The sequence below is a fragment of the Arachis hypogaea genome, chromosome 16 (genome assembly GCF_003086295.3).
Source record: "Arachis hypogaea cultivar Tifrunner chromosome 16, arahy.Tifrunner.gnm2.J5K5, whole genome shotgun sequence".
In the NCBI taxonomy this organism is placed as follows: Eukaryota; Viridiplantae; Streptophyta; class Magnoliopsida; order Fabales; family Fabaceae; genus Arachis; species Arachis hypogaea.
The window spans coordinates 69,471,643-69,543,731 of record NC_092051.1 but is presented as its reverse complement, the minus strand read 5'-3'; the positions used below and the strand labels follow the sequence as shown (position 1 = coordinate 69,543,731).

Genomic DNA, 72,089 nt, shown 5'->3' with positions numbered 1-72,089 from the left:
CTTAATTGCTCTTTTTTTTCTTTTCTTTTTCTCACTTCTCTCTTTTTTTGTATTTTATATATTTTTTTTTCTTTTCTTTTATTTTTTCTCAATGCATATGATTAAATTATTGGATGAATGAATCATGTCCTAAATATTTCTTTTACATTTTCAGAAAATTCTAACATACTCAATTCTCAAACCAAATGTTTCCAAATTCAACTTCCCCACACTTAATTCATGAGCACTCTCACTAGTCTAAGCTAACCAAGGATTCAAATTAAGGACATTACTGTTTTCCGCTTAGAGTTAATGATGTGCTAAAGTAAAGAACAAAGGGGTATAATAGGCTTAACATTGGTTTGCAAAGAATAATGAAAGGGTAAGGCCATATGGGTATGTAATGATGAGAGGACTTTTGCGTGGTCTAGAAATTTGTGGATAAATCCTCGTTGCAAGTATAGTTTCTAAACCTTCAAAAGTCCTTTCATACAAACGTTTTGGTTGTCACAAGTAACAAACCCCTTTGAAATTGATAACCGAGTATTCAAACCTCGGGTCGTCTCAAGGAATTGCAGGGAAGTATGTTCTTATTATTGGTTATGAAGATTATAAATTTGGGGTTTTGGAAGTAAGGAGGGAATATGTTATATGACAAGTAAAATAAAATAATAATAATAAAATCTCTAGGCAAGGTATAAGAAATTGGAAGTCCAGACTTAGTTATCCTTATCAATAATAATGAAAGTTGAATCTTAATTTCACTTAATTGACCTTTACTAAAGCAAAGGAAAGTCAAGGGATAAATTGATTTGATCTTCGAATCCTATTTATTTCCTAAGAAAAGATTGGGATCATTGAAGTTCAACTCAATTAGCAAGATAACAATTATCAATTATGCTGTTGAATTGGATAACTCCTAAGTTACTGATTTCTTAACCAAAACCAAAAGGGGAAAAGTAAATCTACTGGAATAAAAATGCCTTCAGATGGGAAGCAATAATCATGTAAATAAAAGAAAGCAATAATAACTGAAATACCTCAAATAATATTAATTCAAAGAAAATCATAACGTGAATGTAGCATAAGCCAAATAGGCAACATAACTAGTATAAGCATTAAAGTATCTGAAAATAAGAGATAAATATAAAGTAAAAGAACATTGAACCTGGGATTGAGAGTCACTCCTAAAACTAAGAGAAGTCCTAAATCCTAATCCTAAGAGAGAGGAGAGAACCTCTCTCTCTAAAAACTACATCTACTCCTAAAATTGTGAATGTGAAAGCCTCCTCATGTATGGATACATTCCCCCACTTTATAGCCTCTAATCTGTGTTTTCTGGGCTGCAAACTGGGTCAGAAACAGCCAGAATTCGCTGGAGAAGAATTCAAACACGCTGATTTCCGTCACTGCAATGCGGCCGCATGGGTCACGCGATCGCGTCGCCTACCGTCAGAGAAACTATAGAACATTATATATCAAATGGAAGCCCCGGACGTTAGCTTTCCAACGCAACTGGAACCGCGTCGTTTGGACCTCTGTAGCTAAAGTTATAGTCATTTGAGTGCGAAGAGGTCAGGCTGGACAGCTTAGCAATTTCTCCAACTTCTTGTATTCCTTCCACTTTTGCATGCTTCCTTTCCATCCTCTGAGCCATTCCTGCCCTGTAATCTCTGAAATCACTTAACATACATATCAAGGCATCTAATGGTAATAAGAGAGGATTAAACATAGGGAACTTAAGGCCAAAGAAGCATGTTTTCAATCAAAGCACATAATTAGGAAGGCAAATTAAAACCATGCAAATAGTATGAATAAGTGGGTAAAGAGTTGATAAAATTCACTCAATTAAGCACAAGATAAATCATAAAATAGTGATTTATCAACCTCCCCACACTTAAACATTAGCATGTCCTCATGCTAAGCTCAAGAGAAGCTATAAAGATGAAGAGGAGTGGTAGAATGTATGAAATGCAACCTATCTATATGAATGCAACTACATGCAAAGAAATGTTTCTACCTACTTGGTTAAAAATAAATAAGTTCTCCAAGACAAAAATAAATCAGATTTCACTAATTCAAATCATACAATAAAAAGCAAGTAAACTTGTAAGAAGATAGCTCATGAAAGCAGGGAGTATAGAATTAAGCCTTGAACCCTTACTAGTAGTGTATATCACTATAATCTCTCAAGTGTATAGGGTCAATCACTCTACTCTTCTCTATTCATTCTTTCTAAAATTTGTTTTTCACCTAACCAATCAACAATATTTAATATACCAATGCAAACATCATGAGGTCTTTTCAAGGTTGTAATGGGGCTAAGGTAAGGGTAAGGGTATATGTATATGGCTAAGTGAGCTTTGTGAATTGAATCTTTAATTAACCTAAACTTTCACCTAACATACATATACTCTATATAACTCTAAAATCATGCCTAGCTACCCATAGTCTTCACTTTTGCATTACATACTCATGTATCAATTTTTCTTTAATTTTATCACATATGCATTGATCTTTTATTAACTTAACATTGGGATAATTTTGTCCCCTTATTTATTTATTTATATTATATATTTTTTTCTTTTTTTCTTTTTCTCTCTTTTTTTTTATTTTTTTATTTTATTTATTTTTTTAGAGAGACATAAAAACTAGAATAACATATCAATGCATATGGAATTTTTAATTTTCTATTTTACATGAGTAGGTACCCAAATTTTCCAATATTCAAAATTAGAAACATGATACATTCCCTTATTAACCCAAGTTCCCACAGTTTCCCCACACTTAATTAACACACTATCTTAAGCTAACTAAAGATTCAATTAGGATAATTAATTTGTTTTCCGCTTAAGGCTAGTGATGTGGTAAAATATAGAATAAATGGGGATTAAAAGGCTCAAAGTGGCTGACAAGGGTAATTTAAAGGGTAGGCTTATTTGGGATAAGTGAGCTAAAATCAAACAATGGCCTCAATCATATGCAAGCATGTAAATACACTAAATAATGGACATATAGATTAGAACAAAATATAGATTACAATCATAGAGAAGGAAACACACAGGAATAAAAATTTATGGTTAAATAATGTAACCATGTAAATAAGCTCAAAATCTCACAAGTTGTGTGTTCTTTGGCTCAAAAACCATGTTCCAAATACAACTTCAAACAAATTTAACACAAAAAATTTTCAATTTAAATTAGTGAAAATTTTCAAAAATAGGGTCTTAAAAAGAAATTTATTACTTTAACCAAGTAGTAACTAAATGCATAAAAATCAAACAAACATGTAAATGCAACAACTAATTTAACAAAGAAAATTAAACATTGGTGCTAAAATATGAAGTGACTAACCCATGGAAGTCGGTATCGACCTCCCCACACTTAAAAATTGCACCGTCCTCGGTGTATGCAGAGATTTGCAGGTGGACGGGTTGTTTCAACTGTTGCTTTTCTCTAAGGAATGTGCAGATGGACTTATCTGTCTCCCCATGTAAACGTCTTCCGGTTCCCTTCCGGGTGGCCATCCTAAAAGAAAAAGGGAAGAAAGGTAACCCAATAATAAAGATAAGAAAATAAATGAAGTAAGGTTGGGTTAATGCCAAATGATAAGGGTCTCATTTACATGGTAGCTACAACATGCGAGTGAGAAAATAATAGAAGCCATGGCATGCCAGTGGTGCAGAATATGCAGCAAAGGAGAGGTGTGTGGGTAATGAAAATATCAATATAAGTTCATGTCAATGCAAGTGAATGTGCAAGTATCATAAAAAATTAGCATTGATTTAAATAATGTTACCCAATCGGAATAAAACAAGTCATAAGCACTAAGATAATACCAGAAAAGATGTAACAGTTGAATAAGAACATTTGAACACCAATGGTAAAATAATAAATTTAGAAAAAATAAAAATATGCAATGAATGAAAAGTATGCAAATAAATTAAATAAAATAGAATGAGAGGGAAAAAGGATGAGAAGAAGAAAAAGAAAGTGAGAAAGGAGAGAGAAGGAAGAAATGAGGATTAGAAAAGAAAAGATAAGAAAATTGGCACTAATCTGGATAGGTTGTGCGACGCTGGCGACGCGGTCGCGTGGTGCGCGACAAGGTTGGGTGACGTGGACGCGTCAGCGACGCTGCCGCATCGCGTGCGTGTTGTTTTTTTTTTTTAATGATGCAGTATGCAGAATGCAATGCTAATATGAATGTGATGCAAAACTCCAGGTTCAATATAATAAAATAAAATAAAACTCGAAAATAAATAAAAACTAAATAAAAATGAAAAAGGAACGATCATACCATGGTGGGTTGTCTCACACCTAGCACTTTTAGTTAGAGTCCTTAAGTTGGACATTTGGTGAGCTCCCTGTTATGGTGGCTTATGCTTGTATTCATCCAGGAATCTCCACCAATTTTTGTGATTCCAATGGCCTCTGGGGTCTGATGAGCAGATATTTTATACGCTTTTTGGGGTTAATTTCATGTAGTTTTGAGTATGTTCTAGTTAGTTTTTAGTCTATTTTCATTAGTTTTTAGGAAAAATTCATATTTCTGGACTTTACTATGAGTTGTGTGTTTTTTTGTAATTTCAGGTATTTTTCTGGCTGAAATTGAAGGAGCTGAGCAAAAATCTGATTTAGGCTGAAAAAGGACTGCTGATGTTGTTGGATTCTGACCTCCCTGCACTCAAAGTAGATTTTCTGGAGCTACATAACGCGAAATGGCATGCTTCTAATTGCGTTGGAAAGTAGACATCCAGGGCTTTCCAGCAATATATAATAGTCCATACTTTGCACAAGGATAGATGACGTAAACTGGCGTTCAACGCCAGTTCTCTGCCCAATTCTGGCGTCCAGCGCCAGAAAAGGATCAAAAGCTAGAGTTGAACGCCCAAACTGGCACAAAAACTAGCGTTCAACTCCACAAATGGCCTCTGCACGTGAATTGCTTAAATCTCAGCCCCAGCACACACCAAGTGGGCTCCAGAAGTGGATCTCTGCATCATCCATCATAGTTTACTCATTTTTTGTAAACCTAGGCTACTAGTTTAGTATTTAAACAACTTTTAGAGACTTATTTTGCATCTTATGACATTTTAGATCTGAACTTTGTACTCTTTGATGGCATGAGTCTCTAAACTCCATTGTTGGGGGTGAGGAGCTCTGCTGCGTCTCGATGAATTAATGCAAGTATTTCTGTTTTCCATTCAAACACGCTTGTTCCTATCTAAGATGTTCATTCGCGCTTAACTGTGATGAAGGTGATGACCCGTGACATTCATCACCTTCCTCAAACCATGAACGTGTGCCTGAAAACCACCTCCATTCTATATCCGATTGAATGAGTGTCTCTTAGATTCCTTAATCAGAATCTCCGTGGTATAAGCTAGAACTGATGGCGGCATTCATGAGAATCCGGAAAGTCTAAACCTTGTCTGTGGTATTCCGAGTAGGATTCTATGATCGAATGACTGTGACGAGCTTCAAACTCGCGAGTGCTGGGTGTTAGTGACAGACGCAAAAGGATGAAGAATCCTATTCCAGTATGATCAAGAACCGACAGATGATTAGCCGTGCTGTGACAGAGCATGTGAGCATATTCTTCACTGAGAGGATGGGATGTAGCCATTAACGACGGTGATCTCCTACATACAGCTTGCCATAGGAGGACGTGCGTGCGTGAATTAGAAGACAGAGGAAAGCAGAGATTCAGAAGACAAAGCATCTCCAAAACTCCAACATACCCTCCATTACTGCATAACAAGTAACCTTTAATTTATGCTCTCTTGTTTATTCACAATTCAACTGATAAACATATTTGACTTCCTGACTAAGATTTACAAGATAACCATAGATTGCTTCAAACCAACAATCTCCGTGGGATTCGATCCTTACTCACGTGAGGTATTACTTGGACGACCCAGTGCACTTGCTGGGTAGTGGTACGAGTTGTGAAAAGTGTGATTCACAATTTGTGCACCAAGTTTTTGGCGCCGTTGCCGGGGATTGTTCGTGTTTGAACAACTGACGGATTATTTTGTTGCTTAGATTAGGAAAATCTTTCTTTTTGGTTTAGAGTCTCTTATTATTGTTATTGGTTAAAAATATCCTTCTTTAAAACAAGTGTTACATTTACTGCCCAATTGGCTAGAGCGTTAGTCTAAGTCAGTGGCAGTTTGGTACACTCTTTTTAAAATCTTTTTCACAAATAATATTTTCTCTATTAAATTTTGTGCCAAACTTTAAGTTTGGTGTTTTCTTGTTGATTTTTCTGTGTTTTTCGAAAATTTATTTTGGTTTTCTAAAAATTTTAAGTTTGGTGTTCCTTCTTCATGTTCTTGTGTTCTTGTGAGTCTTCAAAGTGTTCTTGAGTTTTCCTTGTGTCTTGATCTTAAAATTTTTAAGTTTGGTGTTCCTTGGTGTTTTCTCTCCAAATTTTTCGAAAACAAGGAGCATTAGATCTAAAAATTTTAAATCTTGTGCTATTTTATTGTTTTTCTCTCTCCTCACTAAATTCAAAAATATCTTTTCTCTCTAATTTTAAAACAAATTTTCGAAAATTATATTTTTTTTTTTAAAAAAAAAATTTACATATTTTTTCAAAATTTAAAATCTTTTCCAAATCTTATCTTTTTCAAAACTTCCTTACCACTTTCTCTTCCCTCATTTTTTCGAAAATCTTCACCTATTCTTATTTATTTTATTAATTTATTTTATTTTCGAAATAAATAAATAAATAAATAAATATTTTCTCTATTTTACATCATCTCCCTTTCTCCATCATGGACCTAAGCGGAAATGAACAGTCCAGGAGGACTCTGGGGTCATATTCTAACCCCTCTACTGCTTCATATGGGAGTAGTATCTGCATACCCTCCATTGGAGTCAGTAGCTTTGAGTTGAATCCTCAGCTCATTATCATGGTGCAGCAAAGTTGCCAGTATTCCGGTCTTCCACAGGAAGAACCTACAGAGTTTCTGGCACAGTTTTTACAAATTGCTGACACAGTACATGATAAGGAAATAGATCAGGATGTCTACAGACTATTACTGTTTCCATTTGCTGTAAAAGATCAAGCTAAGAGGTGGTTAAATAACCAACCTAAGGCCAGCATAAAGACATGGAAACAGCTGACAGAAAAATTCCTGAATCAATATTTCCCTCCAAAAAGGATGACACAGCTAAGGCTGGACATCCAAGGCTTCAAGCAAGGAGATAATGAATCTCTTTTTAATGCCTGGGAGAGATACAGAGAGATGCTACGAAAATGCCCCTCTGAAATGTTCTCAGAGTGGGTTCAGTTAGACATCTTCTACTATGGGCTTGCAGAAGGAGCTCAGATGTCTCTAGATTACTCAGCTGGTGGATCTATCCACATGAGAAAGACAATTGAAGAGGCTCAAGAGCTCATTGATACAGTTGCCAGGAATCAGCATCTGTATCTAAGCAGTGACCCTTCCATGAAAGAAGAGGTTAAAATAGCAACTGCTGAACTCAGTCCTGTAGAACAAGCTGCTGAATTCAATCAGCAATTGGACTTCCTAACAAGGCAGTTAGCCGAATTCAAAGATAGACTACAAGAGACAAGGATGGCTAATATACATATGGAAGAACAGTTTAAGCAAACAAAGTAGCAGCTGTCAAGGAAAATAACAGAAGAATGCCAAGCAGTTCAATTAAGAAGTGGGAAGACATTAAATATCTCACCTCAAGGCAGCAAAAAGTCAAGAAATGAGCAACCCACCAAAGATTCACCTGAGGACAGTAAGAGCCCAGGGAAAAATAATTCTGGCGCTAAAACGCCAGAAAATTGGTGGAAGGCTGGCGCTGAACGCCCAGACCATGCCCACAACTGGCGTTCAACGCCAGAAACAAGGCAGGATTGGCGTTCAACGCCAGAAATGGGCAAGAATCTGGCGTTGAACGCCCAAAATGGGCAGGATCCGGCGCTGAACGCCCAAAATAGGCACATTTCTGGCATTCAGACACCAGGAACAGACAGGGAGCTGGCGTCTAACGTCACTCCAGCTTCTGACTCTGGCACTCAATTGCCAGTGAGGGATCAGACACACACAAATGCTGATAACAACCCCTCTAAAAAGGCTTCTTCAACCACTTCTGTAGGCAATAAACCTGCTGCAACTAAGGTTGAAGAATATAAAGCCAAGATACCTTATCCTCAAAAACTCCGGAAAGAGGAGCAGGATAAGCAATTTGCTCGCTTTGCAGATTATCTCAGAACTCTTGAAATAAAGATTCCATTTGCAGAAGCACTTGAGCAAATACCTTCTTATGCCAAGTTCATGAAAGAGATCTTGAGTCATAAGAAGGATTGGAGAGAAACAGAAAGAGTTCTCCTCACTGAAGAATGCAGTGCAGTCATTCTGAAAAGCTTTCCTGAAAAGCTTAAAGACCCCGGGAGCTTTCTGATACCATGCATATTGGAAGATAATTGTACCAAGACAGCTTTATGCGATCTTGGGGCAAGCATCAACCTAATACCTGCATCCACTATCAGAAAGCTTGGTTTAACTGAAGAAGTTAAACCAACCCGGATATGTCTTCAACTTGCTGATAGCTCCACTAAATACCCATCAGGCGTGATTGAAGACATGATTGTCAGGGTTGGGCCATTCGCCTTTCCCACTGACTTTGTTGTGCTGGAAATGGAGGAGCACAAGAGTGCTACTCTCATTCTAGGAAGACCCTTCCTAGCAACTGGACGATCCCTTATTGACGTCCAACAGGGGGAAATAACCCTGAGAGTCAATGATGATGAGTTCAAGTTGAACGCTGTCAAAGCCATGCAGCATCCAGACACATCAACAGACTGCATGAAAGTTGATCTTATTGACTCCTTGGTAGAAGAGATCAACATGGCTGAGAGTCTCGAATCAGAGTTGGAAGACATCTTTAAAGATGTTCAGCCTGATTTGGAGGATTCAGAGGACATGAAAGAGCCTCTGAAATTTCTTCTGAAAGAGGAAAAACCTCCTAAACCCGAGCTCAAGCCATTACCACCATCCTTGAAATATGCATTTCTAGGAGAAGGTGATACTTTTCCAGTGATCATAAGCTCTGTTTTAAATTCACAGGAAGAGGAAGCACTTATTCAAGTGCTAAGGACACACAAGACAGCTCTTGGGTGGTCCATAGGTGACCTTAAGGGCATAAGCCCAGCTAGATGCATGCACAAAATCCTATTAGAGGTTAATGCCAAACCAGTGGTTCAACCACAGAGGCGGCTAAATCCAGCCATGAAGGAAGTGGTGCAGAAAGAGGTCACCAAATTACTAGAGGCTGGGATTATTTATCCTATTTCTGATAGCCCCTGGGTGAGCCCTGTCCAAGTCGTCCCAAAAAAGGGAGGCATGACAGTGATTCATAATGAAAAGAATGAACTGGTTCCTACGAGAACAGTTACAGGGTGGCGCATGTGTATTGACTACAGAAGGCTCAATACAGCCACCAGAAAGGATCATTTTCCTTTACCATTCATAGACCAGATGCTAGAAAGACTAGCAGGTCATGATTATTACTGCTTTTTGGATGGCTACTCAGGCTATAACCAAATTGCAGTAGATCCCCAGGATCAAGAGAAAACAGCATTCACATGTCCATCCGGAGTGTTTGCTTATAGAAGGATGCCATTTGGGCTATGTAATGCGCCTGCAACCTTCCAGAGATGCATGCTCTCTATTTTCTCTGATATGGTGGAAAAATTTCTGGAAGTCTTCATGGATGACTTCTCAGTATATGGAGACTCATTCAGCTCCTGTCTTGATCACCTGAAACTTGTTCTGAAAAGATGCCAAGAGACCAACCTAGTTTTAAACTGGAAAAAGTGTCACTTCATGGTGACTGAAGGAATTGTTCTTGGGCATAAAATCTCAAACAAGGGAATAGAGGTGGATCAAGCAAAAATAGAGGTAATTGAAAAATTACCACCACCTGCCAATGTTAAGGCAATCAGAAGCTTTCTGGGGCATGCAGGATTCTATAGGAGGTTTATAAAGGATTTTTCAAAAATCGCAAAACCTCTAAGCAATCTGCTAGCTGCTGACACGCCATTTGTGTTTGACACAGAGTGCCTGCAGGTGTTTGAAATGCTGAAAGCTAAGCTGGTCACAGCACCAGTCATTTCTGCACCAGACTGGACGTTACCATTTGAGCTAATGTGTGATGCCAGTGATCATGCCATTGGTGCAGTATTGGGACAGAGGCATGACAAGCTTCTGCATGTCATTTATTATGCCAGTCGCGTTCTAAATGATGCCCAGAAAAATTACACAACCACAGAAAAAGAATTACTTGCAGTGGTTTACGCCATTGACAAGTTCAGATCATACTTAGTAGGATCAAAAGTGATTGTGTATACTGACCATGCTGCTCTTAAATATCTACTCACAAAGCAGGATTCAAAATCCAGGCTCATCAAATGGGTATTACTTCTGCAAGAGTTTGATATAGAAATAAGAGACAGAAAAGGGACAGAGAACCAAGTGGCTGATCATCTGTCCCGGATAGAGCCAGTGGAAGGGACATCCCTCCCCTTTCTTGAGATCTCTGAGACGTTTCCTGATGAGCATTTATTTGCCATTCAGGAAGCACCATGGTTTGCCAATATTGCAAACTATAAAGCTGCAAGGTTCATACCCAAGGAGTACAACAGGATACAAAAGAAGAAATTAATTACTAATGCAAAGTATTACTTGTGGGATGAACCCTATCTCTTTAAGAGATGTGCAGACGGAATAATCCGTAGGTGTGTGCCTAGAGAAGAAGCACAGAGAATCCTATGGCATTGCCATGGATCACAATATGGAGGCCATTTCGGAGGTGAGCGAACAGCCACCAAGGTCCTCCAATGTGGCTTCTATTGGCCCACACTCTATAAAGATTCCCGAGAGTTTGTACGTAACTGTGACAGTTGCCAAAGAGCTGACAATCTGCCTCATGGTTACGCCATGCCTCAACAAAGAATCTTGGAGATTGAGTTGTTTGACGTATGGGGAATTGACTTCATGGGACCTTTCCCACCATCATACTCAAACACTTATATTCTGGTGGCAGTTGATTATGTGTCAAAATGGGTTGAGGCCATTGCCACACCCACCAATGATACTAAGACAGTGCTGAAGTTCCTCCAGAAACATATCTTTAGCAGATTTGGTGTCCCTAGAGTACTAATCAGTGATGGGGGCACTCACTTATGCAATAAACAGCTTTACTCTGCCATGGTTCGGTATGGAATTCGCCACAAGGTGGCTACTCCATATCATCCACAAACTAATGGGCAAGCTGAAGTCTCTAACAGAGAATTAAAGAGAATCCTAGAACGGACAGTAAATACCCGTAGAAAGGATTGGGCACGGAGCTTGGATGATGCTCTGTGGGCTTACAGAACAGCATTCAAGACCCCTATAGGGACCTCTCCATACCAACTGGTGTATGGTAAGGCATGTCACCTGCCCGTGGAACTAGAACATAAGGCCTACTGGGCAACCAGATTCCTAAACTTTGATGCCAAATTAGCAGGAGAAAAAAGATTGCTCCAGCTAAATGAGCTAGAGGAGTTCAGATTCACAGCTTTCGAAAATGTCAAGCTTTATAAAGAGAAATAAAAAAAGTGGCATGACAGAAAGCTGTCATCTAGAATCTTTGAACCAGGACAGAAGGTTCTGCTGTTCAACTCTAGACTCAGGCTATTCCCCGGGAAATTGAAATTCCGGTGGAGGGGACCATACGTGATTACAAGCGTATCACCATATGGTTATGTAGAGCTTCAAGATATTGACTCTGACAAGAAGTTCATTGTTAATGGACAGAGAATCAAGCACTATCTTGAAGGCAATGTTGAGCAAGAGTGCTCAAGGTTGAAGCTAGATTAAAAGCTCAGCAAGGTCCAGCTAAGGACATTAAAGAAGCGCTTGTTGGGAGGCAACCCAATTTTTATTTATTTTCATGGTTTTTCATGTTTTATTAGGTTCATGATCATGTGGAGTCACAAAATAAATATTAAAAATTGAAAACGGAATCAAAAACAGCAGAAGAAAAATCACACCCTGGAGGAAGCACCTGTCTGGCGTTCAACGCCAGAACAGAGCATGGTTCTAGCGCTAAACGCCCAAAATGGGCAACATCCTGGCGCTGAACGCCCAGAACAAGCATGGTTCTGGCGTTCAACGCCAGAAATGGCTAGTAAATGGGCGTTGAACGCCCAAAATAGGCACCAACCTGGCGCTGAACGCCCAGAGTTGTGTGCAAGGGCATTTTGCATGCCTAAATTGGTGCAGGGATGTAAATGCCTTGACACCTCAAGACCTGTGGACCTCACAGGATCATTTCAAGATCTGTGGACCCCACAGGATCCCCACCTTCCCTCCTCATAATCCTAGTTTTTTTTCCACATCTTCTTCTTCATCTATTCCTTCTTCTTTTGCTCGAGGACGAGCAACATTCTAAGTTTGGTGTGGTAAAACAATTATGTGAAGGATCTATAGCTCAGTGGTAGAACATGTGGCTACAAATCAAGAGATCCCTGAGATACCTCAGGGGATGCACTTCCCTCCACATAATTATTGGAAGCAACTGAGGATAGAAATACCAAAAATCACTAGGAATCAAGCCACAAAGGCAAGGAAGAGACATAAAAGAGCTCAAGAACACCATTGGTTCCTCAAGAAGGAAATGCCATCATCACTAAGGTGGACTCGTTCCTTGTTTTTACTTTCTCTGTTTTTCGTTTTCTCTATGTTAAGTACTTATCTATGTTTGTGTTTTCATTACATGATCATTAGTAGTAATTAGTGTCTATTTTGATTTTATCCCCAATTAAGTTATAGTCTATTTTTCTCATCATCAGCAAACATGAATAAAATAGTAGATCTTTTGAATAAGAGGCAATAAAATTTCGAGTTTTTAATAAGAAAAATCCTAATTAGTAACATGTGGTGGCAATGCTTTCTGTCTTCTGAATGAATGCTTGAACAGTGCATATGTCTTTTGAATTTGTTGTTTAAGACTGTTAAATATGTTGGCTCTTGAAAGAATGATGAACATGAAACATGTTATTGATAATCTGAAAAATCATAAAAATGATTCTTGAAGCAAGAAAAAGTAGCAAAGAACAAAGCTTGCAAAAAAAATAGAAAGAAAAAGACAAAGCAAGCAGAAAAAGCCAAAAGCTCTTAAAACCAAGAGGCAAGAGCAAAAAGCCAATAACCCTTAAAACCAAAAGGCAAGGGCAAATAAAAAGGATCCCAAGGCTTTGAGCATCAGTGGATAGGAGGGCCTAAAGGAATAAAATCCTGGTCTAAGCGGCTAAACCAAGCTGTCCCTAACCATGTGCTTGTGGCGTGTAGGTGTCAAGTGAGAACTTGAGACTGAGCGGTTAAAGTCAAGGTCCAAAGCAAAAAGAAGAGTCTGCTTAAGAACCCTGGACACCTCTAATTGGGGGCTTTAGCAAAGCTAAGCCACAATCTGAAAAGGTTCACCCAATTATGTGTCTGTGGCATTTATGTATCCGGTGGTAATACTGGAAATCAAAGTGCTTAGGGCCACGGCCAAGACTCATAAAATAGATGTGTTCAAGAATCATCACACTGAAATAGGAGAATCAATAACACTATCTGAATTCTAAGTTCCTATAGATGCCAATCACTCTGAGCTTCAATGGATAAAGTGAGATGCCAAAACTGTTCAGAAGCAAAAAGCTACTAGTCCCGCTCATCTAATTAGAATCTGAGCTTCACTCAAAAACTCTGAGATATTATTGCTTCTCAACTTATTAGTCTTCTATTTTATTTGTCTAGTTGCTTGAGGACAAGCAACAGTTTAAATTTGGTGTTGTGATGAGCGGATATTTTATACACTTTTTGGGGTTAATTTCATGTAGTTTTGAGTATGTTCTAGTTAGTTTTTAGTCTATTTTCATTAGTTTTTAGGAAAAATTCATATTTCTGGACTTTACTATGAGTTGTGTGTTTTTCTGTAATTTCAGGTATTTTTCTGGCTGAAATTGAAGGAGCTGAGCAAAAATCTGATTCAGGCTGAAAAAGGACTGTTGATGCTGTTGGATTCTGACCTCCCTGCACTCAAAGTGGATTTTCTGGAGCTACAGAACTCGAAATGGAATGCTTTCAATTGCGTTGGAAAGTAGACATCCAGGGCTTTCCAGCAATATATAATAGTCCATACTTTACACAAGGATAGATGACGTAAACTGGCGTTCAACGCCAGTTCTCTGCCCAATTCTGGCGTCCAGCGCCAGAAAAGGATCAAAAGCTGGAGTTGAACGCCCAAACTGGCACAAAAACTGGCGTTCAACTCCACAAATGGCCTCTGCACGTGAATTGCTTAAATCTCAGCCCCAGCACACACCAAGTGGGCCCCAGAAGTGGATCTCTGCATCATCCATCATAGTTTACTCATTTTTTGTAAACCTAGGCTACTAGTTTAGTATTTAAACAACTTTTAGAGACTTATTTTGCATCTCATGACATTTTAGATCTGAACTTTGTACTCTTTGACGGTATGAGTCTCTAAACTCCATTGTTGGGGGTGAGGAGCTCTGCTGCGTCTCGATGAATTAATGCAAGTATTTCTGTTTTCCATTCAAACACGCTTGTTCCTATCTAAGATGTTCATTCGCGCTTAACTGTGATGAAGGTGATGACCCGTGACATTCATCACCTTCCTCAAACCATGAACGTGTGCCTGACAACCACCTCCGTTCTATATCCGATTGAATGAGTGTCTCTTAGATTCCTTAATCAGAATCTCCGTGGTATAAGCTAGAACTGATGGCGGCATTCATGAGAATCCGGAAAGTCTAAACCTTGTCTGTGGTATTCCGAGTAGGATTCGATGATCGAATGACTGTGACGAGCTTCAAACTCGCGAGTGCTGGGTGTTAGTGACAGACGCAAAAGGATGAAGAATCCTATTCCAGTATGATCGAGAACCGACAGATGATTAGTCGTGCTGTGACAGAGCATGTGAGCATATTCTTCACTGAGAAGATGGGATGTAGCCATTGACGACGGTGATCCCCTACATACAGCTTGCCATAGGAGGACGTGCGTGCGTGAATTAGAAGACAGAGGAAAGCAGAGATTCAGAAGACAAAGCATCTCCAAAACTCCAACATACCCTCCATTACTGCATAACAAGTAACCTTTAATTTATGCTCTCTTGTTTATTCGCAATTCAACTGATAAACATATTTGACTTCCTGACTAAGATTTACAAGATAACCATAGATTGCTTCAAACCAACAATCTCCGTGGGATTCGACCCTTACTCACGTGAGGTATTACTTGGACGACCCAGTGCACTTGCTGGTTAGTGGTACGAGTTGTGAAAAGTGTGATTCACAATTTGTGCACCAGGGTCCCAAACTAAGCGCAGAAAGCCTTCAAGTAAGTTAAAGCAAGTGACAAGGCCCCAAGAGTGTTGATTGTTGGAATGAGTTCCGGGGTCCCATACCTTGCTTTTGCACCCGTCTTCGAGTTGATTATCATGATTCCATCCGGGTGGCAAGCAATCTGAATTCTCACTAAAGCGGCCAACCAACTTCCTAGACCCATTCAGTTGAGCTTTACACCAACCTTTGCATTTAAACTTTGAGTATGCAACCATGTTGAACCTTGCAGGACAGTTCTTACCACTGACCATCTTCCTCTTACTCTTAATGCCACAAAGAGTTCTAAGTTGACCATCCGTCTCCAGTAGCCCGTATTCAAGTGGAATTACCCACTTGAATGTTGTGAAGGATGATGGCAACTTAGGTGGAGAGGTTTCCAGCAACTTTGAAAAAGTGATATCAAGCTCTACTCCCTTGAGTTCTTCCTTAACAACTTCCACCTCTTTGCAAGCTTCTTCTTCTTCTTTAATCTCCATCTCTTGATCAACCTCTTCAATGTCTTTAGCCATGATATGCCTTGGAGGTTGTACACTCTCCTCAACATCAACATCAAACACCGTGGAAGGAGGCTCTGTGATTGGACTTTCTAATAGAGGTACAGTATCTCTTAAGTCTGCAACCACTTCTTCCTTTTTAATAATTGCTGCTTTGTCCAGTTGTTTAAGTATAAAATCATACTCATCCTCGATGATTTCCCTTCCATGACAACTCCTTTCAACTACTCCTTCATCTTTGTGAAGTATGGATTCGCGAAGATGATTCTTTCTTTCCTATTCCATATCAATAGCATAATTGGGATCATCTTGCTCTTGGATTGATGGATGTGGGTGCTCTTCCATGGATGGTGATGGGATGTAGAGATCATTCTGTGGGTGAAAAGGAAGTGCACTAGAGCTTGAGGGTTGAATATTGGAGGTAGAGGGTTGGTTCATGCGGGATATAAGATTTTGGAGTGTAGAGGTGAAACCAATGATGTTAGAGATGAGTGTATTGTTATCCAATGGAGGTTGGGGTGGATCTATGTATGGCTCATTCGGTTCATAGGGTGGTTGGTATGGTGGATGTGGGTTAGGGTCATATGGAGGTGAATGGTGTAAAGGGGCTTGTGAGTTTGGTGGTTCAAAGGTATGTTGGGGAGGTGGTTCATAAGCACAGGGTGGGGCTTGTTGGTAATTACAAAGGGGTCCACCATATCTATCAGCTTGGTATGCATTGTAGAGTGGTCCTTACCCATGATATCTTGGAGGGTGTTGTTGCCTAAAGGATTGATCAGACCCTCTTGGCTCCATCCATCTTTGATTGCTTAGACCTTGATGCATATTCCTGTTATAGCTTCCACTCCTTTCAACAGATTTAGAACCAAACTCAAAGCGAGAGGGGTGAGAACTCATAATAGTAAATAAAAATTAAAAACGAAAATAAAAACAAATTTTAAATTAAAAAGGTTATTGAAATTTAAATTTTTGAATTTGGAAATTAAATTTTGAAATTTGATTTTTGAAATAAGATAAGATAAGATAAAAATTTTAAAATAAAAACCAATAACCTCTTAATTTACGAAAAAGTAAAAATAAAAACAAATAAATAAGCAAAAATAAAATATTTACAATAACCAATAATAAGGCACACGTTTGCAATTCCCCGGCAACGGCGCCATTTTGATGAGAGGACTTTTGCGTGGTCTAGAAATTTGTGGATAAATCCTCGTTGCAAGTATAGTTTCTAAACCTTCAAAAGTCCTTTCATACAAACGTTTTGGTTGTCACAAGTAACAAACCCCTTTGAAATTGATAACCGAGTATTCAAATCTCGGGTCGTCTTCTCAAGGAATTGCAGGGAAGTATGTTCTTATTATTGGTTATGAAGATTGTAAATTGGGGGTTTTGGAAGTAAGGAGGGAATATGTTATATGACAAGTAAAATAAAATAATAATAATAAAATCTCTTGGCAAGGTATAAGAAATTGAAAGTCCAGACTTAGTTATCCTTATCAATAATAATGAAAGTTGAATCTTAATTCCACTTAGTTGACCTGTACTAAAGCAAAGGAAAGTCAAGGGACAAATTGGTTTGATCTTCGAATCCTATTTATTTCCTAAGAAAAGATTGGGATCATTGAAGTTCAACTCAATTGGCAAGATAACAATTATCAATTATGCTGTTGAATTGGATAACTCCTGAGTTACTGATTTCTTAACCAAAACCAAAAGGGGAAAAGTAAATCTACTGGAATAAAAATGCCTTCAGATGGGAAGCAATAATCATATAAATAAAAGAAAGCAATAATAACTGAAATACCTCAAATAATATTAATTCAAAGAAAATCATAACGTGAATGTAGCATAAGCCAAATAGGCAACATAACTAGTATAAGCATTAAAGTATCTGAAAATAAGAGATAAATATAAAGTAAAAGAACATTGAACCTGGGATTGAGAGTCACTCCTAAAACTAAGAGAAGTTCTAAATCCTAATCCTAAGAGAGAGGAGAGAACCTCTCTCTCTAAAAACTACATCTACTCTTAAAATTGTGAATGTGAAAGTCTCCCCATGTATGGATGCATTCCCTCACATTATAGCCTCTAATCTGTGTTTTCTGGGCCGCAAACTGGGTCAGAAACAGCCCAGAATTTGCTAGAGAAGAATTCAAACACGCTGATTTCTGTCACTGCGACGCGGCCGCATGGGTCACACGGTCGCATCGCCTAGCGTCAGAGCAACTATGAAATATTATATATCAAATCGAAGTCCCGGACGTTAGCTTTCCAACGCAACTGGAACCGCGTCATTTGGACCTCTGTAGCTAAAGTTATAGCCGTTTGAGTGCGAAGAGGTCAGGCTGGACAGCTTAGCAATTTCTCCAACTTCTTGTATTCCTTCCACTTTTGCATGCTTCCTTTCCATCCTCTGAGTCATTTCTGCCCTGTAATCTCTGAAATCACTTAACACACATATCAAGGCATCTAATGGTAATAAGAGAGGATTAAACATAGGGAACTTAAGGCCAAAGAAGCATGTTTTCAATCAAAGCACATAATTAGGAAGGCAAATGTAAAACCATGCAAATAGTATGAATAAGTGGGTAAAGAGTTGATAAAATCCACTCAATTAAGCACAAGATAAACCATAAAATAGTGGTTTATCATGTAAGCTCAGTGAAACAAAGGCCTCAATCATGTAAGTGTATGTATACATCAAATAATAGAAATATAGAATTAAGCAAGACAAAGATCACAATTTTAGAGAGAACAACACACACCAAAAATAAAATTTTGGTTGAAAATGCAACCGATCAAATAGGCTCAAAATCTCACAGGTTTTGTGTGTTCAAGCTCTAAACCATGTTCCAGTATAATATTTCTTCAAAGAAGTTTAACAAAAATTTTTAATTCAAATTAGTGAAATGTTATAAAAAGTTTCTTGAAAAAAAAGAAATTATTACTTTAACCAAGTGGTAAAATATGCACAAAATCAAACAAATATGCAATCAAACATGCAAATGCAACAATGAACAAACAAAGAAAATAAAACATTGGTGTTGAGAAGGAAATAACTAACCCATGGAGATCGTTATCGACCTCTCCACACTTAAAGATTACACCGTCCTCGGTGCATGCTAAGATATACAAGTGGATGGGTTGTTCCAACTGGCGCTTTCCTCCGAAGATTTTGCAGATGGACTTGTCTGTCTCCCCATGTAAACGTCTTCCGGTTCCCTTCCGGGTGGCCATCCTGAAAGAAAAAAGGGAAGAAAATTAACCCAGAAATAAAGATAAGAAAATAAATGAAGTATGGGTGGGTTAATGCCAAATGATAAGGGTCTCATTTATATGGAAGCTTCAACATGTACGTGAAAAAATAATAGAAGCACATGGCAAATCAAGAGTGCAAAAATTGTAACAATGAGGAGGAGTGTGGGTAATGAAAGACAGTATATGTTCATATCAATGCAAAAGGAGCACCGGTATCATAAAAGAATAGCATTGACTTATGAATAATAATACCCAATCAGAATAAAACAAGTCATGATGCACCAGAATAATTTAAGAAAAGATGGAACAGTTGAATAAGAAAATTTAACACCAATGGAAAAATAATAAATTTAGAAAAGAAAAATAAAAATATGCACAAAATTAAAATGCAATGAATGAAAGTATGTAAATAAATTAAGTAAAATAGAATGAAAGTGAAGAAGGATGAGAGGTTAAAGGGATGAAGAAAAAGAAAGTAAAAAAGAAGGAAGAAAGAAGAAAAGATAGAAGAAATTAGGATTAGAGAAGAAAAGATAAGATAATTGGCACTAACCTAGATAAGTTGTGCGACGCAGGCGACGCGGACGCGTGGAGCACGCGTTCGCGTGGTGTGCGATAAGGTCAGATGACGCGGACGCGTGGGTCACGCGATCATGTGGGTCACGCGATCGCATGGCCTGATTTGTGCGATTGGCGCAAGTGTAGCCTCGCGTTCGCGCAACTCTCTGTTCGAAACTCTTTTTGCCAAATTTTTGGGTAACGCGGTTGCGTGGTTGACGCGATCACGTGGATGGCCATTTCTGGAAAATGACACGGCCGCTTGGGGAACGCGTTCGCATGGGAGGCCTTGGGCTTCCAGGACGAGTCCAGCCCCATTCCAGCCCAACATACTGCCATACACCCCTTTACGTAGATTTTATAGAGCCACGCGTTCACGTGGGTGACACGGACGCGTGGGAGGCTATTTCGCAAATGACGCGAACGCGTCAGCGATGCGGTCGCGTGATCATATTTGTGCCTAAGGCACGCCTCCAGCCACGCTTTCGCGTGACCCTCTGTTCACTTTTCTTTTCTTCCTAATGCACCTGAGACGCGGACGCGTCAGCAACACTTACGCGTCGCGTGCGTGTTTTTTTTTTAATGTAAAAAATGCAGAATGTAGAATGCAGATGCTTATGCAAAATTTATGAATGACCACTAATAAAAATGAAAATAAAATAAAATAAAACTAAGAATAAAAATGAAAGATCATACCATGGTGGGTTGTCTCCCACCTAGCACTTTTAGTTATTGTCCTTAAGTTGGACATTTGGAGAGTCCTTTGTTATGGTGGCTTGTGCTTGAACTCATCCAGGAGTCTCCACCAATGTTTGTGATTCCAATGGCCTCCGGGGTCCCAAACTAGGCGCAGAAAGCCTTCAAGCAGGTTAAAGCAAGTGACAAGGCCCCAAGAGTTTTGATTTCTAGACTGAATTTTGGGGTCCCAAACCTTGCCTTTGCACCCGTCTTCTTGTTGATCGTCATGATTTCATCCGGGTGGCACGCAATTGAAATTCTCACTAAGACATCCAAACAGCTTCCTAGACCCATTCAATTGAGAATTGTACCAACCTTTGTATTTCAATTTGGAGCATGCAATCATATTGAACCTTGCATGACAACTCCAACTACTAACCATCTTCCTCTTACGCTTAATGCCACAAAGAGCTCTAAGCTGACCATCTATTTCAAGTAAAGCATATTCAAGTGAGCTAATTAAGCTTAGAGATGAAAGATTTACCCACTTGAATGAAGGAATGGATGGTGATGGCTTTGGGGGAGAGGTCTCCAACTGCATTGGCAAGGTGATTTCCAGCTCCATTCCCTTGAGTTCTTCCTTGACAACTTCTACCTCCTTGCAAGCTTCTTCAATTTCAACCTCTTTCTCTTGGTAGCTTTCTTCCAATTTGATCTCTTCTTCATTGTTCACCAAGGACATGGGAGGTTGTGCTTCTTCTTCTTTAATTTCCATGTCAAGTCCAATGGGAGAGGATTCAATTGCAAATAAGAATTCATCAATGATTGAATCCATCTCTTGATCAACCTCTTCAAAGTCTTCAACCATGATATGTATTGGAGGTTGTACACCCTCCTCAACATCAATTTCAATCGTCCTTGAAGGAGGCTCTAAAACTTAACTTTCCCCTGGAGGTTCAGCATCTCCTAAGTCTTCAACCACTTCTTCCTTTTCAATAATTACATTTTCGTCCACTTGTTCCAGTACAAAGTCATGCTCCGTACTGTCCACTGGAGTTTCTAGTATCTCCTTCATGCTACGTTCTTCATTAGATTGTCCACATGAAGCCATGGGGGTTTCTTGAGTGTCCGAACATCGGGAAGGCAGTCGATTTATCGCTTGATTCAATTGGTGAAGTGTGGCATAAAATTTTTCAAATGTTTCCTTGAGTTGCTCCCTTGATTCTTGTTGCGCTTGTAAAATGGAGAATTAAGGTGGTTTTATGTATGGTTCATATAGCTCATAAGGTGGTTGGTATGGTGGATAAGGGTCAGAATCATGTGATGATGTTTGGTAGTAGGGGGCTTGTGAGTATGGTGGTCCAGAGTTGTGTTGAGGAGGCAGTTTATAATCATATAGTGGGCCTTGTTGGTAACTACAAGGGGGTCCACCATAACTATTGTCTCGGCATGTATTGTGGAATGGTCTTTGTCTGTGGTACTGTGGAAGGTGTTGTTGCCGAAAGGGTTGATCAGATCCTCGTGGCTCCTTCCATCTCTGATTGTTTTGACCCTGATGCATGTTCCTGTTATAACTTCCATTCCTTGCAACAGCATTGGAACCAAACTCAAAGCAATGGGGGTGAGAACTCATAGTAACTAATAAAAATTAAAAACAAAAACAAATAAACAAGCAAAAGAAAATAAAATAAAATAAATAAGAGAAAAGGTTTGAAAAAGATTTGATTTTAAGATAAGATAAGTTAGGTAAGAGAAGATAAGTTTTTAATTTAAAAGGTTTTTAAATTTTTGAATTTGAAAATTAAATTTTGAATTTTAAATTTTGAAATTTGAAATTAGAAAATTAAATTTTGAATTTTTAAAATTTTTGAAATTTGAATTTTGAAAAAGTCAACAATATAAGATAAATATTTGAAAAAGATTTAAATTTTGAAAAGGTTTGATTTTTAAAATTTTAAATTTAAATTTTGAATTTTGAATTTTGAATTTTGAAATTTGAAATTTGAATTTGAAATAAGATAAGATAAGATTTTGAAAAAGATATGATTTTTGAAAGAGATTTGAAATTTGGAATTTAAAACTAAGATAAGATAAGATAAAAAATTTTAAAATAAAAATCTGGATATTTTTTTTTTCAAAAAAATCAATTTAAAAGTAAATATTTACAATAACCAATAATAAGGCACACGTTTGCAATTCCCCGGCAACGGCACCATTTTGAAGAACGAAACTCTCGCGCGATCTAGAATTTTCACAAATAAATTTGCGTTGTAAGTATAGCTCTAGACCGACAAGAATTCTTTTCTTACAAAAGTTTGGTTGTCACAAGTAACAAAACCCAAATAAATTTATAACTGAAGTATTTAAACCTCGGGTCGTCTTCTCAAGGAATTGCAGGGAAGTATGACTTATTATTAGCTATGGAAAAGGTAGAATTTTGGGGTTTTTTAAAAGGTTTGAACAAAGAAATAAATTGCTAAGAAAAATAAATTAATAAAAATAAAATCTCTTGGCAAGGTATGAAAATTGAGAGTTCTATCCTAGTTATCCTTATCAGGAGTGATGAGAATTTGATTTTTAATCCCACTTAGTTAAGTCAAGTGGACTAATTAATTTAATCCTCAAGTCCTAGTCAATCCCTGTGGGAGGACTAGCTTCAGAGCGACCCAAATCAATCAGTAATCTGCCAATTTCAATCACTGCTGAGTTTGACAACTCAAGTGTTACCAATTACTTAACCAAGGCCAAAAAAAAGAAAATATCTAAATTAAATTAAAAACATCAATAACATAAATAAAGAAAACAATCTTATATCTAAAATATCTTAAATTATATTAATTAAGAAAATCATAACATGAATGTAGCATAAGCTAAATTGAAAAGATAAATAATAATTAAAGGTATATAATAAAAGTAGAAAATAAATAAGAGGAACATTGAACCTGTGATTTGAAGAAGATGAAATCCTAATCCTAATAGAAATCCTAAATCCTAATCCTAAGAGAGAGGAGAGAGCCTCTCTCTCTCTCTCAAACTACATCTAAAACCTAATCATTGTGAATGTGTGTGTCTGAATGGATGCATTCCCCCACTTTATAGCCTCTAATCTGTGTTTTCTGGGCCAAAAACTGGGTCAAAACAGCCCAGAAATTACCCCCAGCGATTTCTGACACGTACAGGTCGCGGCAAAGTGACGCGGAAGCGTCGTCCACGCGTTCGCGCGGATTGAGGTTTTGCCAGGTCATGCATCCGCGTGATCCACGCGTTTGCGTCACCTGGCTTCGAGGCAGCTATGGCAAATTATATATCGTTGCGAAGCCCCGGATGTTAGCTTTCCAACGCAACTGAGACCGCATCATTTGGATCTCTGTAGCTCAAGTTATAGTCGATTTAGTACCAAGAGGTCAGGCTGTACAGCTTTAGCAGTTCCTTCAGATTCTTGTATTCCTTCCACTTTTGCATGCTTCCTTTCTATCCTCTAAGTCATTCTTTCTCTATAAACTCTGAAATCACTTAACACACATATCAAGGCATCTAATGGTAATGAGAGAGGATTAATATTAGCAAATATAAGGCCAAAGAAGCATGTTTTCAATCATAGCACAAAATCAGGAAGGAGAATGTAAAACCATGCAAATAGTATGAATAAGTGTATGAAAGATTGATAAAATCCACTCAATTGAGTACAAGATAAACCATAAAATAGTGGTTTATCACTTCTCCACATTCGACAATGGGAGTGCCTTGATCGCATAGGCTTAGGCGGTATGAGACTATGTTGCCAATGGCTTCTACCATGATAGCCATTTTTGCTCTTAACTCCTCAAACTTCTTTTCATCCTCCTTGTGTTGCCTTAAGATATGAGATTCAAGATCTCTCAGTTCTAGCATGAGGGCTTCATCGGGGGGTGGTGGTGGAAGAGAGGGTTCATTGTTTGAGGGGAGGGTATTGTAGTTGGAAGGTGGTTCATATTGGTGGAAGTCTTGAGGTGGTGTATATGAAATTTTTGGTTCTTGGGAGTATTGGTGTTAGAATGGTGGTGGTTCTAGATATGGTTCATATGGTGGTTGGTATAGTGGGTATGTGTTAGGATCATATGGAGGTGGATGGTGGTATGAGGCTTGTGAGTATGGTGGAGGGCTATGCTGAGGAGGGGGTCCATATGCATGTGGTGGTTGTGGTTGACAACCATAATAAGGGTCATCACACACATTGGATTGGTATGTATTAGGATTAGGATTATACCCATAAGAGTTCGGAGGAGGTTGTTGCCAAGAAGGTTGTCCATAAGCTTGGGGCTCCTCCCATCTTTGATTTCCAAATCCTTGATGCACATCCTCATTGAAGCTTCCATTTCCTACAACATAGTTTGAACCAAACTCGTAGCCAAAAGGATGAGAATTCATAGTGTCAAGGGAAAATAAAAACAAAAGCTAACAAGAAACAAAGAGAACAAAAATCCTACAACTAGCAAAAACTAACAAACAAACCAAAAATCAAGCTATTCACAATATATACAATAGCCAATAATATAGCACCATTGCAATTCCCCGGCAATGGCGCCATTTTGATAATGAGATTTGCTCGATGGTCTAGATTTTCTTCTTGTAGAAAAAAATTACTTCGTTGTAAGCATAGCTCCAAACCAATAAACAATTCTCACATTAAAAATTTGGTTGTCACAAATAACCAACCCCAAATAAGAATTAACCGAAGTATTTAAACTCTGGGTCGTCTCACAAGGAATTGCAATGAAGTATTCAATTATTGGCTATGAAGGACCAAGGGGGTTTAATTGATAAAAGGGGCAAGAAATTAAATGGGCAAGAAAAGTAAATCAAGTAAGCAATTAAAGAAAGCAATTAATGAAGAGAGACATTCATGGCAAAGATTGAGATCATAGGATTTCCATCCTATTCACTAATAACAATAATTAACAAGAATTTATCTTATTTCGTCATCTCCAACATTGGAAGAAGGTGTAAGTTATCTTCCATGGGATAAAGTCAAACAGGACTAGTTAATCTCAATCCAAATGTCCCAATCAACTTACTAATTAAATTAGCAAGAGATTAGAGTCAATGGAGATAATATTAACTAACAACTCTTAATCACCAATCCAAATTGGGTTTTCATGACTCAAGATTACCTAATTACTCCTTCCAAGCCAAGAATGCTCAAGATCTACTCTAAGACCTAACCAAGCATTTTGTCAAACACTTGGTGGGTGTACAAGGAAAGCATGGTAAATGTGCAAGAATAATAAATCTACCAACTACCAATAGCAAGGAAAGTAAATTCACAACTCAATTCATCAATGAAAAGAAACATCAACATCAAATTGCATTGAAGAAAAGATCCAAATTCATCAAGATTCCATCACCACAAAAGAGAGCAAAAGGGGGAATTAACACTACAAATCATGAGAATGAGAGAGTAAAATTAAGAAATCATAAAAGAAACAAGATAAAAACATATAATTGAACCTAGATCTAAGATGAAAATGTCCTAGAAACCCTAATTCTAGAGAGAAGAGGGAGCTTCTCTCTCTAGAAACTAACCTACATGATGCTAAGTTACAAACAATTGCTCCCCTTTGCTTGGACTTTAATTCTGCATGAAATACACTCAGAAACAGGTTGGAATTGGACCTGGGCATCTCAGAAATCGCCTCTAACATTTTGCCTTTAAGTGAGTCACGTGCGAGTATCAGCGCGTATGCGCCATGTGCGTGTGCGCGTCGATTGGCTATTTCTTCATCCGCGCGGACGCGTCATGTACGCGTGCGCGTCTCTATGCGAAGTCACTTTTGCGCGCGCGCGCCTTGTACGCTTGCGCGCCCATCGATGCATTCCCAATTCTTGTTTTCTCATGCATTCTCCACTTTATATGCTTCTTTCCTCATTTCTTCCATCCAATACTTGCCTTATGAACCTGAAATCACTCAACAAACACATCAAGGCATCGAATGGAATTAAGGTGAATTAAAATCACCAATTTAAGGGCCTAAAAAATATATTTTCACATTTAAGCACAAATCAAGGGAGAATTGCAAAATCATGCTATTTCATTGAATAAATGTGAGAAAAGGTGAATAAATCCCTTAAAATAAGCACAAGATAAATCACGAAATCGGGGTTTATCAAACATGCTGTTGTTTAAGTGTGGGAGAATTGATAAGGCCATATTTGATGGTAAATTTTGACTTAAATTAAGTGGATTTCGTGACATAAACTCGCATATACTCACTTAAATAGCATACTTTTGTGATTTCTCTCTAAATTGTGCCTAAATGTGAAAACATGCTTTTTTATGCTTAAATTAATCAATTTTATTCTACTTTTTTTCTATTCGATGCCGTGATATATTTTGTTAGGTGATTTCAGGTCCAATAGACAAGAATGGCTAGATAGAAGTGGAAGGAAGCATGCGAAATGGGAGATTTCATGAAGAAAACAAAGGAAAAGCACACAGTCCAGTGTGCGTACGCACACCTTCCTGTTCGTACGCACAATATGAATTTTAGCTAGTATACATACGCACACAACTCTGTGTGTACGCACAAGTTCTGACGCATGACTTCATTAAAAAGTCATGTGGCTTGCGATTTTAGGGGCCTCTTGGCCCAATTTTTGGAGTTCCTGAAGCTGAAATATAAGCTATAACAAAGGGGCAAGATGGCATATGAAGAGGACCAATTTTACACCATTACATACATTATTAGGAGTACAAGTAGTTGAGAATAGTGTTCTTTCAATTTTCTCTTAGGTTTTATTAGGGTTCATAGTAGAATTAGCTCAATTACAATTTTTTATCTTGGATATTTGCTTGTTTCATTGTAAGTAACCTTTGCTATTCTCTTTAATTACACTACTCTTATTACATTTTGCTCATAGTTAAAGTTACATTGTTAATATATCCAATTTTGGTTTCTTGAATCTTTTATTGATGATTTTGATGATTTATGATTTATATATGCTTGATTGAATTTCTATTATTGATTTTATGCATAGTTTAGTTATAGTTTTTATTATCTTTTGCAATTTGCTATGTTTTGCTTTTATACCCACCAAGTGATTGTGAAAATTCCAATTATGAATTATGAGTAGATTTTTCACTCCTTGGCTTGGGAAATGAGTAGTTAGGATACTAGAGTCATAATGTCTGACATTTAGTGGTAATTTTTGGGTTGTTAATTGCTCTTGTTTCCACTAATGCTAGTTTTTTACTAAGTTAAGTAGTAAGTTAGATAGGATTTGTAGATTAAGGTCAATTATGCTTACTTGACTTACTCCTCGGTGTTAAGGATTGCCGAAGTAAAATTAACTCATTGTAATTGCCATAGTTGTGGTTATGACAAGGTTAGGATTCCTTAATTCTCATTTTCAAGTCAAGGCTCTTTTATACATTGCACTCCATTTTCACTAGTTTTGATCTTGTTTCTTTCTAATTGGCATTAATTGTCCTTTAATCCTTTGTTAGTTCATTTATTCTTTAGTTCCTTTAAATTTCAATTCCATGCTTGAAAACACCTCCTTATTTCACAACCAAAAGTGTGCACACCTAATTGCTAGTTTGAGGAAAGATGACCTAGGATTTAAAACTCTCGGTTTATATTTGTTTTGATTGTGACAATCTCTTTATTTAAAATTTGATTGTGGGCCATAATTGTCAGTTGGGGCTATACTCACAGTGCAATTCTTATTAAGAAAATTCCTAACCGACGGTTCAGCACACATTAGCTGCGTACGCATTTAAGTAAAATTGGATCATGCCACATACACATCCATGCGTTGGTACGCGGGAGTGCTTGGCAAAGGCCGTTACCCGCGTGGCGTGCGTGTGTCGCATATGCATGCTGTATCAGACTTAGAAAAATTTAAAGCTGCAGAATTTCATATTTTTGCACTGAACTTCAAATGCTCATAATTTCCTCTATAAAACTCTATTTTCCTCAAACTTTATATCATTTTAAAGCTCTTGAAATCATCTTTAATTTAAAACAAAAATTATTCAATTTCAATATCTGAGACTCAAATTATGATCCACCAAAGTTCATTAAAAATAATATTTTTCAAAACCATGCAATATTCTCTAGTTTCCAAAACTTCTAAAACCCATTGAATCCAAACCTACTCAATTTCATCAAAATACTACCACATACTACAATTATCATTTCATTGCACTTCAATCATTTCCATACCTATTTTACTCAATCTTTCCACCTATTTTCACCATAATTCAACAAAACCTACAACTTCCAAATTAAAGTATCAATATTAACAAATTTGCACAATTCAACCATTCATAAACCTCATTTATCATATGTCATCTTCAATCCTCATAAGTTACATCATTCAACACCAATATCAATACTCAATATCATTCATTAACAATAACATCATCAATCATCAATACATCAACAATTACCCATTATCAACATCATAATTCATCCAATCATCACAATCAATATAATCATCAATATTCATACTCCACCATATACAACTTCTTCAACCTTCATCAAAATCATCATCAACCATAACATTTACATGCAATTAATCATACAACCACATCATTCAATCCTATCTTAAAGGCCATTAGCCTAAGTGTCACGAAACAATACATATTACAAAAGAAAAACCGAAAGCATACCTTGGTCAATTCTCAATATGCACAAAGTCACCAAATTGAGTCCTCAAACATGCTCAACAATGCCTAACCACCAAAGATCAACTCCAAGTCCACCAATTCCTCAATTCAACTCCAACCAACAAGAATTTCAAGCTAAACTATATAAATTACCATAATCGAAACCTAGGGTTCGCAAATGTGATAAATCACAAGGGTATAGAGCTTTTCTACCTTACCCATTGTGAATTAGGACAAAATCCAATAATAATCCGCTACTAGATCACACCTAAACAACCAAAATTATAAAATTTTTTCAAAATCAAAATCCAAAATTGCAGAATTACATAGGGCAGAAAACTAGAACACAAGCTTTGAGTTCTTACCAACTTTGTTTGGCTAGAAATGAAGAGCTCGATGAGAGCTTCGTATGCCGCAAATGGCTCGTCAATCAGAACTCCTGATCAAAAGTTATGGAGCTTTGAAGGAGGAAATGAACAGTGACAATGGCTTCATTTTCCTCACTTCTCATCTCACTGTCTCTTCCTTCATTTTGGTGTAAAATGAGCTGAAAATGACTCATTAAAAGGTTTATGTATGTTGGGTTTGGGCCCCAACTTGGGCCCGGTCCAACCTATTAGAATTTTTGGTCCATTTGACCCAACTTTGGATCAAACTTTTAGAATTAGCGCCCGGTTTTCAACTTTAAATATTTTCCTAAGTTTTTCTACTATTTTATTTTCTATCACGAAGTACTGGGCAGATTTAAGTCGATACTGCCGGCTAAATTATCGGTACGCGTCTTTATGCCTTTTTCAACAGAAAAATACTTTTTCTTGCTCGGAAAAATTTATTGAATCCGAATCTCACCTTTATATTTTCTAATTAATCTTTCTAATTTTTCAAACTTATTCCGGATAATTAAATTATTATTTTATTTAAATTATTAATTAAAACTCAGTTCTTACAAAGGAGACTGCGTTGGGAGGAGGAATACGTTGAGAGGGAGAGGGAAGAGTACGAAAAGGGATTTTGTCAGGTCACCAAAATATCAGACCGCGTCAGTATCGTACTTGCTCGAGAGTACGTTTGTCAAATTTTAAAATATTTTATAGATTATTTTGTCAATAACAAAAATTAAATACTATTTTATTTGCACTAAAATCTTTTAAATATCAATTTAATATTTATCTTTTTAAAAAATAAAATTTATTTTATAAATATTATTGTGATGGTAATGAAACTCCCCCACAAAGACGGGAGTAACGAATCCATGACCCAAAAAATATTCCTTCCAAGAAATCAAAAACTCGAACGAACGACAAGTCATTAAATTTTTGCTTACCCGTGCCCTTCCGTGTCTCTGTTTTTCAAAAATTTCGAGGGTTTTCCTTCGCTCAGCTCAGTGATTCAGCAATTCGTTATCGATCGTCATCTCAATGTTCAGATTCTGGTAATTCAATTTTTTTTTTCTTTATTTCTTTCCCCTTCGATTTTCCAAACTTCCTTGGAATAACTCGCTATGGCATCTTTTGTAACACTCGTTTTCAATTCGACAAAAACTAAAATCCCAAGTAGAATTTTTCATATACCTAGCTTAGATTCAACGGTTATCGAATTCCAATGTGTGTGAACGAAAGCCGTAAAGCAAATTTGGATTGATTTTTTTTTTTTTGGTGGTTAGGGGATCACAAGAGCAACAACCTCAGCACGATGGTTCTTCATCGCAGTCGTGGTATCCTCCATCGGTGATGAGCACGCCGAGCTCATCGAGGCCTGCCACACCCTCCGCCGCTTCCTCCACTGGCTACGCTTCTCCGAGGATACACCCTTCGTCGCATGTTCCGCCTGCCGAAGCTGCCGGCGTCATTGCCGCCTTGAAAGACAAGAGGTAAGACCTCTCTCGCTCCATTTTGTTTCTTGGGAATTTAATTTGCATCTGAATATGGTGTTCTTAATGGTGTTGTTCTTTGTCAATTTATCAGTATCGACGAGTTGAGGAAGATGTTGTCCGACAAGGATACTTATCAACAGTTCCTAAATTCGCTTGATATGGTCAAGACTCAAAATAATGTGAGTTGAATACATGCTTTCTCTCTAATGTATGGTAACTTGATGCCTCGCAATTTTGTTGCTGCCTTGATTGCTTTTTATGTTAGTAGGTTTTATGGAAGTGGCTTAGTGCTGCTTCTACATTATGTTGAGATAGTTTTTTGTAAGTTGATATGAAAATATTTGTTTCAATGTATTTGTAAGGGCTATGAAGAGCTACTTTGTTCCCCTGGCAGTTTAGATAACTGTCTTTTCTGACCGGCAATTTCTTCGGGTACCTTCCAAAGAAGTATATTACCCTCTATGGCATATAACACATCAAATTATCACATCTAATCAATTGAACATGTAGTTAAAGTTTGGATAAAAATAAGTTTTGGAGTATACATTAAATATACTCTAGAACTATGCAAGTATTTATTAAGCTCTATACTTCTATAAGAGTAGAAATAATGCGATAAGTTAATTGTTTAGGATTCAATTCAAATATAATACTTCGTATTCGAATAAAATTGCAAAGAGATTTATTGGATGCGTTAAATGAGTGATAAATAGATTTATCATAGACTAATACATGACAGAATCACAGAAGGTAACGTACCTCTAATTTTCGGAGGGAACCAAAGCATCTCCCTGATTGATTTTTCATTCACTTCAGAATCTCTTTGCGACTATATATCATGCTGAGACAGTGTTTGGTTTATTGTCTTAGTATACCTTGATCTTTCTAGTTTTGGAGAGTATAAGCATGAAAAGAGGTGATATGCATTAACGTAATTTTGAGAAATTCTACCGGCATGCTGTTATTGGGCCATTCTGCATTTGGGATGAATTGTAAACTGATATTACAAGCTTTAGAAGGTTCTTACCATATATACCATTTGCCTCTAGGGTTCATAGATAAAAGCATCACCCTATGCTTTGTTGAGGAGTATTGCATGTTTGGTGTGCCAAACCCTATAACTAATGCTAGTTGTCTATGACTTACAGTCTTCTACCATTTCAAAATGTGATTTTGATCCAAAAATGTATTTTAACTTCTTTGTTCTTCCTTCAGAGTTACCCTTAATATATACAGTTAGAAGGACAATCATTAGTTTCCTGTGTTTTTGGATATATTAGGAACATTCTATGAATAAGACATCTATTGAGATTAGTGCCTCCACCATGTGCTAGCTATAATGGGGGGATTGGCACTAAATCCGGTGAGTACATATGTTTGTGCAGTCTGCAGCTACTAGTACTGAGAATTTGAAATTCATTGGTGCCATACTGGAATGGTAGCAATATATACTGATTATTACAGATCAATGGTCAAACAGTTGCCTTTATCATACTAATCTAGAAAACTTCGCACAATTGGACAAGTGGTTCCGTCCAAATGTATTGGATAAGGTTTAGCTGATTTCTATTGATCTATTGTTCTATAATCTATACAAATCTTTTCCTCAGGCAGTTTTCCTTCTGTTGCTGATGCTTGTTTAGTTGTCTTTATATATGCTTATGTGTTAACTTTTTATTGTATATTTATTTGATCAGCTGAAAGATGAACTTTGCAAAGAGAATTTGCAGCTAGCGGGTGAGTTATATTATTATTTATTATTATGATGTGCTGCCATTTGATGGTTGTGCTGCAACTAAGTATTGCAGAGCATCACAAATTTTCTGTTTAATGCAGAGGAAAATCTAAAAAAGGAACCTCGTATAATGGAACTCAGGAATCAAGTAAGATTGAAATCCTATACTATGGTTATTTTTGGGAAATTTTATGGTAATATAAAATTTCCCACATAAAATTTCCCTCCTTACTCCTTTATAACAGAGTAGCATTATTCGGACAACTGAGTTAGCTGCTGCTAAAGAGAAACTAAGCGAGCTTGAGAAACAGAAAGAAGAAATGCTGAAGATGAATTCCCCAGCATCCCTTATCCACAGGATTCAAGGTATGATTTCAATTGATAATTCGACGCAATAGATCACAAACTTATTACTATTGAGACGGCTTCTGGTGTTTCATGAATTTGACGAAATTAAATTATTATTTTGCAGAGTCTATGAATAAGACAGATGAGGAATCTGAAAATCTACACCAGAAAATACTCGACAGAGAGATTGACCTTGCATCATTTTTGCAGAATTACAAGAAGCTACGTATCGCTTACCACCGTAAAAGTCTCATACATCTTGCTGCCAAGACATCAAATATATGAGCACAACATATGGAATATGAAAATTAACTCTTGTCAAAATTGTATTCTACTTTGTTACTTTGTTTTCATTCTTGTCAATATATCTGGAAATTGATCAATGCTGTTTGGCACCAATTATATTAAATTTATAGTCGTTTGGATAGTGCCATCCGTTACAGATGGGGAACATTATAACAGCTCGCTCTTTTTTTTTCTGTTTTTTTTTTATTATTATTTTGGACGATGAAACGTTATATAGCTTGAAATTACTAAATTTTCGGTATATTAATTTCTTTTTTATTTTATTTTCTTGACACACGCTAAACACTTTCTTGCAAGAGTTTATAAATGGGAAAGGGAGTTACCAAAAAAAAAAAATGGGAAAGGGGAAAATAACAGATAACGAAGGGAAAGAAATGGGGAACAAAGAAAGTACATTGCCATTTATTGGTAGTGGCCTCGTTGTCCTTGTGCATCTTTGTATTCAGAATCAGAGTTATCGGTGTCCGGCTTATCACACATAGGAGTCGTATAATACAAAGGTTTGAGCAAGTGTTTGATCAAACCACGATACATGGATGTTGGGCGGCTGAGCTTGATGCCGGAGTTTCCACCACCAAAGTCAGTAAGGATATTGCAAACATTGTCTGGGGATGACACCAACCTCACTGTGCACCCCTTCGTATACAGTTCCTTGCCGTTGACATACTTGTTCACGGTTATTTCGTATTGCCCCAACTCATCTGTAGCGTCACTTGTATAATACACAACCCTGCTTCTCTTGTCCATGCACGTTAGAGACACCTTGACTCCTAATAGTGCAAAGACAAGAATTAGTATAATAATGAGAACGGTGAAAACTTTTTTTTTTCAAAGATAATAATTTTATTGCAATATGCACAAATGTCAAGTATGGGGGTCTCCCAAAATTATAACAAATAGCTATTAATAAAGATTCAGATAGAAAGGGGAAAGCGGTCTTCATCTTCTTCCTTCTTCTTCACTTCGGCGACTGTAAGCCCCATATATTCCAAAATCTTCAGCTATCTTCATAGTTTCGGATAGAATTTCCCCAAGCTCTTGCCTTCTATTTTCAAAAATGTTTTTTTTTTTTTATTTTTTTTTTAACTTTATTCTTTCATAAAATATAACAGAAAATATTGAAAATTAAAATAGAAAACATTTGACAGACCAAATAGGTCTTGTTACCGTTTTTAGAACCAATAAACTTGACAGTATAATATCCAAAATCCAATATTCTGAGAACTAGAACAAATTGGCTAGTTCAGGCCGATTAATTGAAAACTGGTTATTTAGCTGGTCTAGTTCGGGTTTAAAAACCTATTGTAAAAAATTGGTTAAAAAATCTAGTTATTTAAAATCATATTTTAAAGTATATTTATATAAAAATAAACTATTTTATTATATAGTCATACTACATGTACAAGCGTTTTTGTAACTAAATCTAACTAAGTTAGCACAAGCCTAACAAAAAAAAAAAAAGACGCGTGCATACGTCATTGCTTTCTCTTTTTCTACGCTTTTTCAACAAAAAAATTTTTGTTGTAGAGCACAAAAACTTATTAATATAGCATAGAAATTTTTGCACAAAACATAAAAATTTTTACACAATATAAACTTATGGATATAGTATCAAAATTTTTGCACATAGCACAAAAATATTTGCTCATAGCACAAATGTATTTTGTTGATTGGATGGGTCAACATTAAAAAAACCCGATTTTTGGTAAAACAATTTTTCAGACATTATGCAACTGGAATTTGCGAAAATTGAGAATCATGGTTGACTTTGTATTAACGAGGTGGGTCGAAAATATATATTACTACACAGTTATTCGTAAAAATCTTTGATATTTTTTTGATGAGTTTAATTTCACCAAAATATTTTAAAAATATTTTAAAATTAAAATAATTTATGATACCATTATTTTTCATACCCGTATAATTATCCACTATATTTAATACAGTAAAAATCTTTGGCTGATATTTTTTTGATGAGTTTAACTTCACCAAAATATTTTAAAAATATTTTAAAATTAAAATAATTTATGATACCATTATTTTTCATACCCGTATAATTATCCACTATATTTAATACAGTAAAAATAAGTAATCAAATAATTACCACTTTTAATAATTATTCTCCAAGAATCAATCCCAACCACAAGTTTTACATTCATTCTCCTTTCATAAACCATTGTCCACCATATACTCATTCACTATGTGATAAATTAATTTAAGACGAACATGATTATGTCACCAATATTTCATCATATGAACTAATTATCTATCAGTTATCTCTTCTCCAAAAATCAGTTCTCTCTCTCACTCTCTAATATATCACATGATCAAATCTTATGTCTTAGGAACCAAGGAAGAAAAGAGAGATAAGAGCATGTGGTAAATTAACATAAGATAAGCTTGATTATGTCACAAGGATTTTATCACACAAGATAATTTTTCACTCTTCTCTTTTTTCTAACTTCGCCTTAGTTTGATATAGTTTTTAGTTTTTAAAAGTAATTTATGAAAATTAACCATTAAAAACTAATGTTTTAAAAGTTGTAGCATATGTATTTAGTAAATAAAATTAAAATTGGTTTTTAATAAACATAAGTAAACAAATGTATTTAGTAAAATAGTTTTTAAAATTTAAAAATACTATAATATACATTAGGTGCTTTTAAATTTAAAATTTAAAAATACTATAATAGTTTTTAAAATTTAGATATTAATTAATGTATAAGACTATATTAGCCTTTTTAATTTTAATAAGCACAAGTCAATTTTAAAAAATTCTCTTTAAGTGCTTTTAAAAGCATTTTTAATTTTTAAAAATTGCAAGCATAAATATATGATGAATTTTTTAATTTACTAAATATAAAATAAGGTGATTGTGTTTTTAAAAAGTGCAAAAATTACTACAAAAAATTTTATCAAACTAAGCTTTTGACTCTCTCTTACCCTTCCTAATGCCTCAAATGCTAAAATTTATGTCATAATTAGTAAGAAAGAAGAGTGAGATAAGATCAAAAAGAAAAAAAAGGAAATTAAATGAAACATGTGGTAAATACCTAAGGATAAGAATGATTATGTCATCTAAACTACATCACTAACTCCTCACTCTCCTTCTTCTAACCTTCGGCCATCTGATCATCATCTCATTTCATCACATGCTTAATTTCTGTCCAAGTTATTAAGAAAGAAAAGTGAGATAAGATTGAAGAAAGAAAAAGGAAAGAGAAAACTAAAACTCCACCCTTATCTCTCCTTGTTCCCAACGTTTCCAATCCTTTTTCCTTTCACCAAATATTCTAACCTTTCACCACTTATTACTCTAAGTTATCTAGTAAGAAGAAAAGAAACCAAAGAGAAAGAAAAAAAAAAAGGAGAGAATGACCGAAATTGAGAGGATGAAAAAGAGAGCATGAACACTCAAACCTTCATTCAAATTCTTCTTCCATTTTCAAGAACATAACCTCTCTTCTTAAGAATCCAAGTTAGCCCAATAATAACTCTCATTATCTTCTTTGTTTTCCATCTCAAGATCATCAAGGTGAGTAAGGAGAATTTTTCCTTTTTCTTTCTCCTTATGTTCGACAACTTTGTGGTTCCAAGAAGGAATCATGATTTTATTTTTCTTGCTTAGACAATTAAGCCTAGGAGTCTCTAAAGATCAAGGATACATCACTTCTAATAGTAAGAACAAATCTTCCTCCTCTCTTCTTGTAAATTCGCCCATGGTCCTTCTATGATCCAAAAAGTTGTTTTGATGGTATCTTGTTCATAAACCATGTTCTAGTATTCTTAAGAAGTTCATACATCAAGAATCCAAATTCATAAGGGAGGTTGTTGTGATCATAAGGATTAAAGGAGTAAACTTAGAAGCACTAACAAGGAAGGTAAGGGTTAGGATAGTTAGAAAGCTTTTTCTTTGGATAAAATGCTTCTATTGATGTTTTAATGATGTTTTGATGATGGTTAATGATGATTTTGAGTGTGCTTGATGACGCTTGTATGATGAATGAAACATTAAAGTATGTTGATGATGGTTTATATGAATTTTTTATGGATATATTTGATGATGTATGATGGCCGAATTATGTATGCAATCTTGGGGCTAAAAAATATGCATGGTTTTGTAAAAGATGAAAATCAAGAGAAGAAATCATAAAAGGATGCTCATAATATTTAAGAAAGTAAAAGAATGAAAGATTAAAAGAAAGGGTCTTAGAGACTTGAAAATGTTATAGAAGCATATATGTTGAATATGGAATGGAATATGTTACACCTCTATATTTTTGTGGTTAAGTCATACTTTTACATAGGTTGAAAATCAAGATAAGAACTTATAAAGAAGTTCTTAATAAAATTAATTAAGTAAAAGATTGAAAGATTGAAAGAAAAGTAGTTAAAAGAGTCTAGGAGAATCATAAAAACAAAGTTGATGTCCATGTAAAATATATCATGCACCACACTTGGTTTTAAAATGTAACTTGGAGTAAAAAGTGGGCTAAAAGTATAAATAACAAACGACAATGTTTAAAAATATGACCATAGGAGTCCTAGAAATAAAAATTTAATTATAAAAAAATGTTAGTAGAGTTTAGGAATAAAAGTGTAAATATAACAAGATAAAAGATAAGGGTCAAAGATTAGGGATAAAATGGTAATTTAGGCTAAGAGGATAAAAGAGTCCTTAGCAAAAAAATTTAAGATAAAATAGTAAGTTGGGAGTCATAAGGGACAAATTTGTTATTTTTGATAAAAAAAAATAAAGTTAGGATAAATGAATATGGAAAATAAGGGTATAATGTTCATTTAGATAAAAATTAAGAATAAACTAGTAAAATAAGGGATAAAAAGGTCATTGCATAAAAAGTTAAAGTTAGATTAGATAATTATGAAATATAAATGAAAAATAGTCATTTTGAATAAAAGAGAATATTAAAATAGATAATTTAATATAAAGATAAAATAGTCATTTTGATAAAATAGGAGGTTAAAATATTCAAAGTGAGAAGTTAGGTGCAAAATCATCATTTAAGAAAAAGTATAATGCTTAAATGGTAAAATTGAAGAGGAAAGGGTAAAACAATCATATTATAAAATGTTAAGGATAAGATGGTAATTTAGAGAAAAAGAAATATAAAATATTTTAAGGATAAAGATTAAAGGATAAAATAATAATTATAAATAAAGATGAAGGATAAAAAAATAAATACAAAAGAAAAAGGATGTAAAAGGACATATCATAAAAGATTAATGATAAAAATGTACAAATTTGGAAGTAAGGATATAAAAGTAATTAAAAGAGTAAAGTATCATTTTTGTCCTCAACGTTTGGGGTAAGTCTCAAAGTTGTCCCTAACGTTTGAATCGTCCTATTTAAGTCTCTAACACTTCAAAATTGACTCAATGTTGTCCTACCGTTAGAAATCTGTTAACGGAATTGACAGCGGGACAAAATTGAGACGATTTTGAAACGTTAGGGACTTAAATAAGATGAAAACGTTGGGGACAAAAACGATACATAGAAATAAATTTTAATTTTATCCTTCACTAATATCAATCTTTTACGGTACATAGTTATTCAATTATTTTTTAATCACATTTAAGTAAATTACACTTAATCACATTACTTTGATTCTAAATAAATTTATTTTTTTATAATTTTACTCTTAAAGATTTTTACTCATCATGAAATGCTTATAAAATGACTAGAATCACATTACTTTATTGTATATGTATCATTTTTTCCCCACAAGTTTATGTACTAGTCATTCTACAAACATTTTATGATGAGTAAAAATTTTTAAGAGTAAAATTATAAAAAAATAAATTTATTTAGAATAAAAAATTAATGTGATTAAGTGTAATTTACTTAGATGTGATTAAAAACTAATTGAATAACTATGTACCGTAAAAAATTAATATTATTGAAGAATAAAAGTAAAATTTATTTCTATATATCGTTTTTGTCCTAACGTGTTCGTCCTATTTAAGTCCCTAACGTTTCAAAATCGTCTCAATTTTGTCCCGCCGTCAATTCTGTTAACAAATTCCTAACGGCAGGACAATATTGAATCAATTTTGAAACGTTAGGGACTTAAATAGGACGATTCAAATATTAGGAACAACTTTGAGATTTACCCCAAACGTTGGGGACAAAAACGATGTAGGGACGCCCATCTTATGATATGTGTTCAAGAGGACATTTTTGGCATTTTAAAACTGAGGGCAGAATGGTAATATTGTCTTGTTAAAGGATCTGAATATTAAAAGAATTATACTATGCTGGTCTTAGACAACAAAGAGACCAAGAGTTCGTCTCAAAATAGTGGTGTTGAAATTATGTAGTGATGTTTGAATATCAAAGAGACCAAGAAAGCTCTTCAAGTTCATTCGGGGTCACAAATTTAGCATTAATTTTTGAAGTTATGTAGTCCATGTTTTAGTTTGATTTGTTGTTAAGATTTGTCAAAAGACTTTATTTGGTCTAGTAGGAAAATCCTTATCCGTTTTCTGTGTTTTTGCAATGTGTCTTCTTTTTAATTCCTTTTAATTTCGTCGACATTTTCTTAACATTTGATATCAGTTATATGTTGTAGGTAAATTCTGATTTATCTAGACATGCTAGTGTTCTTGTTTAGTCTCTTTGTTTTATCTTCTATTTTTGCAAATTTACTTTAGAGTCACATTACAATAAACTAAAAAATTCAAAAAAGAAAAAACGAACAAAAAAAGAAAAGAAAAAAAAAACGATAGTGTTCTTGAAGTGTAGACAAAAAAGAATTAAAAAAAAAGCGAAAGAGGTGGTGTTCTTGAAGTGCAAGAAAAAAAGATGAGGAGAATGTCATACAATATAATTAACAAGGTTGTTGATTTAAATTTTTAAGTATTCAAAATTTTAGATTTGTTTTAAATTACTCTGGGATATCAATTGGGATCGAAAATTATTCTAGTGTCTCTAAAACTCTAAAAAGTGTCCATCCTTGTTTTGTGTCCTTTGTCCTATAATATGATTTTTTTTCAAATTGAAAGTTTCTATGATTAAGTTTATCTTAGTTTGGCCTCTTTGTTTCTTAATTTATGAAATGCAACTTATTAAAACAATCTAAGAGTGGAAAAATTCAAGAATAGTGAGCACAAAAGAGGAAAAAAGTCATAATTGAGTGTAAACACGGGCATCCTAATCCGAGTGATACGTATGAGGAGAGTATTTGATGTTTGGACATCTTTAATAATTTTTACATCTCTTTTTAATAATTTTCTTATGTTTAAATTAAAGTTTTATGTTTTAATTAAAGTTTTCATAGCTAATCTATATATTTGGAGTTGTTTTAGAATTATTGTATATTTAGGAGTATTCTTTAAAGAAATTCGGTGAAGAGAAGCAAACAGAAAAGGCTTTGAGGAGGAAACAGGTGTAGGAGTTCAAAGTCCACAATATCGCGCCCTACTTCAAGACCTGGCGCCCAACTTCAATAATTTTGCAAAATAATGGGCACCCAGTGCCCAAGCCTTAGAGCCTGGTGGGTTAAGAAGTCAAGCGCCAAACCTTGGCGCTCAATGCGTTCGAAGAAAGATAAGAGTAGCTCCCGACATCCAGGCCCGAAATACATTGGGGCCCAACGCCAGAGGATGGCACTAGATGCCCAAAAGAGCCAAAGGAGTGGGAGCCCAGCGCCAACTGTCCAAGCCCGGCGCTAGAACTCCAAGTCCAGTGCCCAGTCTCCAAGTTTAGCGCCAGTGCCCAGAAATCTCTTCTAGGATACTTTGATTCGGCCCAGACTCTCTAAAGATTTAAGATTTGAATGATTAGTTATTGTTATCTTCTTCTAGAAAGATAAGAGTTGGTTTTAATTTAAATTTGAATTATTGTTTTATTTATTTTATTCTTTAAAAGATAAGATTAGATTTAGTTTGAATTTGAATTTTAGGTTAGGATTTAGAATATAAATAAGCGAGCAATGGTTCATTGAGGATCATCTGGAATCCAGCATCTCATATTCATTAGTTTTAGTTTATTTTTCTATTTATCATGAGTCACTAATTCTCTTTTGTTATAGTTAGGAGCTCTGCTTGATTTTTATGGAATTATAAATTGATTGTTTCTTTTATTTTGATTAATGCATTGATACTTTTTTAAAATTGAGTTTCGTTCTTCATCTCAATGATTAGAAATATTGGAAAATATTCTAACTCTATCTTGGATTCCTTTATTATCTTGGGAATTTTAATATCGGGATTAGCTTGAAACTCTTTTTCATAATTTTTCAAATTGACTAGGAATAGCTTTTGAATGGTTGTGTGACTTTAAATCGGAATTGTGCTTAACCTCTTTTTGTTAATTAATTGACCAAGAAATTGGCAATTAAATAAGATAAAGAAAAATTGAATTGCTAAGGAATTTGAGTTTAATTTTATATGATTTGTTGTGAAAGTATCTTACATGAGTTAAAATGAAAAAACATGAACGTTTCCTATTCAAAAAATTAAACATCTTCAAAATCTTAACATCTCCATTCATTATTTATTTCTCTAATCTTTCATAAGCATTCATTCACATACTTTACTATTATTATTTCAAGATCTCATCCTTCCTTCACAAAGGTTCGTTGATCTAATTAAAGATTCAATTAGAAGTTCTTTGCTCAATCCTTTAATCCACGTAGGAACGATATCCACTCACCGTGGTATTACTTAAAGTGACTTGGTAAACTTACCAATATTAGTCCATCATGTTTTGGCATATCAAGTTTTTGGCACCATTGTCATGGATTAACTGAGATTGACCACATACATTTGGTTGAATCACAAAATTAGATGTTTGTTTTTTAATTTCTTATTATTCTTTTTTTCTTCCTTTTTATTCAACACGGTACATTTTATTTCTATTTTGTTTGTGTATGCAAGGGAGAGAAGATTGCACACTTTTTGATCCTGAATTACAAAGAATGCTTGCACAACTAAGGAAGAAATCAAAATCTAAGAAAGAAGCGGAAGAGAGAATGGCATAGGAGAACAACAATGTTAGCAGGACCCTCGATGACTATACCACACTATACCACACCTTCCAAGAATCAAACATCTCCATGGCCTTCAACATCCTCATCCATTGATTTTCTTCCAACTTCATAAAGCGTTCTCTCGTTCTTTTCTTCACTGTTCTTTCTTTTCTTCAAGATCCACAACTTAAAATCTAAGGTTTGATTGATCTAATTAGAGATTCAATTAGACCTTGCTTGCCTCAATCCATTAATCCTCACGGGAATAATATCCACTCACCGTGGTATTACTTGAATGATATGGTGCACTTGCCAGTATTCGAACACATCAGTTTTTCACTCATCACATATACTAACAAAGACTAGAGTATAGTTAATGAGAGTCTGACTATAAAAACTAAGTGCAAAACAACCATTGAACCTATGGTTAACATGGTAAAACTTACGACGATCTTTTACACTATACTTTGTGCCCTAGGAACCATATACAATTCATCCCCTTCGTTAGATTAGTACCTTGCTGGGAAACGTAGGTTTTCACCCCTTTTCCTTCCTTTTTTCCACAGATGGATCCTACGGTGATGATCGCTAGCACAAGAGTTATGTTCATTGAGATGCCGACTGTATTTCCTTATGGGGACCTTATGCTAGAGAGCGCCATCAGTTGGGGAGAGTCACGTACTTGGATGTATACATTCCGTGATCGTCCTTCTGCTTTTTCACTGTATCGTTTGGAATTCAACCTATACCAGCCCTACGAATTTTCACTTTTTGCCTTACATTTAGGAGGTACTCATCATGCCTTCCCTCCACACTACTATCAAGAAGAGTTCCATCCTGATGGACTTCATGTTGATCCACAGCTCGACACACCATCAAAGCCTCCGTTGGATCCCTTTCCTGTTGATCAGTTGGTTGCACAGTTAGATCCCCTAAGAGAGGCACTCACTCCAGTTAGGGGTGACAGACCTGTGATCTAATCATCTAAGGAGGAGGATCCTAAGGAGGATCTAGTAGAGGAGGCTTCTGATCCCTCCTCGGGTGGTGGAGCTATAAGAGATAGGTCGGAGGCTGCATGCGATGATTCTAAGATGACGATAGTAGAGTGGGTTTCCGATTTTGAAGACAGTTGTAGCCTTATAGGATAGGTCATCTTCAGTACTAGATTTTGTCCCCCTTTCATTTGCAGTATTTTCTGAGGGGTAAGATTTTACTGTCTTTTATGTTAGCTTGGGTACCAAACTAGGGGCTCATGTGTAGGCTAGGTTATGGAATGTCATATGTATTGTATGTATATATCTGTATTTGGAAAAATAACCATTTTTACCCATAAATGTTCAAAGCACTGATAAAATTATACATAAAATAATAAAATTAATGTTGTACCGATCAAAGATGCATTATATTTGCAAAAAATATTCAAACATTAAATTTTTATTTACTTTATTAAAATTTTTCACAAAATTCCCAAATTATCCTTATTTTTCTATCATCTTCAACATCTGAACCATCACCAATTTTTTTTTAAATCCTAAAACTCCATAACCTCCACCTTAACAATATTTATTCATAACAACAACTACACTAGCACTAGCAACACCACCACCACCAACACTACCTCTTCCTCTTAACACCCTCTCTTTCTCTTTCTATTCCAGCGTCTTCATAAGCTTGTCAAGCCACTCTTCATGCTCCTTCAAAAACTTCCTCATTTGCAAGTTAATAAAGTCTTTTATCTTCACCACTTCCAACTTTTGTTTCATCCTCTCTTTCTCCTCATCTTCATGGACTCACCGTTGTGCGGTTCTTCCCACTTCTTGAAGGTTTTGAGGGCTTCTATTTCCAATTCGAACATTGCCACAATGGTATTCCCCTTGGCAACAAGTTCATCAGGGAATGCTGCATCCTAGTGGCAATCTCATCTGTGACATCGGCAAAGTTGACGTGGCGGGCTTTGTTAGCTACTAGGTTTAGTTTTGCAAAGGAAAACCTAACAAGATCTTCAATTTTTTGTATCAATTTATAGGGATTGGGTATAAGTATGAACCACTACAAATTTTGGATGGTGAAATTTCTGGTTACCCTATGTTAGATCCACAGGATTTTAATCCCAAGCATTCGTTCGTCTAGTATCATCCAGATTAATTATCCTCTCAATTGTTGATAATCATGTTGGTAATGTTGGTAGTGGTGTTAGTGTGGTTGTTATGAGTTAAAGGTGATTAAAGTGGAGGTTATGGAGGTTTTTAGGGTTTGAAAAAATAAAAGTAGTGATTGTTCAGATGTTGAAAATGATAAAGATAAGGATAATTTGAGAATTTTGTTTAAATTTTTAACAGAGTTAATAAAATTTTAATGTTTGGGTATTTTTGTCAAGCATAATGCATTTTTGGTGGGTGCAACATTAGTTTTGTTCTTTATAGATAGTTTTATCATTGTTTTAAATATTTGTGGATAAAAATGGTTATTTTTTCTATGTATTTATAAGTTTACTATGTACTAACTTCTGAATTATAAGTATTATTGGTTGGGTATCTGTGACGACTTTCTATGTTAATTGGAAGATCTATGAACAGAACCTTGAGGCATTATATGATAACTGCTTTATTTTTTATTTCGTTATGTGATTGTATTATTTCACTTAGATTTGTCTTTAATTCAAGCGCAAATTCATAAAACTTGGCTAAGTTATGCGAATTCGATAGCGTAACAAACTCATATCTATATACGTAATACAAAGTTTAGGGTCCCATAGGTCAACTAAGTGGTAACCTTTGACGATTGGCAATTGTTCGAATGTGTCGAAAGTTAGATCGTTACAAATATTCTGGGCATGTAGTCTTTCAATGATTTCTGTGGTGTGCATTGAAATTTCTGGGCCGTGCGTATTTTGTTAGTTAGATGTCAATATTTTAGACATGTGGTCCTTCAAAAATATATGCATTGTGCACCAAAAATTTTGTGATGTGTATCAAAATTTTTGTACTATGCACCAAAATTCCTATGTTGTGCATATTTTGTTGGGTGTCAATGTTTTAGGCATGTGATCCTTCAAATTTTTTATGCTATGTACTAAAATTTCTATATTGTGTATCAAAATTTCTGTACTAAATAATTTTATAGAACATGTATAAGAAGAATAAAAAAAGAAGAAGATAATAAAAAATGCTTATTGGAACTGCACTACAAGAAAAAAGGCCTATGGCCACGCTTTTTTTTCACGCTTTAAAAGCGTGGCCAAAAGCAGTCAATGGCCATGCTTTTATGAGGGTGGCGATTGATTAGAGATTTGGCCACATTTTTTCTTGCTACACTTAAAAAGCGTGGTGAAAGGGTCTATGGCCACACTTTTATAAGGGTGGCAATTGATTCGAGATTGTTTTTAAAGCGTGGCGACAGGATTTTGTTATAGTGACGTTTTAAAACTGTGGCCGTTTCTTACAACTCTTTTGGCACACTTCAAAAGCGTGGCCAAAAGGTTGAAAAAAAAAAAGCGTTTTGAAAAGGATATAATTAGTTAATTAAATTGCACACCCTCTTCGAAACTCTATCTTTCTCCTTCGAACCCTAAACTCTTCGAACCCTTTGTATTTACCCTAAAAGAAAGGCGCTTCGAAAGAACCCAAAACTCTTCGAAAGAACTGCAGCACTCCACGACCCAGCAATCTGAAGAACATCGCTGGCGCTCGCAATGCCTACGTCGGTGCTCCCTGTTCCGACACTCCCACCATCGCTGCTCGCACCCTAAACCCTAACCCTCCTTCGGTGGTGACTCTCTCTGGTGGTGACTCCCTCAGCGCTCACTGTCCAAAATAAACCCTCTGTTGATGCTCCCTCCACCACCACTCTCTTCCGTCGCTGAAAACCCCTAACCCCCACTCCTTTCCATAGGAGCATTGGAGAAGGTTTGTTGCTCAAGGCCACTCCCTTCCATCATCAAGCTCGAGGGGGTTGATGTCACAACCGACAAAGAGGATGAAGATGCCATCCTTGATCTGTAATCTTTAACTCATGTTTTTTCAATAAATCTTCAATCACCATTTAAAAATTTATTTTGAATATTACAATAAATCTGTGCCTTTAATTGTTAGTGCTCTTTTCCTATTGATTTTTGGAAATTGAAGTTTTACTGATTCGACAAGGAAGGGAACCGGTGGAAGGAGAGAACCGCAGGTACCGTCAAGTTCCCAAAGAACAAGGTTACTAGCAAGGGTTGACTTCTCATTTGAACAAAATTCATTTGTACTTCTTTATTTATACTGTTTATTCACTGATTCATTTGTGCTTTTCTAGTTCTCTGATTCTTTAGTTTGTAAGTAGTTAGAGAAATTTAAATGATAATTGTTTGAGCCTCATAAAATAATGTCGAACGTGGTTCTTTTGCTGTCATTATAGTAGTTAAATCTAAGAAGGTTAATTGGTTCATTTGTGAAACTATGTTTTGTTCTTTTTTATGTGTTTATGCATAACAAAATCATTGCTAAGTGTAGCTCTTTAGCTGTAAGCACTCCGAATCATTGAAAAAGGTAATTCATGGATTCCATATTTTTTTCATTTGAAAATCATACTAGATTAATATAATCTAATATAAGAAGCTATTAATGCTCTAGCTTGCTTTATATTTATAAGAAATTATGAACTGATTGGTTGAATAGCTTATCCTGGGATCCCAAACACTTTTGTCTCCAATGTTTCAAAGTGACCATATATAAATATTGACGAGCTCAACATATTACTATTCGCTGCCGCTGCTACCTCTTAATCTACTTCTACTTTGCTGCTGCTACGTAACTCTATGTTCCAATCTCAATCTCAGGTCTCTTCTTCCTGTATTTGCAGAACTTCTCTCAAGAGCTTCAACAGCTTGAGGAGTATTGCATGAACCAGAAATCCATTGATTCAATGGTACATATATATATATATATATATATATATATATATATATATATATATATATATATATATATATATATATAACTCTCTTATTAATGCTTTTACTTTGTTTAATTTTCTTCAGCACCGCTTGGCTCATTTGCATTTGACCTAATGATCTCTTTTACTTGTATGAACTAATTGAAATCTCAAAATTGAGTTGCTTGATTCATAGTACTAAGTTTGATTAGAAGAAAATTGAGCTCTTATATGTTTATTGAAAAGAAAAAGGTTTTATTTTGCTAGTTCTAATGGGATAATAATAAGTAGATTGTGATTTAAGAATAAAATTTGACACTGAATCTAGATGTTATTCATTTCTCTGATGCATTATCTTGTTATCTCCTCCTTTCATAAACTCAGTATAATAGTTTCTAATTATAGAAGGGTTATGAATGTATATGCTACGAATATGCTTTTTTGTGCTTATTTTTCCGAAGTCTACTAATAATGCGTAGCAACTAGCATATTTGAGTAAGGATTCACAATTGAACTTGAAAAAATTGTGTAATAGTTGTCAAATTTGGTAAGTTAATTGAAGTATTAGATAGCATTGTGTTTTGGAAATGCAATATTTGTAGAGTTGTTTCACTGTTTTTGAAGTACAACACATTTTTTTCTGGGATAGGAGAGTTACATTTAAAAATTAATGAGGAATATATGCATGATTTCTTTAGTGATTTATTTATGAGTTGTTCCTTTGTAGTTCAATATTTCTCAACTTTTTTTCGTGATTGCAATTGTGATATTTCTGAATTATTTGCTTTTCTTTTGCTGCAGCTATTGCCACAATGGTAACCATTGTTGAAATATTGAAAAATAATGGGCTTGCTATTGAAAGGAGTAAGGCATTTTATGCTTGCTTGTCTTAATCCATATGATTTTCTGTATTGATTTCTGACTGCTACATGTGATATATGGTGTTTTAGATTGAATTATTACTTGGGAGTTAGAAAGACAGCCAACTTTGAGGAGCTGATGGCTGCTGCGGCTACCGAAGGTGGCGAAAATGGAGACGACGAAGAAAACAATGCATGAGGGTGATAAACCATTATTTTATGGTTTATCTTATGCTAATTTGAGTGGTTTTTATCAACTCTTTACTCACTTATTCATATAAAATTGCATGGTTTTACAATTTCCTTCTTAATCTTGTGCTATGATTGAAAACATGTTTCCTGGGCCTTTAAATTACCAAATATTAATTCTCCCTTTATACCATTCGATGCCTTGATATGTGTGTTAAGTGTTTTAAGAGATTATAGGGCAGGAATGGCTTAGAGAACAAAAAGGAAACACGCAAAAATGGAAGGAACGCACAAAATGGAGTTTTTGGAGAAAATGGCAGTGACACGCACACATGGTAGACGCGGACGCGTGCCTAGCGCAAAGCACGAGCGACGCGTACACGTGACAAGGAAAATCTCCAAATGACGCGCACGCGTGACCCACGTGCACGCATGACGGACGCCACGTGCAGAAAATTACAGAAAACGCCCTCAGTGATTTCTGGACCCTTTTTTGGCCCAAATCCAAGCCCAGAAACACAGAATAGAAGCCAGAGAATGGGGGATTTAAGGGAGACAATTGAAAACAAGATTCATAATTCACAATTTTTTTAGGTTTTAGATGTAGTTTGAGAGAGAGAGAGGTTCTCTCCTCTCTCTTAGGTTTTAGAATTAGGATTTCTCTTAGAGTATGGTTATTTCTCCAATTCCAGGTTCAGTGTTCCTTTAATTTTTGTTTCTCTTCTACTTTTATTTACTCTAATGCTTTTACTTGTTAATTACTTATGTTGCGAAATTGGCTTATGAACATTTCCATGTTAGATTTGAATTTATATTTAAATGCAATTTGAGGTATATCAGATTTATGATTGTTTTCTTCTATTTATGATATAAATAATTTGGATTTTTCCCTTTTGGCTTTGGTGAAGTAATTGGTGACACTTGAGTTGTCAAACTCAGCAGTTGATTGAAAATTAGAATTTGCTGATTAATTTGGATCCCTCTAAAGCTAGTCTTTCCATAGGAGTTGACTAGGACTTGAGGAATCAAGTTGATTAGTCCACTTGACTTTCCTTTGTTTAGTTAGGGTTAACTAATTGGGAGCAATATCAATTCTCATCACACCTGATAAGGATAACTAGGATGGGATTTCCAGTTCTCATACCTTGCCAAGAGTTTTTCTAATTATTAATTTATTTTTCTTGCCATTTAAATTACTTGTTCCTTATTTTAAAAACCCAAAAATATACAATTCCATAACCAATAATAAATCATACTTCCCTGCAATTCCTTGAGAGACGACCCGAGGTTTAAATACTTCGGTTATAAATTTTATTGGGTTTTGTTACTTGTGACAACCAAATTTTTGTACGAAAGGATTCTCTATTGGTTTAGAAACTATACTTACAACGTGATTATTCTTATAAAATTCTTTACGAGCAAGAGAATTCGTTCGTTAGAGGGTTATGGAAATTACTCGTGAATTGGGTGACAACATTTTGTACTATTTAAAGAATTTCATTTTTTTTGTTAGTTGGTAGAGGACAAACATAGAATTCATTATATATAATGTGACTTGAAATTTTAAACTCTTAAATTCCTTCCGTTCTTTTATCCATATAAAAAGAGTTCCCTAGTGTTTTCTTTCTCGGTGGGACTAATATATGGAGATGATGCATTGGCCATTTGATTATTTCTATGCTTTTATGCTCAGGTTGAGAAGCTTGTTGAGAAATAAGAGTTTTGAACTCGAGATTTATTATGTATTTGAGTACTAATGTATAAAACAATTATAACAAAATTTATATATGTCACTAATTACTATTTGATTTGTCTTGTAATAAAAATTGCATACTATCTTTATATGTTTGGTAATAAAAAAGGACTAAAAATTTATATTGTGCAGTGATGAAAGATAAAGTCAGAAAAATGATTTTTTTTTAAATTTGATAAGGCTATCGCCACGCTTTAAAAACATGGCCGTATCTCTTGCTATTGCCACGCTTTAAAAGCGTGGCCGTATCTCTTGCTATCGCCACGCTTTTAAAAGCGTGGCAGTATCTCTCGCTATTGCCATGCTTTAAAAGTGTGGTCGTATCTCTCGCTATTGCCACGCTTTAAAAGCGTGGCTATATCTGCTTTAAAAGCGTGGCTATATCTCTCACATACGGCCACACTTACTGCAAAAGCGTGGCAAAAAATAAAGCATGGCGATAGGTCCCAAAAGCATGGCGATAGAACAATTGCTACGTTAGCATATGTGACCCTTTCAAAAGCGCGGCAATAACTCAAAAAGCGTGGCGAAAAGCTATCGCCACACTTTTTTCAGCTTTTTATGTTTTCTTGTAGTGTTGGTTCAAAAAAGATTTAGCTGTCTAACTTTATATTCCGTTCAAGTCTGACTGAATTTCTAAATCTTTAAATTTCTCTAATTCTCTGAACCGTCCGATTTTTAATAATCTTGACCGTATAAGTCTACTCTTCTTGTAACAAGTGAATAAATAAAATTCATCGCAGCTATGTTTGTGTTTATATATTGTTTCGAAAGCAAAACACGTAGATAAGATACAGAAACACGTATAATTGCGAACAGAAAGCAATTTTTGTGTCCATGAGACAGAAACTTCACATAGGAATAACATTATACCTTTGATCGGGTTGCCACCACTAATCCATTCGTTCCAACCCTGGGTACAATCCTGGCACAGCACTTTTCCAGCCACGTGAATGATGTGGGGTTCATCCCAAGCCAACACTGCCATGTTATTGGTGCAACCCGCTATCACCGAGGCTGCAATGATCATCACCACCACTACTGCGAATCCCATATTTCACCTTTAACCGGTTCTTCCTCTCCGAATACGCAGAGAAAGATGGATATGGCTCTACTGCCTTGAAATTAAAGGAACTAACAATTATGTTACGTATATATATACACACAATAATAGGCGTCCTTTTGTGTTATGTGTATATGAATTCGGAACAATCATCGTGGCACACCACTACTATATATCAAGTTTATGACGTGCAGTCCATTATTATTCAATTCTCTATATACTTTAACTAATAAATAGATAATATTAGCCATTGATTAGCTTAATATATAGGAAGAATCTCCAATTACCTTGCTGATGATCATCACGTTAAAAATTCGTTGATATTTTGACTTAAAAATTTGCAAACATAAAAAACATTATAGAACTCATGCATCTTATATATATGCCGGAAAAAATATAAAAATACGATGGTAACTCCAACCAATAAGTACATATTGAGTATCTAACGAATATCTAATATGTAAGATTTGGACTTTTTGAAAATTAAATAATAGATTATTTATAATTTATTATATTTGTTTTAAATTTTATATTTGAAAAATTACTTTTTTTACTAAAAGTAATTAAATCAAAGTTATGAAACTTTGGATTTAAAAATAATGAAAATTTGTTAATTTAATTTGAATATTAGAAATTTGAATTTAATTTCATAAATAAATGAAAATTAAACTATATTATTTTTAATTTTAAATTAGAACACTTATTTAAAAAATCAATGAATAAGTTGATGAATAAATAATGTACTTGAAATAATTTTATTGGATCAAATTTGATTTTTAATTTACTATTCTACCCTTTAATTTTATTTAAAAAATTATCAAACCATTCGTACCCCTCTTTTCCTAAACTAAATCCTAATTTTACTCTAGCGCACACACCCACACCGCCAGCCGCCACCCACACACACGAAGAAAGGAAGAAAAGAGAAATAGGGAGACAGAGATCAGGGAGGGAGAACGGGAGAAGAAGAGAAGAGAGGAGGGGATGATGCCGGCTGGGGCCTTGTCGTCGTCGCCGTCGTCATCGAGCTAGCCAGAGGAGGCGAGAATTAGAGAAGGAAGAGACAGAGAGACGCGACGAGGAAGAGAGGGAGGAGCTGTCGTCGCCAAGACCGCCATTGTGCTTCGTCGTCGCCAATGTCGAGTTCTCCATCGATGATACTGCATGCGAGTAAAAGGGGCTGGTACGCTGTCAATGAACTGCTGCATAGCCGCTTGAGCTCTCTGCCGCCGTTTTGCTTGCCGGAAGCTGTTGCTGGAGATGTGGCTTGTGGACCGGCGAGGGAGGCTTGCCAGTTCTGCCTCTTCTATTTCTGGTTTCCACGGCTTTCACGAGAGCTCTGACGCAGTTCTGCGGTTCTGTCGTTGTCATAGGATAGATCACTGGAGCTGCTACTACTCCATTCCTTCATTCCTCTTATTCCAAAAATCTTGCTATTGTTCTATTATAAACCAGTGAGGATTTTGCGACGTTAATATCTTAGGGTTGAGTTACTGTAGTTGCATGCTGCATTTGTAGCTGTCGCAAGGAGTCCTCGAAACTGCTAGAACTGCAAATGTAAGTCGTGTTCAATGATGTTGTTGCCACGGAAACAGTCGAAATTGCCGCCGCTGCTGTGAAATAAGAATAAAAGGGAGTTTGTTGCGTAGATGAGTCACAATTGAGGTATGGGCTTTTTCTTAAAGCCAATTTTTTTAAGAAATTGTTATAACTCGATATCGATGTAAAAATTATATTTTTGTGATTATGTGAGTTTTATGGACTAAATGAAATTTTTTTGGATAAATGAAACTGGTTAAGTGATTTCGGATTTTTAAGTAATTAAATTAAATGAGAAGTTGGATTGTTTGTGGTTATGAACTGTGATTAGCTTCCTGATTGTTGGAAAATGATTAGTTGCTGGAATTCTCTATTATGTTTGATTGGTTCATGTTGAGAAATTATTTGATTTGGATGGATTCTTGAAGTGGAAAAGTCCAAGTTTTAGGAGGGGTTCTGCCAAAATTTTCATAGGAGTTTGAGTGAAATTGCATAATAAGAATGATGGAAATTGATCCTATTTTCATAAAAACTAGAGACTTTGTTTTGGAGTTTTAATTAGTTAATTTTGATTAAAGAATTATGTTTTGAGAAGTTTTAGAGAATTTAAAGTATTTAAAATTTGATTGGTGAATGGAATTGTTTTTTAGGCTTTTTTGGTAAAGCCTTAAACTTAAAAATGAAGTTGAGATTAGTTTTGGAAACTTGTTTTGAGATATAAACGTTGTAGGGATGGTGGTTCGTTCTGTCCACGGTGAGAACGGTGGTTTTATCCCAATCACGGCTCGAGGATAAAGTCGAGGATAATTATTCTTGTGATACATATGATTATACATAATTATGGTTTTGAGTCTAATCTTGGTTATGTTTGATTGTTGATGACATGTTATCTTAAGCAATTTTTAAGGTCTTTTCTCATTCATTTTGTTAGATTTTAATCAAATTTCTTATGTTTTCTAATAGAATTTCATAAATAATCAAATATTTGGAGTTCGGATAGTGTTTCTATATTTTCAGGAGTTTTTGGCTCTAAAACAAGCAAGAATCAAAGCTTTTTCACATAAAAAACACAAGTACAAACAAAAGCGTAGCCTAAGGAACAAAACCGTGTCCTAAGAAAGAGGAGAAATGGAGCCAAGGCACGCATCAGGGATGCCTGGCGGCCATGTTCATAGGCCTGGCGTCCCCTCCTCCATAGCATGCACGCCAGGCGGCTGTGCATACACGCCCGATGGCATTCCCCCTTGACTTAAACACGCCCGGCGGTCACATCTTCATGCCCGAAGGCTCTGCCTTCTCCCTTGATCCATCGAGCATCCCTCATGCTCCCAAGCCACATGCCCAGCATGTGAACGCCCCTGGGAGGTGCATTTTGGGCTTATGCCCAAATTCCTCTATGCAAGCCCGGCGTAAAGAAAATTCCAATCTCAATTATACACATTATTAGAAGCCTTAATCACATCCACAATGTTCAAGACTCCAGAAGATTAGTTATTAATTCTTTTTGAAAAAATAAAAGATTTAGTTATTAGAATTTAATTTGAATTATTATTTTGATTTGAATTTGAAGTTAGTAATTAGTTATCTTATCTTTTTCTCTGTAAGATGAGATTAGGATAGTTTGAATTTGAATTCTAGAATTAGGATATAAATAAGTGAACTCTGTTCACAGAGAGGGGATTCGGTTCCTCAGCTAGTTTTCTTCTTGTTTTCTTTCATGGGTAACTAATCCTCTGTCAAAGGGTTAGGAGCTCTGTTTATGTTTTGTAACGGTTATTGATGCGTTCACATCTTTAGTGTTTTTCTCTTAGAATTCCAATCAATAAACTAAGAGTTACTACAAGATAAGCAGTGATTTCATGATTAATTGAGCAATACTTTGAGTTAGTGTGCATTCATTGATTATAGGAGAATTTAGAAGAGAATTGGTGAAGATTGAAGAAAAGAAGGCCAGGAATCACTTTGAGCAAGAAGAGCGAAAATAGAGGAGCAAATAGAAAGCTCTTTGGATATAAATAGAAAGCCCCCTGAATTGAACAGAGAGCCTCACATACAACGTGACCTTGCTCACGTTCCACGCCAACCAAAGATGCACTCACAGGGAAGTAGGTGCTTCAATGTGCAATGTGAGAGCATTGGCGTGCAACGCCAAAACGGAAGCTATGCATGCGCATGACCTATACATACGCATGACATCCCATTTCAACGTGGTATATAGAAGACTAGATGTGGGACATGACGGCTTTCACGTATGACACGGCTATCATGCGTACCCATGACCCACGCATATGCACAACAAGAAGATTTTGGGCCATCATGCGTACGCATGAGGCATGCGTACGCACGATTTCACTTTCACGTAGGACGTGAGCTTTTTGACGTACAATGCTAGGGGCTAAACAGAGGCAGTAATTGAAGGATTTCAAGACCATGTACAACGTAGAATTGTTCATGTACAACGTGGGCTATCCAAGGAGTAATTTGAATCAAGATCTATCTTCATGTTGCACGTTGTAACAACAAAAAATAATTAACCGATTAATTAGCATAAAATAATAATAAATTAATTACCCAAAATAGGTTCAAAATTTAGAAGTTTTAATTTGTAAATTTGGAAGTGAGATTTGAATTCAGTAGAATTTTTTGAGTTGAAAAATATAATTTTTTGCAGAAAACTGCGTAAAAATACGTACCGATAAATTAGCCAGCAGTACCAGCTTAAGTTTATCCAGTACTGCGTGAGAGTAATAAAAACAGTAGAAAAACTTAGAAAAATATTTGAAATTGAAAACTGGGCACTATTTCTAAAGGTTTGGCCCAAAATTGGGCCAAATGGGCCAAAAACACTAACAGGTTGGACTGGGCTCAAGTTGGCCCAAAGCCCAACATATATAAACCCATTAATGCGCCAAATCAGCTCGTTTCACCAACAAAGAAAGAAAGGCACGCTGGTTTGAGAAGAGAAGGGACAAGAGGGCTTGGCACTATTCACCTCCATCTTCCTTAAGGTGCTCCGATTGACAAGCCGTTTGCGGCGACACGAAGCTCTTGTCAAACTCTTCGTTTCTATCCAAACAAAGTTGGTAAGAACTTAAAACTCATGCCCAAGTTCTCAGCCCTATATAATTTCGTGTTTTAGGTTTAGTTTTTGAGTGAATTTTTGTGATTTGGTTATTTAGGTGTCAACCAATAGTGAGGAATTGTTGGGGTTCATACCTATTTTCCATGAGTAAGGTAAGGAACTCATTTCCCTTATGGATTTGTGATTATTGATGAACCCTAGGATTTATTTTGGGTGTATTGCTTGTGTATAGCTTGAAATTGAGATTATTGGTGTTGATTCAAAGCATTGGTCTTACGTTTGGTGAATTGTTGGTGATTTGAGGCTTGTTGCAATCGATTTGGTGTTTTGTGCATATTGGAAATCGGTGAAGGTATGATTTCGATTTTCTCTATGTAATATGTAATGTTTTGTGAAACTTAGGCTAGTGAACCTTAGGATAGGATTGAACTGGTTATTGTAATTATTCAAAATAATGATGATATGTTGATGAATTTTATATGTTAAATTGAATGGATGTTGGGCCTGAGGCCGTGGAATTGGGCCAGAGGCCGTGAAGGTAAGCCCGGTAAGTTGTTTAATGGTTATAATTGAGATTGAAATGTGGAATTTGGTATTGGTTTGAATGATTAAGGAAATTGAGACCTTGAGATGTGAAATAGATAATTTTGAGTTGAATATGTATTAATTGAGTAGGATTGAATTTGGTGGGCAGAGAATGGGTATGTGGGTGGTTTGTCGTCACTTTGGTTGAGTGAAAAATGAATTTGGCTTGTGAACCTTGGAAAAATTAGTGAACTCTGTTTTTGGGTAAAATTCAATTTTAGACCAATTTTGGCGATTCGTAACTTAGTCCTCAGAGTTGGAAATTCTTCAAAATTAAATATTTATGAAAACGCATTCATCGATTTTTCCAACGGTTCAAGAATGGTTGAAAACGGAATTTCGTGGAAAAAGTTTTAAGGTTTTAAAAATTAGACTAAAAAACTGATTTCTGCAACATACCAAATTTTCTTTTTTCTGATATGAATGCATACGTGGCACGTGAGACACGTACGCAGGCATTGGCCTCTACCAAGTACTTCCACATATGCAGACACTGCCTGCGTATGCGGAATGGTCCAAAATTGGGTGTATGTGTACGCGAACACTCAAGTTTCAACCTGTGCATACGCACACCACATGTATGCATACGCACACCTCCTAGAATTTGAAAAAAATGTGTTTTTATGGCTTTCAACCATTCTTTTGGCCTTTTAAACTTTTATAAACTTTAATACGAGTTTTGAGTCGGTGGAATTGAGGATGGAAGAGTTAGGGATAAGGCCAAATGAATTAAGTTAGTAAAATTGAGAGAAATGAACAAGATGTGAGGTGAGAATGATGATGATTATGAGATTGATAATGAGAATGATGATGATTATGAGATCGATAATGAGAATGATGATGATCTTGTTGGTTATTGAAAGAAAGTGTGCCAGTCACTATATCCTTGGAACGATAGTGTGACGGGCACTATATCCCTGGAATATTGAGACTTGAGAATTGAGAATGGATTGAGATGAGAAGATGGTGAACTTGTTGGATATGGAATGAAAGTGTGCTAGTCACAATATCCTTTGAACAATAGTGTGTAAGGGCAATATATTCCTGGGTTGAATTATGATTGATAACTTTTTCTGCTGTAAGAGTGTGCCAGGTACTATATCCTCGAAATGAGCATGCAAGTGTGCGAGACACTATATCCTCAAAACAATAGTGTGTCATGCACTATATCCTCGGAGCAAAAGTGTGCCAGGTACTATATCATCGGACGTGGCAGAAAAGCTACATTCGAAAGGATGTGTCAGGTTGGCATTTATAGACCGACAAGTGATATCACGAGTCAATAGGACAGACGTTCATCATATGTATTTTCTATATGTTTGCTTTGTTTTCTTGCATCCTATGCCTAACTGTATAACATGCTTAATTGTTTCTTGATTTACATGCTATACATGAATATTACTTGAGTATTACATGTAGGCAAATACTTGTGTTTTCTTTTGGAGTTGAGGAGGATTGGTAGGCGGTGACAATGGGATCACATAGAGGTTAGGCTAGTAAAGGCTGTGGGATAGCGGTGTTGGTTTAGTTAGAAATTCCCTAAGTTAGATTACCCCTGTTTCATTATGGTTTCAAGTTATGGTTTTAAATTTAGCATTGCTTTAAGTTTGGATTTTAAGTTTGATGTGAAGTTCTAGAATTGCCTTTGGCATCCCGGAACCTTGTATCTTACATATTGGGCACTGTTACCATACTACTAAGAACCTCTGGTTCTCATACCATATTCTATTGTCATTTTTCAGATGCAGGTCATGACCCACTACGGTGAGTTGTGAGATGGTGACGGAGTGGAGGATCTTTTGCTTTCTTTTTCATTTTGGTTTACTTCGTCATAGATATACTCTCACTTTTGTATATTTGTTGCTTTAGAGGCTTGACTTTGAGAGATAAATTGTATAAGCTGTTTTAACTCAAAAACTCTGTATCATTTGTATGTAACTAGAAGGCCTAAACTCCGCGGGCTACGGCTAGAGTTCTTATGACTATCATACTTATATATCTATCTTTATTATTATTGTATTATGTCTTATGTGTATCTTGTGCCTTTACACTTCTAGTTATCGTGTAAATGCTTTGCGCTTTTCTGTTTCTGTTTTGAGATGAAACTCTTCATCGGGCTTCTCGTATTATTATTATTATTCCTTTCTATATGTATATATTATCATTTCCTTTCTGGCATGAGGTAAGGCTTAGGGTAATTTGGGTGTTACTGACGTGACGAAAATTGGCCGATTAAGAATTTAGAGAGAAAATAGCGTTGCAAGTACAATTCTCAACCGACTAAATCCGCTTATCAATTTAGAAAAGAGTTGTCACAAAATCAAGAACAAAATACTGGGAGTAGAGGTCCCAGGTCGTCTCCCAACGAGTTGACAAAAGAGTGCAGCTTATTGGTCAGAGGTTTTCCAAGAAATTTTTGAGTTTGAGAAACAGAAAAATAAATAATTGTAAATTCAAGCAATGGAAATTAACGAGAGAATTTATATAATTCAAATAAAAGCCTTGACTGGGAGAAGATTAATTAGAATTTCTATCCTTGTTGAATTTTCTCAAGTGTAATAATAAAAGGTTGTTGTTCTACTTGGTCATCCCTTAATCAATAAAGGAAAGTCAAGTAACTAACTAACCAACTATATCCTCAGGTCCTAAACCTTTCCTAAAGAAGGATTAGAGTTAGAAATTAGAGAGTCGGCCAACAACTTCCAATCAGGATTAACACTTGAGTATTCCAACTCAAAGTTCTCCTCTTAATCAACTCCCAATCAATTTAGGAAACTACTCCATTAACATGAATATGACTTTCACAGAATTAAAAAGGGAAAAAAAAAGAAGACATGATAAACAATAACTAAAAATTAATTAAAAGTAAAAATGGTTCTTTGCATTAATAAATCCCAAAATCATAAACATACTTATCCAAATAGGATTAATGGGCAATAAAAGAGTAAAGGAATAAGAAAGCAAACTAGAATAATAGCGACTTCAACGGAGGTAAGAACTCTTCTCAATATCCAAAGCAAAAGCAATAAATTCTAAAACTATGAATGTGAAGAACCCTAGAGGAGGTGGTAGAATTCTCTCTAAGATTCAAAAACTAAAAACTAAAACTATGCGTAATGTGATTGTGTGTTGAGTCTCTGCTGTTCCCTGGCTCTAGTCTGTGTTTCTGAGCCAAAAACTGGGTCCAAACTCAGCCCAAAATTGCCCCCAGTGTTTTCTGCAGTTTCTGCAGGTCGCGCATGTCACGTACGTGTCAATCACGCGTACGCGTCGCTGGCCATCTTCGCGTGTCACGCGTACGCGTCAAGTACGTGTACGCGTCGCTGTGCAAAACTCCAATTCGCGCGCACGCATGAGCCATGCGTGCATGTCGCTTCTCGCTGGTTGTCTCCTTTATTTCTTGTGTTCCTTCCTTTTTTGCAGGCTTCCTTTCCTTCCTCTAAGTCATTCCTGTCCTGTAAAGCCTGAAAACACTGAACACACAGATCACGCCATCGAATGGTATGAAAGAACATTAAAAATAAACAATTTAAAGGCTTAGGAAGCAAGTTTTCAATCATAGAACATAATTAGGAAGGAATTGTAAAATCATTCAAATAGTATGAATAAGTGAGTAAAGAGTTGATAAAAACCACTCAAATTAGCACAAGATAAACCATAAAATAGTGGTTTATCAGTTACTTTTAGTGGTATCTGGTGCACGGATTCCCACACTCTGTACAGCTGAACCAGCAAGTGTACTGGGTCATCCAAGTAATACCTGAGGTGAGTCAGGGTCGATCCCACGAGGATTGTCGGCTTGAATCAAGCTGTGGTTATCTTGTAGATCTTAGTCAGGTAGATAGAAAAGTTTTTTGTTTATTTGAACGCATAAAAGTAAAGTAAATAAAACGTTACTCAGTTGATGGTGAATGCAATGATAAGAAGATGGTTAAGGCTTCAGAGATGCTTTATTCTTCTGGATTACTCCAGTCTTACTGTCTACTCCAATTGTGAATGATTTCTTCTATGGCAGCCTGTATGTGATCAATGCCTTTCTTGAGAGGTCGTTGATTCTCCTTCAGTGCTGAACCACAGGGTTAGTGTGGATCCAGTCTGATTGAGGATGAAGCTCCTGCAGTTCATTCCCCTTTATGATCCTACTCAAAATGCCACAGACAAGGTCGAATCTTCCGGATCAGGGAATGATGCGCCTTGTGGTTCTAGCCTTTACCACAAAGACTCTAATCTCTTCGTGCCTCAGCTGAACTGGTGTCTCGAGAAGTCCCCAACAAAGTCGTGGATTAGCTGTCTAAGAGATATATAATCAAGCTAGTAGTTCATTGTTGTCCAATGAAAGACTCACTCTGAACCCATGTAGTATGAGATAACCTTGTGCCGGTTCAATGCATTTATAAGGATGAAGAACGAAGATACATCTTACAATAAGATCAAACACGAATTGAGAATAGAACAGTAGTACTTTTATTAACCCATAAAACTCAGCAGAGCACCTAGCCTCAACCTAGGAGGTTTAGAGACTCATACTGATAGAGAATACAATGAAAAACGTGTAAAGTGTCAAAAGTCTCTAACAAGGAGTGATCTTCTCCTTTAAATACTAAACTAATGACTAGAGATTACATAAAAAGGGTAAAACAGTCTTTTAGTACAAAAATCCACTTCCGGAGCCCACTTGGTGAGTGTTTGGGCTGAGATTTAGTGGTCTCCACGTGTTAGGATGCTACTTGTGCGTTGAACACTGGCTAGGGACACCTTTATGGGCGTTGGACGCTGGCCACTCCTCTGTGGGCGTTGGACGCCTGGACTGGGGTAGATGGCTAGCGTTGAATACCAGTTTTGGGCCTTCAATTCTGAAGCAAAGCATGGACTATTATATATTTCTGAAAAGCCTGGATGTTAGATTTCCATAGCCGTTGAGAACACTCCATTTGAACTTCTATAGCTCCAGAAAAGCACTTTTGAGTGCAAAGAGGTCAGATCCTGACAGCATCTGTAGGACTTTCTCTGTCTCTGAATCAGACTTTTGCTTCAGCTCCTCAATTTCAACCAGAAAATACCTGAAATTGCACAAAAACACACAAACTTAAAGTAAAATCCAAAAATGTGAATTTTGCACAAAAACCTATGAAAATATAATAAAACTCAAATAAAACATAGCAAAAACTATATGAAAATGATGCCAAAAAGCGTATAAAATATCCGCTTATCAGTATCAGAGCGGTTCGTCCTCATGGGCATGAAGGATGAAGCGATTGTGCTTCATTGCATACTCTGCATCTTTTCTTTCATTCTATTTAGGTTTATCTTCTCGATATATGTATAGCATGCTTGTTTGTGAGTGCCTTTTTGGGATAATTGAAGTACTAGGCTTGAGATATTGAGACTGATCACCTTGATATCGATTGTTTGGTGGAGACAGGAACTCAAATGGCCACTCGCGAATGAGATCATACACGTACACGGAGAGAAATGAGGGTAGCCAACCTTTTAATGAACATGCCAAGTTTATGGTAGCGATGGCCAATCTAGCAAATACCATGCAAGGAAATGCCGCTGCGACTATGCAAGCTATGGAAAGATTGGCACAACTGGCTAGAAACGAGAATGGAAATGGAAATGGGAATGGAAATAGAGAGGGAGTCAAGAATAACTTAAGTGGTGCTATGATGACGTTAGCGGCTTTCTTAAAGGTTCTCCCGCCAACTTTTAGAGGAACGACTAATACTACTAAGGTGGATAACTGGTTCCAAGCAATGGAACATGCACTACAGGCACAGCATGTCCTGAACAATTAATTTGTGGAATTTGTGGCTTACCAACTGATGGGAGAGGTGCAACACTGGTTGCAAGGAGATTGCCAACTGTTACAACTTCCAAATGCAGAGATTCCTTGGGAAGTGTTTCGGACGGTATTTTACAAGAAGTATTTTATGGAATCAGTAAGAGAAGCTAGAGAGTTAGAACTTTGATAAACCACAATTTTATGGTTTCTTTTGGATTCAATTGAGTAGATTTTGTTAACTCTTTTCACACTTATTCATATAAATTGCATGCTTTTATGATTTCTTTCTAATTGTGTCTTATAGTTCAAAACATGTCTCTTAGACCAAAAAAAATTGATAAACTTTAACCCTCTCCTATTACCATTCGATGCCGTGGTGCGTTTGTTAACTGATTTTAGGATCTATAGGGTAAAATGGCTTAGAGGATGGAAAGGTAGCCTGCAAAAGTGGAAGGAACATGAAGAATAGAAGTTTTGGGAAGCTGGTCGATGCGCGTATGCGTGACTGACGCGTACGTGTGATGTATCGACCCGATTTTTGACAGGTCTAAATCACTGTCATTCGTCAGGTGTTACTTTCGAGTAGCCCTATAAAACCTTAGACTTGATGAAATTTACTACATATGAGCCTTTCGTACTAACGAAATCGCGTATATTAGCTTATTTTTATCATATGTTTTTCTTAAAAAACCCATTAGCAGCAACCAAACATCATCAGAGATATATAATATAAAATAAATAGCAAACTAGCAGCAAAATTAAAATAGCAACAAGATTACAGAAAAGCTTTCATACATATATACGCCTTAAGTTAGTCATACAAACTTGACACGCTTAGCTATATATATAGACTTATATACAACTGACAACTTTTCAGAATACCTGGTTCATATAGAAAACCCCTAACCTGGTACCCGAACTAACAAAGAAAAGAAAATATCAAGTTCTACCCCTCAAAATGCTACAAAAGTGAGGAAAAGTAAAGTCTAAGGAACAAAGACCGTCTATCCTACATTCTTTCCACCATCAGGGCACAAGTTGGCAGACATCGTCTCAGAACTAGTCTCGAGCATCTCCTGTAGGGTCCGAAAATACATGCTCCTCTGGTACCTCTCTGAATAGAACTCTGGTGGTGGTAGACAAGTCGAGATCCTCCATCTGGGGGAAAAAGGAAAGGGAAGGAGTGAGAACCTATATGGTTCCTAGTAAGGCGACACTGTCAAAACACATTTCTCTCGTGAAACCTAGAGTTCCGGCTCTATCATAATAAGTCACCTGGGCTACTTCCATATCGCAGCTCTGACATAACTCTATCTTGACATCTTCCATTGGGGTTAATGCTGCTCCTTATGCTATTCTCTATGGCTATTGTTCCTAGTTTTTACTATCGTAATATAAGTTTTGGAGAAATTGCAATTATACAACTTTAAAACACAAAAAAGAATCACAGACTAGAAAATTAATAAGAAGCAGATAGCACATAGCAGAAAGAATAAACAGTAAACAATCACAACCAAATGTGCAACCAATTTTATGATACATGTCTATTCCTAATGCAGGCCATGAGCTCATGCGACAGTTGTCTACCCGCAACCCAATGTTACTTGAGGCAAACCTCGAATATGGTCTCTTTACTGTGTCAGTCAGGCACAATTATCATCATGGGCGAACCCATGTCAGTTAGGATATCTTGGCATCATGGTAGAAACAGATTATCAGTTAGGCGAATATTCCCCCATTAGAAATCTTAGGCTATCAGTTAGGCAGGCACTTTCACATTAGCAATTTGGCACAAGGTGCATTCAACATACATTATGCTATCAGTTAGGCAGATATTCCCGCATTAGCAACCTTAGGCTATCAGTTGGGCACTTCCAGATTAACACTTTGGCACAAAGGCCCAATCAAACAAACAGTTCTCATGAATTATTATCCATTCATGGTTTCTCATTTTCTTTCTTTTATTATACCTCCACATCACCAATTACATACACACCTCTGCATCACCACATTATTAAACGTACCTCCGCATTACCATTTCATTACACTTACCTCCGCATCACCATTTAACATTAATTCTTTTAGAGATAGTCTACACTTTTTCTTTTAACTAAGTTCATGTATTCAAGAAATTTTGGCATAACCTTCCTTAAAATGGTACTAGCGCCACCCTTACGAGTTCTTTTAATCTTAACACTTTCAAACCCTCCTTAACAATTTGTCACGTAGACATCCTTAATTAGTCATTAGGCTCTTTTTAATTCCCTTAGTTATTGTAAGATCACTGGTTTAGAAAATAAAACTTGGTTCTAGGGCTATTCGACCATAATTGAAACATGTACAAATCTTTCAAAATTCTACTATCATTGCAGAAAAATAGTAGGGAGCAGTAAACTTGATAAATTCATTAAAAATCCAATTTTCACTCATTACCTTTCAAAATTGGTGACATAAAATAAGACTCATTTAGCTTTAAATAAAAAACAAATCCTGGATTACTATCATGCCGTATGAAAAAGTTATTCAATCGGGAACGTTTCCCCATTTTTTTTGAAAACGGTTTTCAAAATTTAGGGGGTTAGCCACCTTCCCTGCATCATATTTAATGGCTAAATGTGGTATCAATCTGAAATTTAAACTGGAGATTATAGACATACAAAATTTCAAATTTCCTCTAGTTTCAACTTAATCCCTTATCAGCATTAAAAGTTAAGTGGGTTGGAAGTTGGTGCTTCTGTAGTAAGAGGACAGAATTTTCTGCAGAAACCATCAATCTTCCAAAATTCATTTCTCCCAATCCACTTATCAATTAATTCTGAAATTTTTATGAGACATTAAAAAAATATTAAAAATTCATATAAAAATAATTTCATATAAAATTTTGGTCTGGAATGCTCCCAAAAATTCGTTCATCTTGCTGCCAATTATGCAGAAATTGCAGAAATTCTGCACAATGCAATTCCAACAACCTCACATACCAAATCTTATATTTAAGCCTAAAATTCCTCTAAAACCATAATTCTATCTTTTTTTTACTAACCAAAGTTGCTAGAATGATTATCACAGCTCCAAGAGTTCAGACTTATCAATTCACTTTTTTATAAATGCACATACATAATTAAACATTCACTTTTCTGCATCTTATCATAACAGAAATTCAAGATGCACTCCTCATCAATCAAACACATAATAAACCATCAATCATCACAAGTACACACAATAGCAAATATAATATTCTATATATCCTATTCCTTACCTCTTTTGAAGTTCAAAATTCTATTTTTGCTTCTTGCTTGAATTTGAAACCCTAACATCGCAAAAATCAGAATTTCTCACATCTCTAAGGCCGTTTGGCCGAACCATACATGAGTAAGAGAAGAGTTCTTACTCTCCTTAAGTGGCTGTTCATGAAGGAACCGATCAAACAAACTAAAAATGGAGCACAGTGAGAGTTGAATTTTCAAATTTTAAAAAGAGGCGAGGAAAGGAGGACGCCGGTGCTTACCCAGCAGGAGGAACTCAAATAAAATTGCTTAGATGGGAGTCTCCTATTTTCGGTCAGCCTCCATTCTTGCTTTCTCTTCCTCTATTGGCTCCATCTCTGTTCCTCTTTTCTCTTTTTATTTTTGTGCATTTTTTGTTGTATGAAGAAGAATGAAAATCTTAGCTCATATATGGTGGAGAAGAGGTGAGCTGGTGTAGAAAGTTTCGTGGCTCCCTTCCTCAGCAACACGCAAGAAACAGATTGAATGAGAAAGAGGTGACCATGGTTCTTTCCAAGTTTCATTCGGTGATGAGAAGAGGAAGAACGATGTTACAACTAATCAGGGTTAAGTTCTCTCTTGGTTTTAGTTTCATGGTCATGGTTTGGTTGAACCAAGGAAAAGAGTGGTTTAATGTGTGTTTACTCATGTGTTAACTAGTCTAATAGTATATCTATACTCCTCTTCAATTAAATCAAATGAATAATTAAAGATATTGTGTTTATGATGTTTGATAGAAAAATGTGGAGAAAGAAAAAAGAAAACCATGGCTTTATAATGGAGGAAAAAACCGGTTTGATTATAAAAGGGTGGAGTTGGTTTGGTACGGTTTTTAACTTAGGATACATTTTTATCTCACATAATATATCTATTCTTTTCATTTATCTAGTCTAAATCCCTCTTATTATTTTATGATGAGGTGATTCTCAGATATTTATCAAAGTTCTCATCATAGAATTTTTTAGAATAACTCTGTGGAGAATCGGGGTGTTATATCCCACCCACCTTACAAAAAGTTTTATCCTCGAAATTTTGAGTATATCTTAAGGGTTGATAACTCTTAAGAGGAACATGTCCCAACTATGGTATTAAATTAATGCAATGCTCATCTTACACGGAAAGGAGTTCGATCCTAAGGACATCCGTAAGTGAATCGATGGAAACTCTTCACGATCGTGCCTCGTGTCATCATGCTTCCACCGTGCATCACTCACATTGGGCTGTTTTAGATTTATCGTTACCATTCTCGTGCTATTTCTATCCCAACATCTAACAGTCAACTGTACTTCTAAGTACAATAGCTACGTGCCACACAAATATAGTTATCGGCGTTTAAAAGTTTTATGATGGCGGTCTATCTGATAATCGCATGTGTTGCGAGAAATCCTATATCGATAAATTCGTCTAGTCACAATCATTGAGGTCTTATTCATTCCCAATAATCAACATTAAGGTGATCAGCCTTAACATATCAGGTCAAGTATGAATAATTTCTGAACAAGTGCTCGCAGATGATCATGCTAAATACATCAATGAAGATACCCTAATAGCATGAGAAAACAAAAAGCAGAGTATGCAACGAAGCATAGTCAGTCCATTCCCGGGCTCTATCAGGAACGAACTACTCTGATACCATAATTGTAACGACCCAATTTCTGACAGGTCCAGATCACTGTCAGTTGTCAGGTGTTACTCCCCAGTAGTCCTATAAAACCCTAGAGTCGATGATATTTACTACATATGAGCCTTTCATACTAACGGAATCACGTATGTTAGCTTTTTTTTATCATATGTTTTTCTCAAAAAATTGGTTAGCAAAAACCAAAACATCATCAGAGATATATAATATAAAATAAATAGCAACCTAACAGCAAAATTAAAATAGCAACAAGATTACAAAAAAGCTTTCATACATATATACGTCTTAAGTTAGTCATACAAACTTGACACGCTTATATATATATACACATATACACTTATATACAACTGACAACTTTCCAGAATACCTAGTTCATATAGAAAACCTCTAAACAGGTACCCGGACTAAAAAAGAAAAGAAAATATCAAGTTCTACCCTTCAAAATTCTACAAAAGTGAGGAAAAGCAAAGTCTAAGGAACAAAGACCATCTATCCTACATTCTTTCCACCATCGGGGCACAAGTCTACAGACATCGTCTCAGGACTAGTCTCAAGCATATCCTGTAGGATCCAAAACTACATGCTCCTCTGGTACCTCTCTGAATAGAACTCCAGTGGTGGCAGACAAGTCGAGATCCCCCATCTGGGGGAAAAAAAGAAAAGGAAGGGGTGAGAACCTATATGGTTCCCAGTAAGGCGACACTGTGAAAACACATCTCTCTCGTGAAACCTAGAGTTCTGGCTCTATCGTAATAAATTGCTTGCTAAGTCTATTTGCTACTTCCGTATCGCGACTCTGATATAACTCTATCTTGGCATCTTCCATTAGGGTTAATGCCGCTTCTTATGCTATTCTCTATTGCTATTGTTCCTAGTTTTTACTATCTTAATCTATGTTTTGGAGAAATTGCAATTATACAAATTTAAAACACAAATAAGAATCAGAGAATAGAAAATTAACAAGAAGTAGATAACACATAGTAGAAAGAATAAACAGTAAACAGTCACAATCAAATGCACAACTAATTTATGATGCTTGTCTGTTCCTAGTATATGCCATGAGGTCATGCGTCGGTTGTCTACCCGCAACCTAACGTTACTCGAGGCAAACCTCGAATATGGTCTCTTTACCGTGTCAGTCAGGCACAATTATCATCATGGACAAACCCATGTCAGTTAGGATATCTTGGCATCACGGTAGAAACAGGCTATCAGTTAGGCGAACATTCCCGCATTAGCAATCTTAGGCTATCAGTCAAGCGGGCTCTTTCGCATTAGTAATTTGGCATAAGTCCCATTCAACATACATTATGCTATCAGTTAGGCGAACATTCCCGCATTAGCAACCTTAGGCTATCAGTCAGGCGGGCACTTCCGCATTAGCACTTTGGTACAAAGGCCCAATAAAACAAATATTTCTCATGAATCATTATCCATTCATGGTTTGTCATTTTTCTTCTTTTAATTATACTTCCACATCACCAATTACATACACACATCTGCATCACCACATTATTAAACGTACCTCCGCATTACCATTTGATACACATACCTCCGCATCACCATTTAACATTAATTCTTTTAGGGATAGTTTACACCTTTTAACTAAGTTCATGTATTCTTACAAAAAGAAAATTTGGCATAACCTTCCTTAAAATGGTACTAGCGCCACCCATGCAGGTTCCTTTAATCTTAACACTTTCAAACCCTCCTTAACAATTAGTCACGTAGACATCTTTAATTGGTCATTAGGCTCTCTTTAATTCCCTTAATTATTGTAAAATCACAGGTTTAGAAAATAAAACTTAGTTCTGGGCAATCCGACCATAATTGAAACTTGTACAAATCTTTCAAAATTCTACTATCATTACAGAAAAACAGTAGGGTACAGTAAACTTGATAAATAAATTAAAATTCCAATTTTCACTCATTGCCTTTCAAAATTGGTAACATCAAATAAGACTCATTTAGATTTCAAACAAAATAAATCCTGGATCAATAACATGTCGTATGAAAATGTTATTCAATCGGGAACGTTGCCTTGTTTTTTTGAAAACGGTTTTCATAATTTAGGGTGTTAGCCACCTTCCCTGCATCATATTTAATTGGCTAAATGTGGTATCGATCTAAAATTTAAACTGAAGATTGTAGACATACAAAGCTTCAAGTTATCACTAGTTTCAAGTTAATCCTTATCAGAATTAAAAGTTAAGTGGGTTCGAAGTTAGTACTTCTGCAGTAAGAGGACACAATTTTCTGCAGAAACCATCAATCTTCAAAAATTCATTTCTCCCAATCCACTTATCAATTAATTCTGAAATTTTTATGATACATTCAAAACACATTAAAATTTCATAGAAAAATAATTTCATACAAAATTTTGGTCTGGTCTGCTCCTTGAAATTCGTTCATCCTGCTGCCAATGATGCAGAAATTGCAAAAATTCTACACAATGCAATTCCAACAACCTCACATATAATGGTGTCAATATGTTTGGCCCTACTTTATAAGGCTAGAAGAATAAAAAGCCCTATAACTAATAGGGTCAAATTTTTAAAAAGCCCTAGGGCCAACCCATGGGTCACCTAGTCCTCTTTTCTTTTTTTTTCTTTTTTTTTTTACATTCTCTATCTCAACAACACACATAAAACTTATTAAAAGTCATTAATAATGTGCATTGATTATATTAAATCCAACTTTTAACTATAAACATTAAAAAATCAAACATGGCATTCACTATCTCATCACCCTTCTCTTTACTTTTTAGTATCTACCATCAATAATGTCTCTAGAAAATCAAAATAAAGTTGACACAAAAATTCATCATCTAAAATCATGAATGTTGAGGGGGATGCATCGTTTCTGTTGACATTTCTTCTTCATGAATTTCACCAATTTCATCATCTAAAATCAGCCAATTAAAAAATAGTTAGAAACTCAATTTAAAATATTATTTGAAAAAAATAGCATAAATGTTTACCATCATGATTTGGAACAAATCCACGTAACCAACTCCTTGTGCAAATAAGCATTTGGACATGCTCATGAAGAGTGGAACATCTGTATTTTGTTAAAACACGTCCACCAATACTGAATGCAGACTCAGATGCTACCGTAGTGATGGAAATACTTAAAACATCTCTAGCCATAACTGACAGAGTGGAAAACCTATCCTCATTAATCTTCCAAAAATTCAGCACATCATACTTCAAATCATCTTCATTGGTGTGAATCAAACCTTCCTTTAGATAAATCTCTAATTCATCTTTATCCTTGGAAGTTTGGGTTTCACAGTCAAATTCTCTGAACTCCTAAAAGATGTAGTATAAAGATTATTTAAATAACGAATAAACATAATAGGAGAAAAATAATACTATATTAAAATTAAATACCTTCATCACCATTTGCTCTTCTTTGTAAGCCTTCTTCCTTCAGGTGACTTAGGAGATTGGTTACTACTTTGAGAAATTGTTGAACCACTAAAAGTATTTATATACTCTCCGTACAACCTTTTAAATTTCTCCAATACTTCATTTGCCTTTAATTCAAAGGTTGAAGGATCTAGTTTTTTGTAACAAAACCTCAAGAACTTTAAGTTTAATCGAGAATCAAGAATTACCCCAAAAGCCAAGACAGTACTATAATCCTTCCAATATTTATCAAACTTCATCTTCATTCTAAAAGCCATGTTCATAATAACAACATCATCACAAGTTTGATTGTCTTCCAAAAGACATTCAATTTTCCAAACTTGCATAAAATACAAATTTGATGTTGGATATGATGGACCTGAAATGAGGTTTGTAATTTCATAAAATGGCTCTAAAAATTCACACATTTTTTTTGCTAAGCTCTATTCTTCATTTGTCGGACAATCTTTATAAGCTCTGTCTATAACACTAAGGATGTCAAACACTTTTTCAAATTTAATTGCACTTTTCAACATCATATATGTAGAATTCCATCGAGTTGGAACATCTGATTTTAGACCAACACTTTCTTCAATTTTTGCTTGCTGCACACAATCTTTAAATTTCACACTCTCTCTTATTTTAAATAAAGCTCGAGCAGCCACCTTTAACCCTTCTTGCACAATCAAATTTAAAATGTGAGCAGAGCAACGTACATGAAAATATTCTCCATCGCAAAGCAAACTATTCTGCTTACGTAGATGAGTTTTTAAGATGTTTTACGTGTTGTCATTTGCAGAAGCATTATCTAAAGTAATAGAGAATACTTTCTTATCAATACCCCATTGCTTCAAAGAGTTAAATAAGATTGCTTCCAGATCAGTTCTAGTATGGGGAGGAATCATTCGACAAAAATTTAAAATCTTTCTCACTAGTCGCCAATTCTCATCAACAAATGAGTTGTCAGACAAATATATCCTTCAATGGTAGATGATGTCCACACATCAGATGTCAAACAAATTCTATTTAGTATCCTAGACATCTTCTGCTTCAATTTCTCTTTCTCTTTCTCTGTTGAATAAATCATTTTAAAATCTAAAACTAAAGTGTTTCTAGAAGGCATTATAATTGTTGGACTAATATAATTAATAAAATCTATAATACCCTCATACTCAACAAAGCTAAATGCAAGATCATGTTTTGCTATAGCCTGAGCAAGTTTTTTTCGATGAACATTCTGATCAATTGGAAGATCCTCTATATCATCATCAAATCTAATACTGAGGGGTATGAATTTAAAAGAAACTATATGACGACTGAAAGAACTGAAGATTGATGGTTTAGAGGTTATAGTAAACTCTCATTGCAAGTATAGTTACTAAACCAAGCAATCAACCTTTCTTACAAACGTTTTGGTTGTCACAAGTAACAAATCCCTTTAAAATTGATAACCGAAGTATTCAAACCTCGGGTCGTCTTCTCAAGGAACTGCTGGGAAGTATGTTCTTATTATTGGTTATGAAGATTGTAAATCGGGGTTTTGAAGATGAGGAACAAGTAATTTAAATTGCAATTAAAATAAGTAAAAGACTGTAAAATAAATAAATAACTGTAAAATACACTTTTGGCAAGGTATGAGGAATTGGAAGTCCTATCCTAGTTATCCTTATAAATGATGATGAAAATTGAATCTTAATTCCACTTAGTTAACCTT

General features: G+C 35.7%; 2 protein-coding genes and 2 long non-coding RNA genes across 4 annotated transcripts; 3 read left to right on the top strand and 1 right to left on the bottom strand.

Annotated features, from left to right (window-relative positions):
• Window positions 1-30,248: 30,248 nt before the first annotated feature.
• On the top strand, window positions 30,249-33,383 carry LOC112754342 (vacuolar protein-sorting-associated protein 37 homolog 1). The gene is made up of 7 exons (XM_025801955.3): window positions 30,249-30,476; window positions 30,708-30,914; window positions 31,009-31,096; window positions 32,615-32,654; window positions 32,754-32,800; window positions 32,898-33,018; window positions 33,125-33,383. Exons 1-7 carry the CDS (start codon window positions 30,463-30,465, stop codon window positions 33,283-33,285), a joined length of 678 nt encoding a protein of 225 aa, XP_025657740.1. The 5' UTR covers window positions 30,249-30,462; the 3' UTR covers window positions 33,286-33,383.
• A 155-nt stretch (window positions 33,384-33,538) lies between these two features.
• Window positions 33,539-51,115, bottom strand: LOC112754343 (pistil-specific extensin-like protein). The gene is made up of 2 exons (XM_025801956.3): window positions 50,883-51,115; window positions 33,539-34,076 (listed from the first exon to the last, which is right to left on the bottom strand). The coding sequence occupies exons 1-2, from the start codon at window positions 51,061-51,063 to the stop codon at window positions 33,709-33,711; spliced, it is 549 nt and encodes a 182-aa protein (XP_025657741.1). The 5' UTR covers window positions 51,064-51,115; the 3' UTR covers window positions 33,539-33,708.
• Window positions 36,580-37,360, top strand: LOC112754344 (uncharacterized). Its single transcript, XR_003178507.3, has 3 exons — window positions 36,580-36,841; window positions 36,935-36,984; window positions 37,088-37,360. It is a non-coding gene; the product is annotated as an uncharacterized lncRNA (long non-coding RNA).
• LOC140180338 (uncharacterized) lies at window positions 47,090-48,329 on the top strand. Its single transcript, XR_011874319.1, has 3 exons — window positions 47,090-47,201; window positions 48,009-48,071; window positions 48,158-48,329. It is a non-coding gene; the product is annotated as an uncharacterized lncRNA (long non-coding RNA).
• Window positions 51,116-72,089: the final 20,974 nt, after the last annotated feature.

What these genes read in the sequence shown, in the direction of transcription:
- LOC112754343 (XM_025801956.3), bottom strand. Translation starts at nt 51,063, where the DNA reads ATGGGATTCGCAGTAGTGGTGGTGATGATCATTGCAGCCTCGGTGATA. An exon ending in TGGTGGCAACCCGATCAAAG is followed by an intron (nt 34,077 to 50,882) that starts GTATAATGTTAT and finishes TTGCACTATTAG; the next exon opens with GAGTCAAGGTGTCTCTAACG.
- LOC112754342 (XM_025801955.3), top strand. An exon ending in AGAGAATTTGCAGCTAGCGG is followed by an intron (nt 32,655 to 32,753) that starts GTGAGTTATATT and finishes TGTTTAATGCAG; the next exon opens with AGGAAAATCTAAAAAAGGAA. An exon ending in TAATGGAACTCAGGAATCAA is followed by an intron (nt 32,801 to 32,897) that starts GTAAGATTGAAA and finishes CCTTTATAACAG; the next exon opens with AGTAGCATTATTCGGACAAC.